The sequence below is a fragment of the Anarhichas minor genome, unplaced genomic scaffold, assembly GCF_050575085.1.
Source record: "Anarhichas minor isolate MPS153535 unplaced genomic scaffold, ASM5057508v1 ptg000161l, whole genome shotgun sequence".
In the NCBI taxonomy this organism is placed as follows: domain Eukaryota; kingdom Metazoa; phylum Chordata; class Actinopteri; order Perciformes; family Anarhichadidae; genus Anarhichas; species Anarhichas minor.
Window position 1 is genome coordinate 89,099 of NW_027466607.1, and position 65,470 is coordinate 154,568.

At 39.9% G+C, this 65,470-nt stretch overlaps 9 protein-coding genes and 2 long non-coding RNA genes across 11 annotated transcripts; 9 read left to right on the forward strand and 2 right to left on the reverse strand.

The window, feature by feature from the left end:
* The first annotated feature begins 9,328 nt into the window (after nt 1-9,328).
* LOC142943960 (vascular cell adhesion protein 1-like) lies at nt 9,329-12,275 on the forward strand. Its single transcript, XM_076085527.1, has 5 exons — nt 9,329-10,126; nt 10,208-10,480; nt 10,557-10,638; nt 11,413-11,449; nt 11,880-12,275. The coding sequence occupies exons 1-5, from the start codon at nt 9,961-9,963 to the stop codon at nt 11,931-11,933; spliced, it is 612 nt and encodes a 203-aa protein (XP_075941642.1). The 5' UTR covers nt 9,329-9,960; the 3' UTR covers nt 11,934-12,275.
* A 2,617-nt stretch (nt 12,276-14,892) lies between these two features.
* Nucleotides 14,893-18,950, forward strand: LOC142943955 (cell adhesion molecule 4-like). Its single transcript, XM_076085523.1, has 7 exons — nt 14,893-15,091; nt 15,449-15,829; nt 16,444-16,749; nt 16,863-17,120; nt 17,299-17,380; nt 18,232-18,271; nt 18,611-18,950. Exons 1-7 carry the CDS (start codon nt 15,019-15,021, stop codon nt 18,854-18,856), a joined length of 1,386 nt encoding a protein of 461 aa, XP_075941638.1. The 5' UTR covers nt 14,893-15,018; the 3' UTR covers nt 18,857-18,950.
* Nucleotides 18,951-20,368: 1,418 nt separating this feature from the next.
* LOC142943956 (armadillo repeat-containing protein 3-like) lies at nt 20,369-25,107 on the reverse strand. Its single transcript, XM_076085524.1, has 14 exons — nt 25,093-25,107; nt 24,892-25,009; nt 24,394-24,519; nt 24,092-24,160; nt 23,830-24,005; nt 23,433-23,627; nt 22,999-23,182; nt 22,709-22,861; nt 22,512-22,620; nt 21,669-21,918; nt 21,264-21,400; nt 20,812-20,980; nt 20,550-20,644; nt 20,369-20,393 (listed from the first exon to the last, which is right to left on the reverse strand). The coding sequence occupies exons 1-14, from the start codon at nt 25,105-25,107 to the stop codon at nt 20,369-20,371; spliced, it is 1,821 nt and encodes a 606-aa protein (XP_075941639.1).
* LOC142943952 (myelin-associated glycoprotein-like) lies at nt 25,106-27,652 on the forward strand. Its single transcript, XM_076085520.1, has 5 exons — nt 25,106-25,133; nt 25,485-25,865; nt 26,469-26,774; nt 26,888-27,148; nt 27,327-27,652. Exons 1-5 carry the CDS (start codon nt 25,106-25,108, stop codon nt 27,410-27,412), a joined length of 1,062 nt encoding a protein of 353 aa, XP_075941635.1. The 3' UTR covers nt 27,413-27,652.
* Nucleotides 27,653-32,325: 4,673 nt separating this feature from the next.
* LOC142943957 (sialic acid-binding Ig-like lectin 14) lies at nt 32,326-34,563 on the forward strand. The gene is made up of 5 exons (XM_076085525.1): nt 32,326-32,353; nt 32,713-33,093; nt 33,697-34,002; nt 34,116-34,376; nt 34,559-34,563. The coding sequence occupies exons 1-5, from the start codon at nt 32,326-32,328 to the stop codon at nt 34,561-34,563; spliced, it is 981 nt and encodes a 326-aa protein (XP_075941640.1).
* A 383-nt stretch (nt 34,564-34,946) lies between these two features.
* LOC142943946 (uncharacterized) lies at nt 34,947-36,526 on the forward strand. The gene is made up of 3 exons (XR_012952291.1): nt 34,947-35,034; nt 35,809-35,845; nt 36,344-36,526. It is a non-coding gene; the product is annotated as an uncharacterized LOC142943946 (long non-coding RNA).
* A 2,732-nt stretch (nt 36,527-39,258) lies between these two features.
* LOC142943958 (myelin-associated glycoprotein-like) lies at nt 39,259-41,780 on the forward strand. Its single transcript, XM_076085526.1, has 5 exons — nt 39,259-39,560; nt 39,917-40,288; nt 40,914-41,219; nt 41,333-41,593; nt 41,776-41,780. Exons 1-5 carry the CDS (start codon nt 39,488-39,490, stop codon nt 41,778-41,780), a joined length of 1,017 nt encoding a protein of 338 aa, XP_075941641.1. The 5' UTR covers nt 39,259-39,487.
* Nucleotides 41,781-42,168: 388 nt separating this feature from the next.
* LOC142943944 (uncharacterized) lies at nt 42,169-43,938 on the forward strand. Its single transcript, XR_012952290.1, has 3 exons — nt 42,169-42,252; nt 43,028-43,064; nt 43,519-43,938. It is a non-coding gene; the product is annotated as an uncharacterized LOC142943944 (long non-coding RNA).
* A 2,626-nt stretch (nt 43,939-46,564) lies between these two features.
* LOC142943949 (sialic acid-binding Ig-like lectin 13) lies at nt 46,565-49,297 on the forward strand. Its single transcript, XM_076085517.1, has 7 exons — nt 46,565-46,741; nt 47,098-47,469; nt 48,024-48,329; nt 48,443-48,700; nt 48,797-48,875; nt 48,942-48,981; nt 49,079-49,297. The coding sequence occupies exons 1-7, from the start codon at nt 46,669-46,671 to the stop codon at nt 49,295-49,297; spliced, it is 1,347 nt and encodes a 448-aa protein (XP_075941632.1). The 5' UTR covers nt 46,565-46,668.
* Nucleotides 49,298-49,736: 439 nt separating this feature from the next.
* LOC142943947 (phosphoenolpyruvate carboxykinase, cytosolic [GTP]-like) lies at nt 49,737-58,529 on the reverse strand. The gene is made up of 11 exons (XM_076085516.1): nt 58,031-58,529; nt 55,101-55,313; nt 54,816-55,000; nt 54,263-54,333; nt 53,889-54,024; nt 53,594-53,781; nt 52,919-53,081; nt 52,513-52,728; nt 51,864-52,001; nt 51,419-51,514; nt 49,737-51,209 (listed from the first exon to the last, which is right to left on the reverse strand). Exons 1-11 carry the CDS (start codon nt 58,060-58,062, stop codon nt 50,740-50,742), a joined length of 1,908 nt encoding a protein of 635 aa, XP_075941631.1. The 5' UTR covers nt 58,063-58,529; the 3' UTR covers nt 49,737-50,739.
* A 3,570-nt stretch (nt 58,530-62,099) lies between these two features.
* Nucleotides 62,100-64,839, forward strand: LOC142943951 (proteasome activator complex subunit 1-like). The gene is made up of 9 exons (XM_076085518.1): nt 62,100-62,184; nt 62,313-62,358; nt 62,675-62,707; nt 62,804-62,866; nt 63,018-63,119; nt 63,990-64,047; nt 64,275-64,372; nt 64,527-64,595; nt 64,683-64,839. Exons 2-9 carry the CDS (start codon nt 62,320-62,322, stop codon nt 64,752-64,754), a joined length of 534 nt encoding a protein of 177 aa, XP_075941633.1. The 5' UTR covers nt 62,100-62,184; nt 62,313-62,319; the 3' UTR covers nt 64,755-64,839.
* Nucleotides 64,840-65,470: the final 631 nt, after the last annotated feature.

A 65,470-nucleotide genomic window follows, 5' to 3' on the forward strand; every position in this document is an offset into this window, starting at 1 on the left:
GCAAAATTACCTCCAAAAATGGCGTCAGCTGTGGTTGTGAACAAAGCCTTTTGTACCAGCGGTGCCACCGGATGCACGTGAATAAGTTTCACACTGACACTGTGTCGTTGGAACAACATGGAGACTACGATGACACGTAAACGACACACATGTACCAACAAACATGGAGCGCAAACCACCAGGCTTTTCCTCTACAGTCTCCTTCGTTCTGCAACAACACTATGCAACGTTCAGGGCCGGCAAACGCAGCTCTGAGGGTTTGAAAAAGACACAAAATAATATAAAGAAGAAGAAGAAGGGGACTTTAATAAAGGAGAAGAGGATGAAGAGCTGTCGGACGTCTCCAGCCATTTTCTCTCATATCTCTGAAGCTTTTTAATATTTATGTCAAACAGGAAATCACAAGTGCCAAAGATGAAAGACTGTTAGTACAGTACGTACATTCATTACATTCCTCATACTGTTCTACGTTTAGCCTTAAGTGACCTGTTCTTGTGCTCTGATCTGGTCTTTGTAGTTCTTTTGGTAGCACTTTACTTTGCAGGTCTGTAATTTCCAATTAATACCATTTTCTGGAAAGAGCTGCTATAGTTTGGTGCTAATTACAGTAACGGGGAAATCTTTATTCATACCTAAATAAACATTCATTTGATTGGAAACTTTACACTCCATATAATAGTTTTCTGCCTGTAGACAAAGTTTAATTTAAATTTAAAAGAATCTAAGTAACATTGTTAGTTATTTGGTATTCATTATAGAAAACGTGGACACATAACCAGCCTTTCCAGGTAATTACAGACTTGAATAAAGCGTTGCCGTTCTGTTTTTTTACTGCATAACTCTCAGATTCATGCATGATAAGTTTATTACAATGCTGCGTTTCATTAATGTCAGCAAGCAGGAATTCTTTAGCAACAGCCAAGCTTATACAAACAGGCAACATTAGTTTGTTGGGCAACGATAGAGCGGATGCAAGTTCCTTCAGCACCTTTGTTTCTGCTGCCACCAAGTGGCCAAAATAATCTATTATTGCAGCTTTAAGATATTTATTAGTGCAGTTTTAAGGTTTTTGTAGTCTTAAAGATATACTTGAAGTTTAAGTTCATTAATAAAATTAGAAACGATGGTCTGCAGCCTTCACGCTGTTAAACTCAACGTCAGGTCGTCACAATTTTGAGAAAAAGTCTCAGATTTTCCAACGTTTCTGGAACGCAGCATCAATGTCCCTCCGTGTCTTCCTCGTTGGTCTGTGAGTGATCTGCATGACGCTGTTTTGTGCTATAAATTTGATCAAAAAAAAGACGATACCCGTAGCTGACAGCATGACAGCTGTGTTCATCAAGTCTTTTGCTAATAGCAGGTATAAAATACTGTGTTCTTACAGTTTAGCACAAGTACATTGGTTATGTCAGTGGTGGTAGAACTAAAAATCATAATAAATGTGATAAACCTCATGACAAACTGAAGAACCACATCACCGCTGTCTGTGATTCGATGGAAACAACTGCTCAATCTGTTGGCAGTATTTCTAGACTCAGTATAATTGAATAAAACTACTTTCAGGTCAAATAAATACATTATTCACTATTTCACCACCAGGTTATTCCCGCCAGCATTTACTTTGCAACGGCGTCTAGACTTTAATGTTGGAAAAACTACATTTTACTAGATCTGAGTTATTTTACTTAGAAACTCGTTTGTAAGCAGTTGTTGAAGAATGTTGATTAAAGGAACTGATCCATTAAAATTCAATTTACAGAAAATAATGAAAGGTATTAGATAAAAATATCAGAGTCTAACAGCCAACTGAATTCCTCTTTACAATGTTTTTAAGGTCAGTGTGTAGAATTTTGGTGGATTGTAATAAAATATTCAGAACTATGTTTTCATTAGTGTATAATCACCTGAAACTAAGAATCATTGTGTTTTTATTAACTTAGAATGAGCTGTTTATATCTACATAGCGAGCAGGTCTTCTTCCAGGAGTCCGCCATGTTACTACGGCAGCCCAGAACGGACAAACCAAACACTGGTTAGAGAGAGACTTTCATGTTTTTACGTTACCTGAAGGCCACCGTAGTTCTCCACACGCTTGTGAAACAGCGGTAACGAGAGCTACAGAGGGTGAAATTGTGGTATCACCAGCCGCCGTCTGGCTTTCTTTGCTCCTAAAGAAGTGATGCCACGGGTTTTCATTCTGCTCACGTTAAGGACTCTTGTAAAGGGAGGAGTGGAGCAGAGGGGTATTCAGTTGGTTGCAATCTACAACCTCACCACTAGATGACACCAAATACTACACAAAGTCCTTTGAACATTCGGCTTATTTTATTCATGACACAGATCGTAAAAAATAAAAATAAACATTTATCAAAACAATAAGGGTTGTAGAAAGGAATCTGAAAAAGAATCAACGGTATTGAAATATTTGTATTTTATTTATTTGGATATTTTCTCCTGATTGTCCTTATTGTGAGGCAGCAGCTCGAACCACTGAACCCAACAACATCCTGTATTATGGCTGCAGCTGTCGATTACTTTCGATTATTTTCCATCGATAAATCGAGCAGTCGGATTAGAAATAATTACTTTAATAAGGTATACATACATCCGTGCTATTTTTGTAGACTTGTTGACAATAAACACACTAATATATTAAAATATTTCATGAAATACTACACTGACTTTTATATTAAATACTATACTATGACTTTCATATTACATTTATATGAAACAGTATACTGTTATGACTCCCAGAACGCCTTGCTTTTACAGCATTATAAAGTATTAGCACAATACAGTAGGTAAATGTTAGAATTTCACTGTGAATTTACATCAAAGTGTTACAATGCAGAGTGTTGAGAAACGTTCTATAGATTATTAAATCAATGCTGTGATTGTTTGAGAGAAAGCCAACAGGAAAGATTCTATGGGTTCTATTGCGGAAAGGTATTTAGTCTTCAAAGGCCGTCATGGAACCTTGTGAGAGAAACAGATAGAAAACGAGACTTTGACTCATTCAGAGTGGACATGTTTTAGTTAATGATTCATATTAGCTCCACATTAAACCTGGGGCAGGGAAGAGGAAACAATATGTTGTGTGTATTATTCATGTATATTTTATTATACTGAGATGCAATGCAAACATCTTTAAAATGTATGCTACTCACCTTCTATTGTTCTTTGTTTTAGTGAAGTGGCAAAAATATATTAATTATATTAGTGTTTACACAGCATTAACCCCTGTGTGACTCTATATAACAAATTTTATAATGTCTGAGACATATGAGCCTTATGTCAGTGAGTATGTAGTTATGCATAAAGTAGAATTAGTGAACTGGTACATTATAAGTAAGATAAGTTTCAACTCAACACATTTGACAAACTGTCCAGACTGTGTCTAAAATCTCCCTATTCACTACAAAGTGAATGATATTTACAGTCCGAGTGTTGAGTGCAGCGTGTGTGAGCGCTGCTTGTGATCACCTTGTACCTGCATTATTAGCAAATATCTGACTTCTGTAATTCTATAATGTAATATAATGCATTATAAAACATAAAACTGTTCAATCAATAATTGTTTTCACATTCAATTCAATTAATTTTTGTTATAACCCAAAATCACAAATTACAAATTTGCCTCAGAGGGCTTTACAATCTGTACACATGTAACAGACAGACGGACGGACAGACAGACGGAGAGAGAGACAGACGGAGAGAGAGACAGACAGACAGACAGACAGACAGATGGAGAGAGAGACAGACAGACAGAGAGCAGACATTACATTACATTACAGTCATTTAGCAGACGCTTTTATCCAAAGCGACTTACAATAAGTGTATTCAACATCGGTTTTCAAGACACCAGAAGTCATAAGTACATCTCCTTTTTCAAACAAGCATCTAAGAGCATGAACCAGAGCAAATGTACAGTGCAGAAACAAACGAATGTAATAATAATAACAAACTAATACGAATACAATAAGTGCTAAGCGGAAGTCTCAGGGTAGTACTTCTTGAAGAGGTGAGTTTTCAGCCTGATGAAAGATGGGCAGCGACTCCGTTACCGGGGCCTGACAGAGGGAGGGACACGCAGAAGGAGCGACTGACCAACAGCCAATAAGGTCACGCGAGGGCGATCAGCTGACTGAAGCCAGGAGGAGTCAGCTGGATTTAAGCTAATTGTAACTGAGACAGACATGTTATGACTTTTACGGACTATGAAAGAAGATTCAACGGAAGTGCTCGTTCAGTTCGTCACATTGCATCCTGCAGGTATCAAGCTTCCTGGTTGGAGCGTGTGTGGACTCTTTTCCGCGGATCATATTTCCATCGATGGTGTAAATAGTGTAATTCACTTTGCAATTGTTTTAGCTTCTGTAAGATTAAATACTTTTGATCAGAATTTGAACCGGCTGAGTTTTTGGCACGGCTGGATGACGTGCGGCTCTCCCACAGTTTCAAGAGGTTCCTGTCCCTAACATGGGTAGGAGGAGAGGAAGAGTGGTAAAGGACAAAGGAGGAGAGGAAGGAAAGAAGAGGTTCTAATTTATCAGTCTGGATGTTAAAGTCGCCGAGCAGGATGAGTGCTGCGCCATCGTCATGGAAGTGTGAGACGAATGTGTCTAGCTCCTCCAGGAACTCACCAAGAGGGCCTGGTGGGCGATACACAACAGCAATGGTGAGTGACAATAACCGCATGAAATTCGAAAGAGGACGGGAAGAACTGTGGAACAGAGACAAGAGAGTATCTCCATTTTGGGGAGATTAGCAGGCCAGTACCACCACCTCGCCTCGCAGCTCTGGGAGTGTGAGAGAAAGAGTACACTTCTGACAGAGCTGCAGGTGTGGTGGTGTTTTCTGGTGTGATCCAGGTCTCAGTTGCGGCTCCCTGAGGTCCCCAACTGGCACACCGGATCCGGACCCAGGAACGAAAAACCGATAGATAATTCGGAATTATACATATTGGGCACCAAGTTGAAACTTTAACCGGCGCATCTTATTCAGCCGTTACGGCACTTGTTCGGGGGTGCAGGAAACACACCAACCAATGCATTGCAAATCACATCACGTGATGCAGCAATCAAATATGAGTATTCTGACAAGTTTCCTGACTCCAGCGAGGTTTACACACACGTGACACACCGGGCTGAGACGAGGAAATAGAAAGAAGAGCAGGAACATTGCGCTAATTGAAGAAGTCATCTCACATGACTCTCCAAAAAGAGAAACATGTTCAGAGAGAATATAATTCATAAGCAAGAATGAACAGACTATTCTATGTTAATTATAGAAAAGGTTGCCGACCCCTGACCTAGGACAATGGGGGTAGGATAGGATGTTGGTGTGACTTTAACTCCACACCACTGTAATTTGGGCATGGATGGGAGGGGGTGATCGTCAGATACACCTTAGACATACTCGCTGGCTTTCTGAGCGTGATGCCAGTGTTTCTTGACATGGACGCACTGTGCCTGATCTGAGGGGGGGGCTGGCATTTTTTAGACATTGGAGGCAAAGATGTCTTGCCTCCAATCTCCAACTTTACAGTCCTTAGGTCAGGAGTGAGATCCTTCTTCTGCTCTTTAACCTGAGGGGGGGGCTGGCTTTTTTTTAGAATCTCCAACTTTACCGTCCTTAGGACAGGAGTGAGATCATTCTTCTGCTCTTCAACCTGAGGGGGGGGGCTGGCATTTTTTAGACATTGGAGGCAAAGATGTCTTGCCTCCAATCTCCAACTTTACAGTCCTTAGGTCAGGAGTGAGATCCTTCTTCTGCTCTTTAACCTGAGGGGGGGGGCTGGCTTTTTTTTAGAATCTCCAACTTTACCGTCCTTAGGACAGGAGTGAGATCCTTCTTCTGCTCTTTAACCTGAGGGGGGGGCTGGCTTTTTTTTAGAATCTCCAACTTTACCGTCCTTAGGACAGGAGTGAGATCATTCTTCTGCTCTTCAACCTGAGGGGGGGGGCTGGCATTTTTTAGACATTGGAGGCAAAGATGTCTTGCCTCCAATCTCCAACTTTACAGTCCTTAGGTCAGGAGTGAGATCCTTCTTCTGCTCTTTAACCTGAGGGGGGGGCTGGCTTTTTTTTAGAATCTCCAACTTTACCGTCCTTAGGACAGGAGTGAGATCATTCTTCTGCTCTTCAACCTGAGGGGGGGGCTGGCATTTTTTAGACATTGGAGGCAAAGATGTCTTGCCTCCAATCTCCAACTTTACAGTCCTTAGGTCAGGAGTGAGATCCTTCTTCTGCTCTTTAACCTGAGGGGGGGGCTGGCTTTTTTTTAGAATCTCCAACTTTACCGTCCTTAGGACAGGAGTGAGATCATTCTTCTGCTCTTCAACCTGAGGGGGGGGGCTGGCATTTTTTAGACATTGGAGGCAAAGATGTCTTGCCTCCAATCTCCAACTTTACAGTCCTTAGGTCAGGAGTGAGATCCTTCTTCTGCTCTTTAACCTGAGGGGGGGGCTGGCTTTTTTTTAGAATCTCCAACTTTACCGTCCTTAGGACAGGAGTGAGATCCTTCTTCTGCTCTTTAACCTGAGGGGGGGGCTGGCTTTTTTTTAGAATCTCCAACTTTACCGTCCTTAGGACAGGAGTGAGATCATTCTTCTGCTCTTCAACCTGAGGGGGGGGCTGGCATTTTTTAGACATTGGAGGCAAAGATGTCTTGCCTCCAATCTCCAACTTTACAGTCCTTAGGTCAGGAGTGAGATCCTTCTTCTGCTCTTTAACCTGAGGGGGGGGCTGGCTTTTTTTTAGAATCTCCAACTTTACCGTCCTTAGGACAGGAGTGAGATCATTCTTCTGCTCTTCAACCTGAGGGGGGGGCTGGCATTTTTTAGACATTGGAGGCAAAGATGTCTTGCCTCCAATCTCCAACTTTACAGTCCTTAGGTCAGGAGTGAGATCCTTCTTCTGCTCTTTAACCTGAGGGGGGGGCTGGCTTTTTTTTAGAATCTCCAACTTTACCGTCCTTAGGACAGGAGTGAGATCCTTCTTCTGCTCTTTAACCTGAGGGGGGGGCTGGCTTTTTTTTAGAATCTCCAACTTTACCGTCCTTAGGACAGGAGTGAGATCCTTCTTCTGCTCTTTAACCTGAGGGGGGGGCTGGCTTTTTTTAGAAATTGGAGGCAAAGATTTCTTGCCTCCAATCTCCAACTTTCGCGTCGTTACGTTAGTAACCACTTTTTCCCTCTCCTTTTTAATCTCCGTGTACATTCTGGAGTTTCCCTTTTCAGCCATTAACTTATTCCTCAGGTCTGGCTTGTCCCACTCGGACGCTGCCAACTTCAGGATTTTCTCCACGATCGCGTCCAATTTTTTTGTCAAGTCGGCCTTGGACTCTTTCACGGTCTTATATGTGTTGTTTATTTCACACCGCTGCTGCTTCACTTTTTCCAGCTGCTCTTTCACAGAACAGTTGATCTGGTCAGCCTTGTCCAGCGCTTTGTTCTTTTCATCTGCCTCGACTTTCAAGAGTCTGACTTCCTCCTGCAGCTTCCTAGTAGAAACAAGTTGATCCTGAGCCTCCAACAAGTTTATTTGGATCTGATTCCTCTCAGCCTCTTGGCCCTCAGTCTTGCTGATTGCTTTTCGCAACCTGTTCTCCAATTCAGGAATGAGCTCTTGGAGCTCCATGATTTCCTGTTCTTTTAACTGAGCACGCTTGATGTGCTCCTCTATCTTCATTTGCTGATAATTGTTTGAGGTCGTGATTCTGTCAAAGCGACGCCTCATTCCCCCAATGAAGCCACTCTTTTTCTTGGACTCCTTTTTACAGGATTCCAATTCTGCAGTGTCGTTAGCTTCATTGAGGCTTTGTTCTTCAGCTTTCTTCTTAAATGAGGTAAATTCCTCATTTAAGAGTCTGTATTCTTTCTCCAGAGATTTTATCTTTGTATTTTTCTCCCGAATTCTAGAGTTGAACTCTTTCAAATTTGCTTTCTCCAATGCTTCATACTTCTCCTCTGTGGTTTTAAACCGCTGCACTTCTTCTTCTTGCCTTAGCGATCTTTCCTTCGCGAACATTCTCACATGTTCCTTCAACTCAGCCGCGTGTTTTCGCTGTAAACTTTCTCGATCTTCATTCAATTGTTTCACCTCCTTCTGGAGTGGAAGGAGGCTATTTAATTCTCTTTTGAGGGACTCGTGTTGTTCAAATAGTCTCTGATGATGGGTCAGTTGAGTTGCAGTTAATTCTGCACTCTGGCCTTTAAATTGGATGACTTTATCGGAAGACATGTTGACTGTTTGACTGTTACTTCAAAATGTGAGAGTTCATCTATCATTCAACATTATATAGCAATGTTTCATCAAAGGCACCTTTGAAACGTGACGTCACAAAGAATCAAACTTGAAAGGAACGTCGGAACGTCCCGCCCACCCTAAACAAACCGCCGCAGCTATGCAACCGTTGCCGTGGCAACGGTGGAACCTACTCACAACAGCTGATCCTCACGTGCAGCGGGAGAGACAGACGTCTGATGTCAAAATGATGTAAATTATTTACCACGAAACCTTTATGAAGGAAAACAACAACAGATACAGTTTCTGCAATAATCTGTGTGAAACTGGCTCCTTGATGGGACATTTTCATGTTTTTCTTTTTAAATATAAAACGGAATAATCCTGACCTTTTGTCTGCTGGTGTTTATCAAATGTACTTTTTAAAGATTTTAATAGATATTTGAGAGAAGAGGAAGCAGAATATTTAGCTATTGGGGTAAGTCATTTATTCAATGATGAAATTGTAATAACTCTGATAAAAAATAAAACTGCACTCACTCTGTGTTCTTAAATCATTAGTCTGTTTCACAGGTGCTTTGGCTGATTGTGTTCCGAATCTAAAGCTATTCATTACTGCACCTCAAGAGATGGAAGCACTGACTGGATCTTGTTTGCAAATCCCATGTAACTTCAGTGGTAAACCAGAGGAGGGATTCAACACAAGAACAACCTTCGGAGTGTGGATTAAAAATTATTTAAATTTTCCCCGAAATCCAAATAATGTGATTTTCAACAGTAGCAGGAAGGATAACATCTATCCAATGAATCTAACTGGAGACCTGAGTCAGAAAAACTGCACCACTTTATTTTCCAGTTTAAACACATCATACACAGACAGGTACTACTTCAGGATTGAGAACCGGCCATTTCTGGGAACAGCTTCTTGTGATCCTCTTCAAATAACAGTTCGAGGTAAGAGAGTTTTGGTTTTTATCACTCAGTCTATGATGTTATTGTTTAGAATAAAAAGTGATGTCAGTTGAAGCTAACCTTCAATGTGAATGTAAATATCTGCTACAGAGACCAACCAGAGAATGAAATGTTTACACTTCATGGATATTAATGGAATTTGTTTTGTGCTCTACTATTAATAGTCCCATGATGAAGCTGCCTGTTCATGCAGACCTTTGCATCTAACGCTTGAAAAAGGGGAAGTCTCATGACTTTTATTTTTGACAATTTACCATCATTGATGTACAAAATCTACATTAATTCGTGTAAGTTTACATTTCATGTTACCCCTACAGAGGGTCACAAGATAAATCTGAGGGGTCGTGAGGTGATTAATGGGAGAGGAAAGGAGAAAAAAAGTGATTTCTGTTAACAACTCAGAAACATCAGAAAAATGACAAGAAGCCCCGAACAAACACGTTCTTCTTTTTTTATTAAGGAACAATCCAAAAGCTGTTAGTGGAGTAAAAGTACAATATTTTGCTCTCAAATGTAGAAGAGTACTGCTAGCATGGCAGTAGACTCCTGGTCTTGTTGCTGTGTTCTTCAGTGTACAATCTGTATTTGATTTGAAACCACAGATTCTCCTCCAAGCCCCAGGATTGAGATCTCAGGTGATCTGAAGGAGAAGGAGTCTGTCTCTATAAGCTGCTCAGCTTTCACTCCCTGTCCACACTCTCCTCCTAAACTCACCTGGAACCTCCAACAAGACCCTCACATCATGACAGAGGAAAACACAGATCGAACCTTCACAACTAAAATCCAGAAGATCATCACTCTGTCAGACAAACATGATGGATTCATCATCACCTGTTCTGCCAGATATCCTGTGAATGAAGGAAAAGATATCAAGACATCAGAGGAGACAACGACTCTCAGTGTTTCATGTAAGTGTTTGTTTTATAAAGATTGAAAGCAGATGGCAAAACAACAGATTTTTTCTCATGATTATATGCTAAATTTTCCAGATTCTCCCAGAGACACCTCAGTGGTCATCAGTCCCACTGATCCAGTGTCAGTTGGCAGCTTGGTGAACCTGACCTGCTCCTGCAGAGGAAACCCTCCCATTAACACCTTTGTGTGGTTCATGATCGATGATGGCAGACTGACACTGATCAAAGTTGATGAACAGATTTATGGCTTTAAAGTGAGCAGCAGTGATGGAGGCAGATTGTATTATTGTGGATGCGTAAATGAGCTGGACATTCAGCTATCGACTGGACGTCAGTTGGTATTTGAAGGTAACTGCAGGAATTATGATTTGAGATGTTTTAGAGTCATAACATTTCAGAAGGTGACCATGCTGTTGTGTTGCAGGCGATCAACGGGTTGGTGCTCAAGTCATAGTGAAGATCCTGGGAATCGTAATGCTCGTCAGCACATTGGTCATCTTTGAGTGGTGAGATAAACTTTTCTACGATACGATCGTCTGCAGATACACACCAGCTGGTCTCATTTTAAATGTGGTTGGAATGTATGAGACAGATCACTGTCATTACAAAATAACCCCAAAAAACACTTTCTACTCTCTAAGCCCATGTCTATAATACATTATGAATACATTTGTAATGCATTAATGCATAATACACCATCAATATTCATAATGATGATGACAATAATCATACACATTATAAAGCATTTTACAACGACGTATAAGGTCAAGTAGAACACTTCATACCTGCTAGTCACTCACTGACATTTACAAGGATCATAGTGTATTATAACTCCCATTGTTGTAATACATCATAATCTTTTAATGATGCATTATAATGTGATTATAAGTTACTCTAAGTGGGCACTGTTTGCTTCAAGAAAAGTGAAGAAATATGTCATTAATTCTGCTAAATAACAACACACAATGTTCACTTAAATCAAAACAATAACCACAGAGTAACGTATAACCACATTATAATGTATTATAACAGTGAGTACAATGCTTTCTAAAACAATGATAATGTATTACAGCTATGGGAATTATAATGCACTACTATCCTTGCAAATGTCAGCGAGTGACCAGCAATTATAAATGATTATGATACTGGACCTTATATGTCATCATAAAATGCATAATGATGCCGTGATGAAAGAAAATGCATTACAAAGTATGTTTATGAAGCATTATAGACTTATAAAGTGTTACCAACGAATTCATTCATTCTTCTTTTTCATCCAGCTGGTTTAGATCAAGACGCTCCACCAAACCACAGGAGGTAAGATATGAGATGAGGAGAGCTATTTCATTATTATTTCTTTATAAAGTGGTTCCATTCACTCATACGTAAAAACAGAACATCAGAAATGAATACCGACAAAAATTAAATCTACATAAAGAACGTTTGAAACAACACAAAGTCAAAACAGCTTTAAACCTGCATTCATTTATTAAGGGGCAGTCCAACAAGCTGTAAACACAACATTGACATGTTATCACCTTATAAAGATGATATGGCGAACACTATCGTGTGTGTGTGTGTGTGTGTGTGAGGTTTAACATGTTCTTTGAGGGCCTAATTTAGTTGGTGGATTGTTCAGTCTGCTGTTCTCTAATGTGAGGCCCTGTGACACTGACACATCTGTAACACAAAAGACATGTTGCATCTGTGTTCATCTTGGCAGTAACTAAAACTCTTTCTGCTGCAGCAAGCAGTAGAAGCGGACTATGTTAACAGCGTGGTTGAGTTACATCCATCATGAGCCAGAAGAGGAAGAAGATGATATGGAACGACAACTGTGTTATATGTTCTGTATTCATTAGTCTTAGTGTGCCACTTACACAATGTGTGTAGATCTTCTCTTAATACTTAAGGGTCTTCCGTTCTTTAAAGAGGAATAGTTAATCATGTTTATATGTGCTTTCTCTGCACTGTTGTCTTTGTTAAAATTATCACAACACAAAAGTAAAAACATCCTCTTTCATATTTTATCTCATGTTAAACTGATTCCTGGCACCAGATTTTATTATTTGTTCTTAAGATACAAAACACATGCCTGGACCATGTACATCATTTGTATTGCTAAGCTGGTGTTTCCATTGGATGCATGTAAAGTGTGTTAAATAAAATAAAAAATGATGCGTTTCAATCAGCAGAAAGTGTTGTCACTTATGTTATCATTTAGCATGTACACACAGACTCATGATTGATATGTAACTGTCGGAGAAGTCAGCATTACGGTTTCTGTGCGTGTAAAATACATGAAGTTCATACTTTCACCTGTTCAAATATGTCATTATTATCATTATGTTATTTGAGTTACGTGAAGTATATACATGAATGCTTGTATCTTTATGATGTCGTAATATCTGACTTCATTTGGTTCAAATATTTCTGATGCTCAACACGACAACTGAGAATAAGTTGTATTTATAACTGACTAATTAACTCGTTGTCTCATACTGTGGAAAGCCCACGTTCCCCTACAGAGAATATGGTTTAATATGTGGGGTGTTCATACAGTGCAAACAGTCTATGTACTGAAATGACAAATCAAGACTTATTGTTATATATATATATATATAAATCCACGTGATTAGGAGTCCAGTTAATAGTGCATTATTAATGATCCTCAGGAGGACATCACATTCACTGCAGCACAACTAAAATTCAATGTACATGCTATTCATCGAGGCAGATACTTGTTTGTGAAGTTTCCCACACGTTTAGTTGGTGTTGACACTCTGAATGTGATGAGAAACCTTTGTTTCAGCTGTGTGGCTTATCAACCAGACTAATAAGGAGAAGTGGTGGAGGGTAAGGCATGTGCAAAGCCCTCAATAAATTCTGAGAACTTTCAAGTACACAGGGGAAGTTGGTTAGTCGGATTCTGCAGGATTCTCACTTGTGATAAATCATTTTCTACAATAAAATGTATTCATTGAGAAATGAGATTTTCATTTCAAAGTATATGTTGTGTGTACTAAGGATGGGAACATGTAGGATTTTATAGGATATTGCATTAAAAGAACAATAAGTACAGGAATTATCATGTACAAAAGAGCAGACTCACACAATGTTGCTATTTCTTTTGTATTCATCCTGAAAGGGGACCTTATGAGTTATTATTATTGTCAGACGAACATGATGGATTCATCATCACCTGAATATGTACATATGTATTAAGCTACACTGGAAACCAGCAAGACATGAACCCAAAACACACGACTCAGATGAAAAGTGCAGGTGCATGTAAATGTTTTAAGATGACAAAAACACAAAAGTTCACAGGAGACTGTCCAATGAAGTGAGACAATGGTACAAAAACACCATGTAGAGTCAAAGTCAGAATCCAGAGAATAAAAACCTTTTTCAATAACAGAAAGATCCTAATAATCTAATTTCAACTTGAACAATATTCAATAAATGCATCCACTATAAATAAAGTTACTTCTGCATGTAATAATCAAGGAGAGAGAGAGTGTTTCTCTACGCATGCAAGCTCTTAACAATTTAAATAATCAGTTCCATCTCATAATATGCATTGTCGTGACTCTAAATGTGTCATTTCTTCATTTAGAATACTTTCATTTAATCATTGGCTGGTAAATTAATGGACGTTGAGGTATTTTCAGATTACAGCAGTGGTTGTAGTACAAATGTGCACACAAGTGTGTGAATTATAGCTTTATTTGCCATTTGCAGGAACACCTGCAGTGATGTTTTGACCCACCTTCCATTAACTCCTCCTTCCTTTCACAGTCCATCTTGGTTCATAGACCTGTGACTTCTGCATTGACCTGGTCAGACAGCACGGCTGCACTGAGGAAAAACACTCACTCCAATGTAAGTTGATGTCTGCTACAATCAATCATTTTAGGATCAAATGGCAAATGGTAGAAAACAGTCTTTCTATATCTTTTAATATTTCTATTTATTCTAGTTATGATATATTTAATTCTGATTATTCATAAAGAAATTGTCTGATTACTTGTAGCATCAATGCAGAAGCATCCAGAGGACTGACTAGCGTTTTACTTGTTGAACTTCTGTTTTCATATTTAAAGGCACAGAGAACAAAACTGTGTGTCAGGACTCAAGTGTGGATAAAATATCAATGAGTTGTAAAGAGTAGCTGCTCATCTGAGCCTTTTCCGTATGATTCATGCCATTGAGTGCCTTATATTGTTCTGACTGCTTGGCGAGTCCTTTTCCTCTGCTTCTCAAGGATTCCAGTATTTTCCCCTCTATGTTCCTTTATGAAGGAAAACAACAACAGATACAGTTTCTGCAATAATCTGTGTGAAACTGGCTCCTTGATGGGACATTTTCATGTTTTTCTTTTTAAATATAAAACAGAATAATCCTGACCTTTTGTCTGCTGGTGTTTATCAAATGTACTTTTTAAAGATTTTAATAGATATTTGAGAGAAGAGGAAGCAGAATGTTTAGCTATTGGGGTAAATCATTTATTCAATGATGAAATTGTAATAACTCTGATAAAAAATAAAATTGCACTCACTCTGTGTTCTTAATTCAAAGTAAGTTGTCTCGGTTTTAAATTACGACAGCTAAAAAAGGGAAGTTGGATTGTTGGACTGTTGAAATTCATGAATATCATTATTTTCTCTTTAAAACCACCAACCAAAGGATCTATTTGTCACTCTCTTGTTGATGTGGGCTTCTTTGGTAAGACAACACTCATGGTTTTATTCTCATCTAACACTCTGCGTCGTACACATTTGCAGTCTTGTGAGCGGTGGTCTCTTAACACACAGGAACTTGTGGTTGTACAGAGCATGTTGAACGCTTTGTAAAATCCACTGTTGTGTTTGTGAATCCAGGTGATGAGTGTCATGGCAGTCCGGTCTGTGAGAACGGTGACAGCCAACATGTTACTGAGTGTCTTCTTTCTCTCAGGTGAGCTTTTGGTTCAGTCACTTGTATTCCTCTTGAATCATTTACTATTTGACACATATCATTTTACCCTAAATTCATGTGAATGTTACAATCTGTGTTCTCTGCGTCAGCTCTTTTGTTACTGAGACGAGACTGACTTAGTTATTTGGAGATATAGACGGGTTTGGTCACCACTGGGGTCGGCCTCGTGGGGGATAGTTGTTGTAAAACCAAAAACATTAATCAATACAAAAACTGTTCAGGGAAAAAAAGACCAAAATGCAAAATATTACAGCTGAAGTATATTTCTCTTCATGTTTTTGTTGTTGTTTTTTACACATGTTACTCACCACTGTTAATCATTAGTCTGTTTCACAGGTGCTTTGGCTGATTGTGATAAGAATCCAGCTCTATTCATTACTGCACCTCAAGAGATGGAAGCACTGACTGGATCATGTTTGCAAATCCCATGTAACTTCAGTGGTAAACCAGAGGAGGGATTCAGCACAAGAACAACCTTCGGAGTGTGGATTAAAAATGACCCTTACTTTGGCCAAAGGCCAAATAATGTGATTTTCAACAGTAGCAGGAAGGATAACATCTATCCAATGAATCTAACTGGAGACCTGAGTCAGAAAAACTGCACCACTTTATTTTCCAGTTTAATCACATCATACACAGACACGTACTACTTCAGGATTGAGAACCGACCATTTCTGGCAACAGCTTCTTGTGATCCTCTTCAAATAACAGTTCGAGGTAAGAGAGTTTTGGTTTTCATCAGTCAGTCTATGATGTTATTGTTTAGAATAAAAAGTGATGTCAGTTGAAGCTAACCTTCAATGTGAATGTAAATATCTGCTACAGAGACCAACCAGAGAATGAAATGTTTACACTTCATGGATATTAATGGAATTTGTTTTGTGCACTACTATTAATAGTCCCATGATGAAGCTGCCTGTTCATGCAGACCTTTGCATCTAACGCTTGAAAAAGCGTCATGACTTTTATTTTTGACAATTTACCATCATTGATGTACAAAATCTACATTAATTAGTGTAAGTTTACATTTCATGTTACCCCTACAGAGGGTCACAAGATAAATCTGAGGGGTCGTGAGGTGATTAATGGGAGAGGAAAGGAGAAAAAAAGTGATTTCTGTTAACAACTCAGAAACATCAGAAAAATGACAAGAAGCCCCGAACAAACACGTTCTTCTTTTTTTAATAAGGAACAATCCAAAAGCTGTTAGTGGAGTAAAAGTACAATATTTTGCTCTCAAATGTAGAAGAGTACTGCTAGCATGGCAGTAGACTCCTGGTCTTGTTGCTGTGTTCTTCAGTGTACAATCTGTATTTGATTTGAAACCACAGATTCTCCTCCAAGCCCCAGGACTGAGATCTCAGGTGATCTGAAGGAGAAGGAGTCTGTCTCTATAAGCTGCTCAGCTTTCACTCCCTGTCCACACTCTCCTCCTAAACTCACCTGGAACCTCCAACAAGACCCTCACATCATGATGGAGGAAAACACAGATCGAACCTTCACAACTAAAATCCAGAAGATCATCACTCTGTCAGACAAACATGATGGATTCATCATCACCTGTTCTGCCAGATATCCTGTGAATGAAGGAAAAGATGTCAAGACATCAGAGGAGACAACGACTCTCAGTGTTTCATGTAAGTGTTTGTTGTTGGATCCTGTCAGCACATGATGATTCTTCTCTCTTAAGGATCTCGTTCAGGCTCTGATGCTGCTCTCTTTCCTCACATCTCCGTCACATTCTCCTCAGACGCTCCCAAGGACACCTCGGCGTCCATCAGTCCACCAGGTTTGGTGTCAGCGGGTAGCTGGGTGAACCTGACCTGCTCCAGCAGAGCCAATCCTCCCGTCAGCAGCTTCACCTGGTTCAAGATCAGCAAAGATGGACCCGTCAATGTATCTGAAGGAGACTTTTACAGCTTTAATGTCACTGATGAAGGAGTTTATTACTGTGTGGCCACCAATGAGCTTGGTAATCAAACATCAGAGATCCTTCTGACTATTAAAGGTAAACACGGAACTGTATCACATCCTGTGAATTAGGAGCAGTTATTGTTGGCTAACATCACGTCTGTAAACATTAGTGACGCAGCATTTTAAATATACGTTTGCAAAATACTGTATGAAGTCAAGCTGAGCATTCTTCTTAACTTGACTTGGTCACTTATAATGTTTTGTTTCTGTAGAAGAACAGCTTGAAAGTTTGTCACCATGGATCGCAGTTGTTGGAGGAATCATTGTACTCATCTGTGCGGGTGTTGCCATTTGGTAAGTACCTCAAATCAAGTTCATATCCAGATGTATCCACTCAAAATGATTGTATTTTTGTACAGATATTCTTCTCATTGTAATCTGTGATTTGTTAGTATTAGCTCTTTTTTTTTACACCTCTGACATTTTGTACTGTATTATTCTATTTTGAATGAATGTCTTCAACTGATCAAAATCTCTGAGTCTGATTTATTTTCATATCTTTTTGTTTCAACTGATTATTTAAAGTCGAAGGTGTATTTGTGGCGTTCCTCAGGGTTCTATACCTGGGCCATACTGTTGTGTCTACACGCTGCCTCAAGGTCATAATATACACATACAGAACACAGAGATTCATTTTCATGCAGATGACACATTTATTTTTTTGAGAGTTTGTCAATATCACCCAACTTGATTCCCTAATTGGGAGTCTAAGTTAATTAAATGTTGGATGTCATTAAAGATCTTTGAACCTAATGTTGACAAATCAGTGTAAGAAACCTGAGATCACTGTCTTCAAATGTAAAACCAGTCTGAACTAAACCTTTAGACCTTTAGACCAGTTAGTACAAGAAGTGGCCGCTAGATGTCCAGAATGAGTGAACACTTCAAGCACATTTAGTTTCAATACTCAGACTCAAAACTCTTTTATTCACTTTTAAAGCATCAGAAGTGTCTTATACAAGCAGGAATAATGTGGTGGTCTCAAACAATGCTGTGAAATGACTTGCTTTTAGCTATTTCCTCTTTTCGTACTGTATTATTAATTGTTGACTGTTTCTGTTCTTAATGACGGTTTCTAAATTGCACTTAAAGCACTTTATTATTACACAGAAAAATGAAGCTGAGAGCTCTCGTGTGTCTTTCAGGTTGTTCAAGTCAAAACGTTCAACTTCACAACAGACACAGGTAGGAAACAACTTAAATACTTTAGATAATTATGTGTTATGAGCATGTTTCTAACTAGTCATACTGTCTGCACTCTTGAGATCTGGACTGAACAGGTTACTCATTAGGGACTAAATGTGGTGACAAACAGGAAGATGAAACATCCTGTTAGAAACCCACATTAACCATCAACTGCCATAGCAATAAGGGTTTCTATTGTTGTGTCCATTAAAAGCTGGTTATTTGGATGATTGTCACTGTTTTATAGCAGTGGGAGCTGAGTGAGAGACAAATGAGGTGAAGTGAAGGAAATAGATGAAGGTGCTTCACAACATTTCTTGTTTGGTCCATTTATCACAGAGCCTAACAGCGGAGGAGCCAGCTGTTCAAGAGCCAGCCAGAGCAACAGAAACAGAAACAGGAGACATCCATTACGGAGAGATTAACTTCTCCAACTGGAGACCTGAACCGTCCTCGGCCTCGGTGCAGGACAGTGGACAGCAGCAAGACACACTGTATGCACAGGTCAAAGTGTCCAAGACAGTAAAGAGCTTCACACAGACTGCTGACAGCCCAGAGGATCTCTACGCTCAAGTGTTGAAGTGAAAACGAGTGCATGGACATGACATTTTATTCAACAAATATTCTGTTGTTATTCTTACAAGGACATCTTTTCTTCAGTTCTTTGCAATATATTTAAAGTGGGACATTTTGAAAATTTTTTATCAATACGTGAGATGTTTATGGTCTCTAAATTCCTTTTCGCCACACATGGATGGCTGATTTGTTCACGTAACATGCGTCATATTTCTTCATCATAAATGGATCTGTGTTTAATTATTACAGCTAAACCAAAGGCTGTATTTTGGAAGAGGTGATGTCACCAATCAGGAGCAACATTTGAATCACAATTTGATGACAAGTGACGCGGTTGTTGAAGTGTTTGTGTTAAACTCATAATTAAAGCTAAATGATGATTGTTGCTTATTCTGTCATAAATATGTATCCTATTATATGGAGAAATTCTTAAGATTTGATAACAAGCTTTCAGGGGCTTTAAATTTGGTCATTGAGTTGCAACCCAGATATGTACTAAATATGACATTGTACTGTAAATACACTAATATCAAGTAAGACATAAAATGTAATGACCATCAACTGCAAATAGACAAAATCATAAATACAGCAAAAATGTTGTAACGGGGAACAACAGCCAATAGCCGGGCTGCATCTTATTACACCAGTTCAATTTAAATACAAAGTGACTTCTACTACAAAGCCAACAACGCCACCTACCAGGAGACTCTGAGCCACAGGGCTCTGAAGAGCTCACAGTCAGGGGAGCAGAGTTAAAAACCAGACAAGCGACACCAAAATGTCACAGGAGACTGTCCAATGAAGTAAGACAATGGTACAAAAACACCATAGAGTCAAAGTCAGAATCCAGAACCAAGGTCCAAAATACTAGAAAACTACCCAGAAATGATCCCTCAACCAGTAAAGACATGAACAGACAAAAGAGAGCACACACACTGAATACACAAGCGAGGAAGGTTTATTAGACACAGGTGAAACTGATCAGGGCCGGTTAGGTAATCACAGTGACGGGAAACACACGAGGACAGGAAGTGAAGTATCTATAAGTGAATACCAAAATAAAACAGGAAATAAGAGAAAAACTGAAAACAATAAAAAAAAACAAGACTTTGTAACAATATTTAGATTAATCAGTGTACTATTATTAAATCCACTACAAACAAAGTTATTTCTGCATGTAATAATCAAGGAGAGAGAGAGTATTTCTCTACGCATGCAAGCTCTTAAGAATTATAGCTTAATTTTCCATTTGCAGGAACACCTGCAGTGATGTTTTGACCCACCTTCTATTAACTCTTCCTTCCTTTCACAGTCCATCTTGGTTCATAGACCTGTGACTTCTGCATTGACCTGGTCAGACAGCACGGCTGCACTGAGGAAAAAACACTCACTCCAATGTAAGTTGATGTCTGCTACAATCAATCATTTTAGGATCAAATGGTAAATGGTAGAAAACTGTCTTTCTATATCTTTAATATTTCTATTTCTTCTAGTTATGATATATTTAATTCTAGTTATTCATCAACAAATTGTTTTATGGGAGTTCCTGGATATATTATGGGAGTTCCTGGATATATTTTCAAAAACCTCTGTCTAAACTTTTTTTTAACTGTGTTGGAATCTGATGCATATTAATAATAAACAATGTTTAGTTCTATTTTTTTCAAAACTTAATGAATCACAGAAAATCAAGAAAACATACTCTGTTGCAGCATTGACAACAATGATGGGCCGTTGCTTGTTGACAGGCTGCTCGGACAGTTCCTTTAAAGTCAGAATCCTCTGACCTGCAGGAACCTAACAGAGAGAGATGTGATGTACAAGACATGTCAAACTATCCTTTGCTACAGTATTTTCTTTTAGATTTGACAACAGTAATTTATTTGAATTGGACTCATATTCCTTAAGTGACCTCCGTTTCACATCCATTTCAATAGTATACATACATACATAGATATACACACCTTCCCGGCATCATAGAAGCCCTCACTAATAACTTCAGTGGAGGCCAAATGACCTGTCAGGCTGTATTTGACAGACAAATTGAAGTTAAGCAGGCTGATCATGGCCAACTTGCTGAAACTGCTTCTTCGAGTCACTGATTGGTTGATTTGCTGAAGCATTTCCAAGGCACTAAGACACACACAAACAGATATTCAGACATTGGTGATAAATATAAAAATGCACGCACTAACAAACACACACTCTCATATAAACAAAAGGACCAGTACTTTATGTCGGAGCCATACATAATACTGTCCTATACTGCCATCTACTGGCTATTTTAGAGACTACTCTAAATTGGCTTGAAGACGCTACACCTTTTGTGTCGCTGTAACTTTAAAACACTCATCAAAGTTCTACATGACATCAGTCATGTTTGATGTAATAGTTGGCTGTCATCTCAGTGTCTTACCCAAATTTGCACATCTCCACAGCAGTGGGCACATCACTGGCACAGACATTGATAGCCCAGCATGCATTGCGCAACACCTCCTTATCATAGGTTTGCAGCAAATTGACCAGTGGGTGAAGGCCTCTTGCGCTTAGTAGCTATGAACAAGGAGTGAATTTTAGGTGGTCAGGGAAAGCATATAAACTATTCTTGGAAAATTCATAAGAAACTATTGTTTATAATTAACATTGTTTTTAAGTTTTATACATTTTACTGTTAAGAATAAAAACAGGAACAGTCAAACCAGTATTGGTACCATTAACTGATATTTTCTTTATGCAAAACATCTCAAAATTTCATTGTAATTCACAAATATGACAGCAAGGCAGGAGTCTAAACTGTCATTAGACACACACAAACACCCACCTCTGCCCTAGCTTCCGTATCGCAGGCCAATACTGCCAGGCACAGCGTGGAGTTGACCAGGACCTGTCTATCTGTGGACTTCAAGGGCTCCACCAGAGCTTGTATGGCTCCATGTGACAAGACACTGCAGCGGATGACCTCCTGTTCCGCCATGTTGCCAAGGGTGGCAGCAGAATTGGCCACAGTCCTGGGACAGCTTCCATACAGCTGCTGGACAAGGATCTCATGGCCTTCTGCCTCGTACACTGCACTGCAGATACCACAGAAATGGATGGGAGATTTACTGCAAACCTACAGACTACATGCAGTCTCAAAGTATACAACGTAGAAGGTAAAGTGTGTGTCATTTGTGTGATTTGCACAAATAAGTGGAGTTTAAGGGAAATCAAACATTAAGAGTAAGGAAGTGAGGGAATTAAGGATGGGAGGTGGAGTTTAATGTCCCGAGAACTTAAGGAGACAGTAATGCTGAAATATGTCAGACAGTAAGAGACGAAGGGTAAAGGGATGATTTGTCGGGGGAATAAAAAGGTGGAAGATGAAATGGAGAAAGGGAAAGAAGATAGGTAGATATATTCAGTCAGTAAGAACCATGAGAAGAAAGATGAAGCATTAAATCATTTGTGAAATAGCAGACAGGAAGGCACACTGCTCAACTTTAAAATACCACCTTCAAATACCCGGTTTTAGACTGCAAACTCATCACTTAATGTTTTACACATTTGGCAGCAAGTTGCACATATCATTATTCAGACCCTGAAACTGTTAATTGTCTCGGTCCTTTTTGAGTAACTAACTGTAGGGGTCTCATTTGCATTATGTAACAGGTTGTCTGTCACTCACAATGCGTTGAGCTGGTTGCTATGTGTGAGGTTAGAGAGGGCCTGGGTTGCTGCCTCTCTAAGCACCAAACTGTCATTGCTCAGCAACCGTACAACTGCAGGGATCCCACCTGAAACACACATAAATCCAACTCATTCACACGGCATCGTTAAGAGTGTATGATGTTAAGGTGCTTGTGCGAATGTGCACGTATGTACCCAGGTCTCTGAAGCTGTCTTTGCTGGCTAGGTGGAAGCTCATGGCGGACACAGCCTGGCAGGCAGCTGTTTTCACGCTGATGTCCGCTACAGACAGAAGTCCTACAGGCACATTCTGCTCATTCTGCTCATTGAGCAGTTCGCGATTCTCAGCTACACGTGTGTATTCAAAATACGATGAAATAAACACAGAAAACACACGGATTAACTGTTACACCCGCTTGACTTCCAAACCTATAGCTGGAAAGCAATGAAAAAAAATATTATCTCTTGTCTCCTTCTGTGCTTACAGCTCTGAGCAACCCTGGCGATGCATTTCACAGCGTTGGACTGGATTTCAGGCATATTGGGGGCGAGAACACACTCCATCAGCCTTGTTAATCCTCCACCATTCTGGATCAGCTGTAAACTCTCACTGTCACTCATACAGTTAGCAACTACCCGTAAGGCCACAGCGTGAAGGTCTCTGAATTCCTGTAAGAAATAAAAAGATAGATAGGAGACAGAGGATGTAGTCGAGGATATAGAGGCATTAGGAGTTCAGACAGTGTTCATTCAAAGGGAACCATTTTCAGCTAATGGTGCAAACATACACTGCATACAGACAGCTATAACCCTATCCATATTTTGTCTTCTTGTTTTCATTACCTAGGACTAAAGGGCAGGATGAAGACATACATAAGCATTTGTTCTGTCTCTCAGACACATGCACACAAAGACCTACCATGTTGCTGAGGATATCCATGAGCTTCTCAAATCCTTGCTCTTCCCTTAAGGTGTTGCATGCATCTTTATCAGTGGTGACATTCTGCAGTGTCTTTATAGCCAACTGCTGAATGACAGGGAAGTCCGACTTCAACAGATCCAGAAGTGGAGGGATCCCTCCCAACTCACGCACTGCCAGACGGCTTTGGTGGTCCTTCATGCATACATTACAACACGGATACAAAAGTCAAAAGAGAATAATGAAACCGTTTGAATTTCATCCATCTCAAGAATATATTTTACAAAACACACCGTGATGCGTTTAGTGGCTTTTAAGATACTGATAAATGTAACTTCTATTTGACTAAAATGAAAAACCTTATAACCACATAGCCTTGTAACCTCCTCTGAGTCACCTGAACCAGGTTAAAGATGATCTCTAGTGAGTTCTTGCTGACATCAGGGTCTGGACTGGATAAGAGCTGGATTAGAGGTGGCAGGCCCTTGTTGTCAAAGATCCGGACCTTACAGACGAAATCCACTGACAGAGAGGCCAGGCACAGTGTTGCAAACTCATGGACAACTACATCTTCTTGAATAGGAAAGAAAATGACATTGTTTGTTTCTTTTATTATATCTATTTCTAAGTCTATTCATCTCGAGATCCAAATTACTCACCTTCAAGGGACAGTTTGTCAATGATTGATGGAATGACATCTATTTTTTTCAGAGCAATCCTTACATCACCTTTCAATGGAAATATGAAACAAAGTTAATAACTTATTTAGTCAGCAAACCCATCAGTCTCTCAGTCTGTAAGTCAACAAAACAGTGAATTCTAGCCAGTTGACAAATCTCTAAGCACTCAATTGCCTGACAAGCACATAGATGGTCAGGACGTCAAATCAATTGTACTGTAAGCCACCAACAGGCTCAAAAGGCTCTTCTGCATTGATTTTGTTATATGTTGTCTGACACACCGTTGTTGGCCATGATGCCCAGGGCCATGAAGGCGTTGCGTCTGATCAGCTTGTTGATGTGAGTGATGAGCTGACAGAGAGGCTCCAATGCCCCCAGTCCCAGCAGACAAACCTTGTTCTCATCTCCTAACAACAGGGGGAGACCATGAGCAGAGACATTAAGCACGGTGGCAAACAGACCTGTATAGCATTTACTATGTGTCAGTGAAGTAGTGAAGATAAACACATTAGAAGCTAAAACAGGGGGTGTCTATAATAGTAATATACATATAATATTATTACATGTTGATTGTTTTATTTCAGCTCTTGATATATAAAATATATACTATGCAAGTGGTTCATGAGCATATAATCGAATGAATTAGATGACGGATATCATGGGAAATAAGCAGGAAATAAGATAAGACATTTAGTACATTTTGTGGTTTTCAGCTGCATGTTTGCTCACAGAAAAAAAGCTAATATGTAGCGTTTTTTTCCGTGGGTAGTCTACTGCACCTTTTTCTGCAAATATGTGGATCGCTTCACAGGCTTTGACTAGGATGTCCTCCTCTGGGGAGCTCAGCAGCAGCACTATTGTTGCTGGAGTTTTTACCTCAAAGGTTAGTGGCTCAAACTGTGAGAGTGAGGAGAGAGGGAGAGATGTAAATGCGTTATCATTGATCTCGTGTCTGTCATGGCAGTCCGGTCTGTGAGAACGGTGACAGCCAACATGTTACTGAGTGTCTTCTTTCTCTCAGGTGAGCTTTTGGTTCAGTCACTTGTATTCCTCTTGAATCATTTACTATTTGACACATATCATTTTACCCTAAATTCATGTGAATGTTACAATCTGTGTTCTCTGCGTCAGCTCTTTTGTCACTGAGACGAGACTGACTGAATTATTTGGAGATATAGACGGGTTTGGTCACCACTGGGGTCGGCCTCGTGGGGGATAGTTGTTGTAAAACCAAGAAAATTAATCAATACAAAAACTGTTCAGGGAAAAAAAGACCAAAATGCAAAATATTACTGCTGAAGTATATTTCTCTTCATGTTTTTTGTTTTTTTGCACGTTACTCACCACTGTTAATCATTAGTCTGTTTCACAGGTGCTTTGGCTGATTGTATTCCGAATCTAAATCTATTCATTACTGCACCTCAAGAGATGGAAGCACTGACTGGATCTTGTTTGCAAATCCCATGTAACTTCACTGGTAAACCAGAGGAGGGATTCAACACAAGAACAACCTTCGAAGTGTGGATTAAAAATGACCCTTACTTTGGCCAAAGGCCAAATAATGTGATTTTCAACAGTAGCAGGAAGGATAACATCTATCCAATGAATCTAACTGGAGACCTGAGTCAGAGAAACTGCACCACTTTATTTTCCAGTTTAAACACATCATACACAGACACGTACTACTTCAGGATTGAGAACCGACCATTTCTGGCAACAGCTGAATGTGATCCTCCTCAAATAACAGTTCGAGGTAAGAGAGTTTTGGTTTTTATCACTCAGTCTATGATGTTATTGTTTAGAATAAAAAGTGATGTCAGTTGAAGCTAACCTTCAATGTGAATGTAAATATCTGCTACAGAGACCAACCAGAGAATGAAATGTTTACACTTCATGGATCAATAGAATATTTTTTGTGCTCTACTATTAATAGTCCCATGATGAAGCTGCCTGTTCATGCAGACCTTTGCATTTAACGCTTGAAAAAGGGGAAGTCTCATGAGTTCAGTATTTTTTTAGAAAATCTACATTAATTAGTGTAAGTTTACATTTCATGTTACCCCTACAGAGGGTCACAAGATAAATCTGAGGGGTCGTGAGGTGATTAATGGGAGAGGAAAGGAGAAAAAAAGTGATTTCTGTTAACAACTCAGAAACATCAGAAAAATGACAAGAAGCCCCGAACAAACACGTTCTTCTTTTTTTAACAAGGAATCATAATCCAAAAGCTGTTAGTGGAGTAAAAGTACAATATTTTGCTCTCAAATGTAGAAGAGTACTGCTAGCATGGCAGTAGACTCCTGGTCTTGTTGCTGTGTTCTTCAGTGTACAATCTGTATTTGATTTGAAACCACAGATTCTCCTCCAAGCCCCAGGATTGAGATCTCAGGTGATCTGAAGGAGAAGGAGTCTGTCTCTATAAGCTGCTCAGCTTTCACTCCCTGTCCACACTCTCCTCCTAAACTCACCTGGAACCTCCAACAAGACCCTCACATCATGACAGAGGAAAACACAGATCGAACCTTCACAACTAAAATCCAGAAGATCATCACTCTGTCAGACGAACATGATGGATTCATCATCACCTGTTCTGCCAGATATCCTGTGAATGAAGGAAAAGATGTCAAGACATCAGAGGAGACAACGACTCTCAGTGTTTCATGTAAGTGTTTGTTATTGGATCCTGTCAGCACATGATGATTCTTCTCTCTTAAGGATCTCATTCAGGCTCTGATGCTGCTCTCTTTCCTCACATCTCCGTCACATTCTCCTCAGACGCTGCCAAGGACACCTCGGCGTCCATCAGTCCACCAGGTTCGGTGTCAGCAGGTAGCTGGGTGAACCTGACCTGCTCCAGCAGAGCCAATCCTCCCGTCAGCCGCTTCACCTGGTTCAAGATCAGCAAAGATGGACCCGTCAATGTATCTGAAGGAGACCTTTACACCTTTAATGTCACTGATGGAGGAGTTTATTACTGTGTGGCCACCAATGAGCTTGGTAATCAAACATCATCAGAGATCCTTCTGACTATTAAAGGTAAACACAGAACTGTATCACATCCTGTGAATTAGGAGCAGTTATTGTTGGCTAACATCACGTCTGCAAACATTAGTGACGCAGCATTTTAAATATACGTTTGCAAAATACTGTATGAAGTCAAGCTGAGCATTCTTCTTAACTTGACTTGGTCACTTATAATGTTTTGTTTCTGTAGGAGAACAGCTTGAAAGTTTGTCACCATGGGTCGCAGTTGTTGGAGGAATCATTGTACTCATCTGTGCGGGTGTTGCCATTTGGTAAGTACCTCAAATCAAGTTCATATCCAGATGTATCCACTCAAAATGATTGTATTTTTGTACAGATATTCTTCTCATTGTAATCTGTGATTTGTTAGTATTAGCTCTTTTTTTTTACACCTCTGACATTTTGTACTGTATTATTCTATTTTGAATGAATGTCTTCAACTGATCAAAATCTCTGAGTCTGATTTATTTTCATATCTTTTTGTTTCAACTGATTATTTAAAGTCAAAAGTGTATTTGTGGCGTTCCTCAGGGTTCTATACCTGGGCCATACTGTTGTGTCTACACGCTGCCTCAAGGTCATAATATACACATGCAGAACACAGAGATTCATTTTTATGCCGATGACACATTTATTTTTTTGAGAGTTTGTCAATATCACCCAACTTGATTCCCTAATTGGGAGTCTAAGTTATGTAAATGTTGAATGTCATTAAAGATCTTTGAACCTAATGTTGACAAATCAGTGTAAGAAACCTGAGATCACTGTCTTCAAATGTAAAACCAGTCTGAACTAAACCTTTAGACCTTTAGACCAGTTAGTACAAGAAGTGGCCGCCAGATGTCCAGAATGAGTGAACACTTCAAGCACATTTAGTTTCAATACTCAGACTCAAAACTCTTTTATTCACTTTTAAAGCATCAGAAGTGTCTTATACAAGCAGGAATAATGTGGTGGTCTCAAACAATGCTGTGAAATGACTTGCTTTTAGCTATTTCCTCTTTTTGTACTGTATTATTAATTGTTGACTGTTTCTGTTTCTAATGACGGTTTCTAAATTGCACTTAAAGCACTTTATTATTACACAGAAAAATGAAGCTGACAGCTCTCATGTGTCTTTCAGGTTGTTCAAGTCAAAACGTTCAACTTCACAACAGACACAGGTAGGAAACAACTTAAATACTTTAGATAATTATGTGTTATGAGCATGTTTCTAACTAGTCATACTGTCTGCACTCTTGAGATCTGGACTGAACAGGTTACTCATTAGGGACTAAATGTGGAGACACACAGGAAGATGAAACATCCTGTTAGAAACTCACATTAATAATCCACTGCCATAGCAATAAGGGTTTCTATTGTTGTGTCCATTAAAAGCTGGTTATTTGGATGATTGTCGCTGTCTTATAGCAGTGGGAGCTGAGTGAGAGACAAATGAGGTGAAGTGAAGGAAATAGATGAAGGTGCTTCACAACATTTCTTGTTTGGTCCATTTATCACAGAGCCTAACAGCGGAGGAGCCAGCTGTTCAACAGCCAGCCAGAGTAACAGAAACAGAAACAGGAGAGATCCATTACGGAGAGATTAACTTCTCCAACTGGAGACCTGAACCGTCCTCGGCCTCGGTGCAGGACAGTGGACAGCAGCAAGACACACTGTATGCACAGGTCAAAGTGTCCAAGACAGTAAAGAGCTTCACACAGACTGCTGACAGCCCAGAGGATCTCTACGCTCAAGTGTTGAAGTGAAAACGAGTGCATGGACATGAACTTTTATTCAACAAATATTCTGTTGTTATTCTTACAAGGACATATTTTCTTCAGTTCTTTGCAATATATTTAAAGTGGGACATTTTGAACATTTTTTATCAATACGTGAGGTGTTGATGGGTCTCTAAATTCCTTTTCGCCACACATGGATGGCTGATTTGTTCACGTAACATGCGTCATATTTCTTCATCATAAATGGATCTGTGTTTAATTATTACAGCTAAACCAAAGATGACTTACAGTCATTGTTTCTGCATGTGAAGGTTTTTCATTTTTGCACTTTAATACATGAGTAGCTGTTTCAATGCCACAATTAACAGTTTTTGAGTCTTGGCAGTTACAATAAACAGCAAAAATGATCTTGCACGCTACAAACTATCACTCTGTAGTACAAGCAAGCCAAACAAATCTCAATATTATGTGTTTGTAGTGTCATAATGCAAGCCAAAACAATTATTTTGTTGCATTTCCTTTTTCTTCACATGGCTCTTTTGTGGTCAGCAAGAAGAAATTCATGAATAAAAGACAAACTTGTCACTCAATTATGGATGAATAAGAGATAAACATTTTCACTTTAGTTTCCCACTGTACTGTGATCAGTCCACTTGTTTGAAGAGTTGAATTTAATAAATTAAACGTTGCAGTTGTAACATTTTTCAGCTTCCTTTTAGAGATTTAAAAAAATGTTGCAGTACATTCATGTGTGCTGTTGATCAAATTCATACAGTGTGATCAGTGACTTATGAATACGCTTTTACAAAAATGTAAGTTTTTTTCATTTCACACGAAAAAGAATCATCCAAGTTGGTTCTTGCTGCATTTTAGAAGAGGTGATGTCACCAATCAGGAGCAACATTTGAATCACAATTTGATGACAATGGACAGGGTTGTTGAAGTGTTTTAGTGATAAACTCATAATTAAAGCTAAATGATGATTGTTGCTTATTCTGTCATAAATATGTATCCTATTATATGGAGAAATTCTTAAGATTTGATGCCAAGCTTTCAGGGGCTTTAAATTTGGTCATTGAGGTGCAACCCAGATATGTACTAAATATGACATTTTACTGTAAATACACTAATATCAAGTAAGACATAAAATGTAATGACCACCAACTGCAAATAGACAAAAACATAAATACAGCAAAAATGTTGTAACGGGGAACAACAGCCAATAGCCGGGCTGCATCTTATTACACCAGTTCAATTTAAATACAAAGTGACTTCTACTACAAAGCCAACAACGCCACCTACCAGGAGACTCTGAGCCACAGGGCTCTGAAGAGCTCACAGTCAGGGGAGCAGAGTTAAAAACCAGACAAGCGACACCAAAATGTCACAGGAGACTGTCCAATGAAGTAAGACAATGGTACAAAAACACCATAGAGTCAAAGTCAGAATCCAGAACCAAGGTCCAAAATACTAGAAAACTACCCAGAAATGATCCCTCAACCAGTAAAGACATGAACAGACAAAAGAGAGCACACACACTGAATACACAAGCGAGGAAGGTTTATTAGACACAGGTGAAACTGATCAGGGCGTTAGGTAATCACAGTGGTGGGAAACACACGAGGAAAGGAAGTGAAGTATCTATAAGTGAATACCAAAATAAAACAGGAAATAAGAGAAAAACTGAAAACAATTAAAAAAAAACAAGACTTTGTAACAATATTTAGATTAATCAGTGTGCTGTTACGAAAAACAATTTTTCAAGAACAGAAAGATTCTAATACTCTCATTTCAACATGAATAATATTCAATAAATGCATCCACTTTAAATAAAGTTATTTCTGCATGTAATAATCAAGGAGAGAGAGAGTATTTCTCTACGTATGCAACAAGCTCTTAACAATTTAAATAATCAGTTCCATCTCATAATATGCATTGTTGTGACTCTAAATGTGTCATTTCTTCATTTAGAATACTTTCATTTAATCATTGGCTGGTAAATTAATGGACGTTGTGGTATTTTCAGATTACAACAGTGGTTGTAGTATAAATGTGCACACAAGTGTGTGAATTATAGCTTTATTTTCCATTTGCAGGAACACCAGCAGTGATGTTTTGACCCACCTTCTATTAACTCCTCCTTCCTTTCACAGTCCATCTTGGTTCATAGACCTGTGACTTCTGCATTGACCTGGTCAGACAGCACGGCTGCACTGAGGAAAAACACCCACTCCAATGTAAGTTGATGTCTGCTACAATCAATCATTTTAGGATCAAATGGTAGAAAACAGTCTTTCTATATCTTTAATATTTCTATTTCTTCTAGTTATGATATATTTAATTCTAGTTATTCATCAACAAATTGTCTGATTACTTGTAGCATCAATGCAGAAGCATCCAGAGGACTGACTAGCGTTTTACTTGTTGAACTTCTGTTTTCATATTTAAAGGCACAGAGAACAAAACTGTGTGTCAGGACTCACGGGTGGATAAAATATCAATGAGTTGTAAAGAGTAGCTGCTCATCTGAGCCTTTTCCGTATTATTCATGCCATTGAGTGCCTTATATTGTTCTGACTGCTTGGCGAGTCCTTTTCCTCTGCTTCTCATGGATTCCAGTATTTTCCCCTCTATGTTCCTTTATGAAGGAAAACAACAACAGATACAGTTTCTGCAATAATCTGTGTGAAACTGGCTCCTTGATGGGACATTTTCATGTTTTTCTTTTTAAATATAAAACAGAATAATCCTGACCTTTTGTCTGCTGGTGTTTATCAAATGTACTTTTTGAAGATTTTAATAGATATTTGAGAGAAGAGGAAGCAGAATGTTTAGCTATTGGGGTAAGTCATTTATTCAATGATGAAATTGTAACAACACAAATAATAGTTTGTGAGTTTCATCAGTCCTGTGATGCAGAGCAACAGAGATAAAGCTCAGTGTGATCCACAGTGACTGTACTCAAGTCACTGGCTGTTACATGTTCTTATTATTGTTATTATAATTATTGGGATATATGTAATATATAAAGATTTCAGAATAAATAGACTCACAGGATATGAGCAGTTAAGGGAAGAACTCTGATAAAAAAAACAACAGCACTCGCTCTGTGTTCTTAATTCAAAGGAAGTTGTCTCGGTTTTAAATTACGACAGCTAAAAAAGGGAAGTTGGACTGTTGAAATTCATGAATATCATTATTTTCTCTTTAAAACCACCAACCAAAGGATCTATTTGTCACTCTCTTGTTGATGTGGGCTTCTTTGGTAAGACAACACTCATGGTTTTATTCTCATCTAACACTCTGAGTCGTACGCATTTGCAGCCTTGTGAGCGGTGGTCTCTTAACACACAGGAACTTGTGGTTGTACAGAGCATGTTGAACGCTTTGTAAAATCCACTGTTGTGTTTGTGAATCCAGGTGATGAGTGTCATGGCAGTCCGGTCTGTGAGAACGGTGACAGCCAACATGTTACTGAGTGTCTTCTTTCTCTCAGGTGAGCTTTTGGTTCAGTCACTTGTATTCCTCTTGAATCATTTACTATTTGACACATATCATTTTACCCTAAATTCATGTGAATGTTACAATCTGTATTCTCTGCGTCAGCTCTTTTGTCACTGAGACGAGACTGACTTAGTTATTTGGAGATATAGACGGGTTTGGTCACCACTGGGGTCGGCCTCGTGGGGGATAGTTGTTGTAAAACCAAGAAAATGAATCAATACAAAAACTGTTCAAGGAAAAAAAAGATCACAATGCAAAATATTACTGCTGGAGTATATTTCTCTTCATGTTTTTGTTGTTGTTTATTTACACATGTTACTCACCACTGTTGATCATTAGTCTGTTTCACAGGTGCTTTGGCTGATTGTGATAGGGATCCAGCTCTATTCATTACTGCACCTCAAGAGATGGAAGCACTGACTGGATCTTGTTTGCAAATCCCATGTAACTTCAGTGATAAACTAGAGGAATTCAACAGCACAAGAACAACCTTCGGAGTGTGGATTAAAAATGACAATCACTTTGGCCAAAAGCCAAATAATGTGATTTTCAACAGTAGCAGGAAGGATAACATCTATCCAATGAATCTAACTGGAGACCTGAGTCAGAAAAACTGCACCACTTTATTTTCCAGTTTAATCACATCATACACAGACACGTACTACTTCAGGATTGAGAACCGACCATTTCGGTCAACAGCTTCTTGTGATCCTCTTCAAATAACAGTTCGAGGTAAGAGAGTTTTGGTTTTTATCAGTCAGTCTATGATGTTATTGTTTAGAATAAAAAGTGATATCAGTTGAAGCTAACCTTCAATGTGAAGGTAAATATCTGCTACAGAGACCAACCAGAGAATGAAATGTTTACACTTCATGGATATTAATGGGATTTTTTTTTTGTGCTCTACTATTAATAGTCCCATGATGAAGCTGCCTGTTCATGCAGACCTTTGCATTTAACGCTTGAAAAAGTGGAAGTCTCATGAGTTCAGTTTTTTTTAGAAAATCTACATTACTTAGTGTAAGTTTACATTTCATGTTACCCCTACAGAGGGTCACAAGATAAATCTGAGGGGTCGTGAGGTGATTAATGAGAGAGGAAAGGAGAAAAAAAGTGATTTCTGTTAACAACTCAGAAACATCAGAAAAATGACAAGAAGCCCCGAACAAACACGTTCTTTTATTTTTATTAAGGAACAATCCAAAAGCTGTTAGTGGAGTAAAAGTACAATATTCTGCTCTCAAATGTAGAAGAGTACTGCTAGCATGGCAGTAGACTCCTGGTCTTGTTGCTGTGTTCTTCAGTGTACAATCTGTATTTGATTTGAAACCACAGATTCTCCTCCAAGCCCCAGGATTGAGATCTCAGGTGATCTGAAGGAGAAGGAGTCTGTCTCTATAAGCTGCTCAGCTTTCACTCCCTGTCCACACTCTCCTCCTAAACTCACCTGGAACCTCCAACAAGACCCTCACATCATGACAGAGGAAAACACAGATCGAACCTTCACAACTAAAATCCAGAAGATCATCACTCTGTCAGACGAACATGATGGATTCATCATCACCTGTTCTGCCAGATATCCTGTGAATGAAGGAAAAGATGTCAAGACATCAGAGGAGACAACGACTCTCAGTGTTTCATGTAAGTGTTTGTTATTGGATCCTGTCAGCACATGATGATTCTTCTCTCTTAAGGATCTCATTCAGGCTCTGATGCTGCTCTCTTTCCTCACATCTCTGTCACATTCTCCTCAGACGCTCCCAAGGACACCTCGGCGTCCATCAGTCCACCAGGTTCGGTGTCAGCAGGTAGCTGGGTGAACCTGACCTGCTCCAGCAGAGCCAATCCTCCCGTCAGCCGCTTCACCTGGTTCAAGATCAGCAAAGATGGACCCGTCAATGTATCTGAAGGAGACTTTTACAGCTTTAATGTCACTGATGGAGGAGTTTATTACTGTGTGGCCACCAATGAGCTTGGTAATCAAACATCATCAGAGATCCTTCTGACTATTAAAGGTAAACACGGAACTGTATCACATCCTGTGAATTAGGAGCAGTTATTGTTGGCTAACATCACGTCTGCAAACATTATTGACGCAGCATTGTTTTACATATACGTTTGCAAAATACAGTATGAAGTCAAGCTGAGCAGGAGAGAAACACTCTCAGTGTTTCATGTGAGTCTTTGTTTTATAAAGATTGAAGCAGATGGCAAGACAGCTGACTTTTCTCATCAGTATGTGCCAAGTCTTCCTGACCCTCAGTGGTCATCAGTCCCACTGATCTAGTGTCAGTTGGCAGCTTGGTGAACCTGACCTGCTCCTGCAGGGGAAACCCTCCCATTGACACCTTTGTGTGGTTCATGATCGATGATGGCAGACTGACACTGATCAAAGTTGATGAACAGATTTATGGCTTTAAAGTGAGCAGCAGTGATGGAGGCAGATTGTATTATTGTGGATGCAGAAATGAGCTGGACTTTCAGCTATCGACTGGACGTCAGTTGGTATTTGAAGGTAGCTGCAGGAATTATGATTTGAGATGTTTTGGAGTCATAACATTCCAGAAGGTGACCATGCTGTTGTGTTGCAGGCGATCAACGGGTTGGTGCTCAAGTCATAGTGAAGATCCTGGGAATCGTAATGCTCGTCAGCACATTGGTCATCTTTGAGTGGTGAGATAAACTTTTCTACGATACGATCGTCTGCAGATACACACCAGCTGGTCTCATTTTAAATGTGGTTGGAATGTATGAGACAGATCACTGTCATTACAAAATAACCCCAAAAAACACTTTCTACTCTCTAAGCCCATGTCTATAATACATTATGAATACATTTGTAATGCATTAATGCATAATACACCATCAATATTCATGATGATGATAACAATAATCATACACATTATAAAGCATTTTACAATGATGTATAAGGTCAAGTACAAGACTTCATACCTGCTAGTCACTCACTGACATTTACAAGGATCATAGTGTATTATAACTCCCATTGTTGTAATACATCATAATCTTTTAATGATGCATTATAATGTGATTATAAGTTACTCTAAGTGGGCACTGTTTGCTTAAAGAAAGGTGAAGAAATATGTCATTAATTCTACTAAATAACAACACACAATGTTCACTGAAATCAAAACAATAACCACAGAGTAACGTATAACCACATTATAATGTATTATAACAGTGAGTACAATGCTTTCTAAAACAATGATAATGTATTACAGCTATGGGAATTATAATGCACTACTATCCTTGCAAATGTCAGCGAGTGACCAGCAATTATAAATGATTATGATACTGGACCTTATATGTCATCATCAAATGCATAATGATGCCGTGATGAAAGAAAATGCATTACAAAGTATGTTTATGAAGCATTATAGACTTATAAAGTGTGACCAACAAATTCATTCATTCTTCTTTTTCATCCAGCTGGTTTAGATCAAGACGCTCCACCAAACCACAGGAGGTAAGATATGAGATGAGGAGAGCTATTTCATTATTATTTCTTTATAAAGTGGTTCCATTCACTCATACGTAAAAACAGAACATCAGAAATGAATACCGACAAAAATTAAATCTACATAAAGAACGTTTGAAACAACACAAAGTCAAAACAGCTTTAAACCTGCATTCATTTATTAAGGGGCAGTCCAACAAGCTGTAAACACAACATTGACATGTTATCACCTTATAAAGATGATATGGCGAACATTATCGCGTGTGTGTGTGCGTGTGTGTGTGTGTGTGTGTGTGTGCGTGTGTGTGTGTGTGTGTGTGTGTGTGTGTGTGTGTGTGTGTGTGTGTGTGAGGTTTAACATGTTCTTTGAGGGCCTGATTTAGTTGGTGGATTGTTCAGTCTGCTGTTCTCTAATGTGAGGCCCTGTGACACTGACACATCTGTAACACAAAAGACATGTTGCATCTGTGTTCATCTTGGCAGTAACTAAAACTCTTTCTGCTGCAGCAAGCAGTAGAAGCGGACTATGTTAACAGCGTGGTTGAGTTACATCCATCATGAGCCAGAAGAGGAAGAAGATGATATGGAACGACAACTGTGTTATATGTTCTGTATTCATTAGTCTTAGTGTGCCACTTACACAATGTGTGTAGATCTTCTCTTAATACTTAAGGGTCTTCCGTTCTTTAAAGAGGAATAGTTAATCATGTTTATATGTGCTTTCTCTGCACTGTGTGTCTTTGTTAAAATCATCTCAACATAAAAGTAAAAACATCCTCTTTAATATTTAATCTCATGTTAAACTGATTCCTGGCACCAGATTTTATTATTTGTTCTTAAGATACAAAACACATGCCTGGACCATGTACATCATTTGTATTGCTTAGCTGGTGTTTCCATTGGATGCATGTAAAGTGTGTTAAATAAAATAAAAAATGATGCGTTTCATTCAGCAGAAAGTGTTGTCACTTATGTTATCATTTAGCATGTACACACAGACTCATGATTGCTATGTAACTGTGGAGGTAACGGCTGATATAATGTGCAGAAGTCAGCATTACGGTTTCTGTGCGTGTAAAATACATGAAGTTCATACTTTCACCTGTTCAAATATGTCATTATTATCATTATGTTATATGAGTTACGTGAAATATATACATGAATGCTTGTATCTTTATGATGTCGTAATATCTGACTTCATATGGTTCAAATATTTCTGATGCTCAACACGACAACTGAGAATAAGTTGTATTTATAACTGACTAATTAACTCGTTGTCTCATACTGTGGAAAGCCCACGTTCCCCTACAGAGAATATGGTTTAATATGTGGGGTGTTCATACAGTGCAAACAGTCTATGTACTGAAATGACAAATCAAGACTTATTGTTATATATATATATAAATCCACGTGATTAGGAGTCCAGTTAATAGTGCATTATTAATGATCCTCAGGAGGACATCACATTCACTGCAGCACAACTAAAATTCAATGTACATGATATTCATCGAGGCAGATACTTGTTTGTGAAGTTTCCCACACGTTTAGTTGGTGTTGACACTCTGAATGTGATGAGAAACCTTTGTTTTAGCTGTGTGGCTTATCAACCAGACTAATAAGGAGAAGTGGTGGAGGGTAAGGCATGTGCAAAGCCCTCAATAAATTCTGAGAACTTTCAAGTACACAGGGGAAGTTGGTTCGTCAGATTCTGCAGGATTCTCACTTGTGATAAATCATTTTGTACAATAAAATGTATTCATTGAGAAATGGGATTTTCATTTCAAAGTATATGTTGTGTGTACTAAGGATGGGAACATGTAGGATTTTATAGGATATTGCATTAAAAGAACAATAAGTACAGGAATTATCATGTACAAAAGAGCAGACTCACACAATGTTGCTATTTCTTTTGTATTCATCCTTAAAGGGGACCTTATGATTTATTATTATTGTCAGACGAACATGATGGATTCATCATCACCTGAATATGTACATATGTATTAAGCTACACTGGAAACCAGCAAGACATGAACCCAAAACACACGACTCAGATGAAAAGTGCAGGTGCATGTAAATGTTTTAAGATGACAAAAACACAAAAGTTCACAGGAGACTGTCCAATGAAGTGAGACAATGGTGCAAAAACACCATGTAGAGTCAAAGTCAGAATCCAGAGAATAAAAACCTTTTTCAATAACAGAAAGATCCTAATAATCTAATTTCAACTTGAACAATATTCAATAAATGCATCCACTATAAATAAAGTTATTTCTGCATGTAATAATCAAGGAGGGAGAGAGTATTTCTCTACGCATGCAAGCTCTTAACAATTTAAATAATCAGTTCCATCTCATAATATGCATTGTCGTGACTCTAAATGTGTCATTTCTTCATTTAGAATACTTTCATTTAATCATTGGCTGGTAAATTAATGGACGTTGTGGTATTTTCAGATTACAGCAGTGGTTGTAGTACAAATGTGCACACAAGTGTGTGAATTATAGCTTTATTTGCCATTTGCAGGAACACCAGCAGTGATGTTTTGACCCACCTTCCATTAACTCCTCCTTCCTTTCACAGTCCATCTTGGTTCATAGACCTGTGACTTCTGCATTGACCTGGTCAGACAGCAAGGCTGCACTGAGGAAAAACACTCACTCCAATGTAAGTTGATGTCTGCTACAATCAATCATTTTAGGATCAAATGGCAAATGGTAGAAAACAGTCTTTCTATATCTTTTAATATTTCTATTTCTTCTAGTTATGATATATTTAATTCTGATTATTCATAAAGAAATTGTCTGATTACTTGTAGCATCAATGCAGAAGCATCCAGAGGACTGACTAGCGTTTTACTTGTTGAACTTCTGTTTTCATATTTAAAGGCACAGAGAACAAAACTGTGTGTCAGGACTCACGGGTGGATAAAATATCAATGAGTTGTAAAGAGTAGCTGCTCATCTGAGCCTTTTCCGTATTATTCATGCCATTGAGTGCCTTATATTGTTCTGACTGCTTGGCGAGTCCTTTTCCTCTGCTTCTCATGGATTCCAGTATTTTCCCCTCTATGTTCCTTTATGAAGGAAAACAACAACAGATACAGTTTCTGCAATAATCTGTGTGAAACTGGCTCCTTGATGGGACATTTTCATGTTTTTCTTTTTAAATATGAAACAGAATAATCCTGACCTTTTGTCTGCTGGTGTTTATCAAATGTACTTTTTAAAGATTTTAATAGATATTTGAGAGAAGAGGAAGCAGAATGTTTAGCTATTGGGGTAAGTCATTACCCCAGTGCTGTTGATAAAAAAAACAACAGCACTCGCTCTGTGGTCTTAATTCAAAGGAAGTTGTCTCGGTTTTAAATTACGACAGCTAAAAAAGGGAAGTTGGATTGTTGGACTGTTGAAATTCATGAATATCATTATTTTCTCTTTAAAACCACCAACCAAAGGATCTATTTGTCACTCTCTTGTTGATGTGGGCTTCTTTGGTAAGACAACACTCATGGTTTTATTCTCATCTAACACTCTGAGTCGTACACATTTGCAGCCTTGTGAGCGGTGGTCTCTTAACACACAGGAACTTGTGGTTGTACAGAGCATGTTGAACGCTTTGTAAAATCCACTGTTGTGTTTGTGAATCCAGGTGATGAGTGTCATGGCAGTCCGGTCTGTGAGAACGGTGACAGCCAACATGTTACTGAGTGTCTTCTTTCTCTCAGGTGAGCTTTTGGTTCAGTCACTTGTATTCCTCTTGAATCATTTACTATTTGACACATATCATTTTACCCTAAATTCATGTGAATGTTACAATCTGTATTCTCTGCGTCAGCTCTTTTGTCACTGAGACGAGACTGACTTAGTTATTTGGAGATATAGACGGGTTTGGTCACCACTGGGGTCGGCCTCGTGGGGGATAGTTGTTGTAAAACCAAGAAAATGAATCAATACAAAAACTGTTCAAGGAACAAAAGATCACAATGCAAAATATTACTGCTGAAGTATATTTCTCTTCATGTTTTTGTTGTTGTTTATTTACACGTTACTCACCACTGTTAATCATTAGTCTGTTTCACAGGTGCTTTGGCTGATTGTGTTCCGAATCTAAATCTAGTCATTACTACACCTCAAGAGATGGAAGCACTGACTGGATCTTGTTTGCAAATCCCATGTAACTTCAGTCGTAAACCAGAGAAGGACTTCAACAGCGCAAGAACAACCTACGGAATGTGGATTAAAAATGGCCCAAAACCAAATAATGTGATTTTCAACAGTAGCAGGAAGGATAACATCTATCCAATGAATCTAACTGGAGACCTGAGTCAGAAAAACTGCACCACTTTATTTTCCAGTTTAATCACATCATACACAGACACGTACTACTTCAGGATTGAGAACCGACCATTTCTGGCAACAGCTTTTTGTGATCCTCTTCAAATAACAGTTCGAGGTAAGAGAGTTTTGGTTTTTATCAGTCAGTCTATGATGTTATTGTTTAGAATAAAAAGTGATGTCAGTTGAAGCTAACCTTCAATGTGAATGTAAATATCTGCTACAGAGACCAACCAGAGAATGAAATGTTTACACTTCATGGATATTAATGGGATTTTTATTTTGTGCTCTACTATTAATAGTCCCATGATGAAGCTGCCTGTTCATGTAGACCTTTGCATTTAACGCTTGAAAAAGGGGAAGTCTCATAAGTTCAGCTTTTTTTGACAATTTACCATCATTACTGGACAAAATCTACATTAATTAGTGTAAGTTTACATTTCATGTTACCCCTACAGAGGGTCACAAGATAAATCTGAGGGGTCGTGAGGTGATTAATGAGAGAGGAAAGGAGAAAAAAAGTGATTTCTATTAACAACTCAGAAACATCAGAATAATGACAAGAAGCCCCGAACAAACACGTTCTTCTTTTTATAATAAGGAACAATCCAAAAGCTGTTAGTGGAGTAAAAGTACAATATTTTGCTCTCAAATGTAGAAGAGTACTGCTAGCATGGCAGTAGACTCCTGGTCTTGTTGCTGTGTTCTTCAGTGTACAATCTGTATTTGATTTGAAACCACAGATTCTCCTCCAAGCCCCAGGATTGAGATCTCAGGTGATCTGAAGGAGAAGGAGTCTGTCTCTATAAGCTGCTCAGCTTTCACTCCCTGTCCACACTCTCCTCCTAAACTCACCTGGAACCTCCAACAAGACCCTCACATCATGACAGAGGAAAACACAGATCGAACCTTCACAACTAAAATCCAGAAGATCATCACTCTGTCAGACAAACATGATGGATTCATCATCACCTGTTCTGCCAGATATCCTGTGAATGAAGGAAAAGATGTCAAGACATCAGAGGAGACAACGACTCTCAGTGTTTCATGTAAGTGTTTGTTATTGGATCCTGTCAGCACATGATGATTCTTCTCTCTTAAGGATCTCGTTCAGGCTCTGATGCTGCTCTCTGACCTCACATCTCCGTCACATTCTCCTCAGACGCTCCCAAGGACACCTCGGCGTCCATCAGTCCACCAGGTTTGGTGTCAGCAGGTAGCTGGGTGAACCTGACCTGCTCCAGCAGAGCCAATCCTCCCGTCAGCAGCTTCACCTGGTTCAAGATCAGCAAAGATGGACCCGTCACTGTATCTGATCCAGACTTTTACAGCTTTAATGTCACTGATGGAGGAGTTTATTACTGTGTGGCCACCAATGAGATTGGTAATCAAACATCATCAGAGATCCTTCTGACTATTAAAGGTAAACACGGAACTGTATCACATCCTGTGAATTAGGAGCAGTTATTGTTGGCTAACATCACGTCTGCAAACATTATTGACGCAGCATTGTTTTACATATACGTTTGCAAAATACAGTATGAAGTCAAGCTGAGCAGGAGAGAAACACTCTCAGTGTTTCATGTGAGTCTTTGTTTTATAAAGATTGAAAGCAGATGGCAAGACAGCTGACTTTTCTCATCAGTATGTGCCAAGTCTTCCTGACCCTCAGTGGTCATCAGTCCCACTGATCCAGTGTCAGTTGGCAGCTTGGTGAACCTGACCTGCTCCTGCAGAGGAAACCCTCCCATTAACACCTTTGTGTGGTTCATGATCGATGATGGCAGACTGACACTGATCAAAGTTGATGAACAGATTTATGGCTTTAAAGTGAGCAGCAGTGATGGAGGCAGATTGTATTATTGTGGATGCAGAAATGAGCTGGACTTTCAGCTATCGACTGGACGTCAGTTGGTATTTGAAGGTAGCTGCAGGAATTATGATTTGAGATGTTTTGGAGTCATAACATTTCAGAAGGTGACCATGCTGTTGTGTTGCAGGCGATCAACGGGTTGGTGCTCAAGTCATAGTGAAGGTCCTGGGAATCGTAATGCTCGTCAGCACATTGGTCATCTTTGAGTGGTGAGATAAACTTTTCTACGATACGATCGTCTGCAGATACACACCAGCTGGTCTCATTTTAAATGTGGTTGGAATGTATGAGACAGATCACTGTCATTACAAAATAACCCCAAAAAAACACTTTCTACTCTCTAAGCCCATGTCTATAATACATTATGAATACATTTGTAATGCATTAATGCATAATACACCATCAATATTCATAATGATGATGACAATAATTATACACATTATAAAGCATTTTACAATGACGTATAAGGTCAAGTACAACACTTCATACCTGCTAGTCACTCACTGACATTTACAAGGATCATAGTGTATTATAACTCCCATTGTAATAATATATCAGAATCTTTTAATGATGCATTATAATGTGATTATAAGTTACTCTAAGTGGGCACTGTTTGCTTCAAGAAAAGTGAAGAAACATTTAATTAATTCTACTAAATAACAACACAACATGTTCACTGAAATCAAAACAATAACCACAGAGTAACGTATAACCACATTATAATGTATTATAACAGTGAGTGCAATGCTTTCTAAAACAATGATAATGTATTACAGCTATGGGAATTATAATGCACTACTATCCTTGCAAATGTCAGCGAGTGACCAGCAATTATAAATGATTATGATACTGGACCTTATATGTCATCATAAAATGCATAATGATGCCGTGATGAAAGAAAATGCATTACAAAGTATGTTTATGAAGCATTATAGACTTATAAAGTGTTACCAACGAATTCATTCATTCTTCTTTTTCATCCAGCTGGTTTAGATCAAGACGCTCCACCAAACCACAGGAGGTAAGATATGAGATGAGGAGAGCTATTTCATTATTATTTCTTTATAAAGTGGTTCCATTCACTCATACGTAAAAACAGAACATCAGAAATGAATACCGACAAAAATTAAATCTACATAAAGAACGTTTGAAACAACACAAAGTCAAAACAGCTTTAAACCTGCATTCATTTATTAAGGGGCAGTCCAACAAGCTGTAAACACAACATTGACATGTTATCACCTTATAAAGATGATATGGCGAACACTATCGTGTGTGTGTGTGTGTGTGTGTGTGTGTGTGTGTGTGTGTGTGTGTGAGGTTTAACATGTTCTTTGAGGGCCTAATTTAGTTGGTGGATTGTTCAGTCTGCTGTTCTCTAATGTGAGGCCCTGTGACACTGACACATCTGTAACACAAAAGACATGTTGCATCTGTGTTCATCTTGGCAGTAACTAAAACTCTTTCTGCTGCAGCAAGCAGTAGAAGCGGACTATGTTAACAGCGTGGTTGAGTTACATCCATCATGAGCCAGAAGAGGAAGAAGATGATATGGAACGACAACTGTGTTATATGTTCTGTATTCATTAGTCTTAGTGTGCCACTTACACAATGTGTGTAGATCTTCTCTTAATACTTAAGGGTCTTCCGTTCTTTAAAGAGGAATAGTTAATCATGTTTATATGTGCTTTCTCTGCACTGTTGTCTTTGTTAAAATTATCACAACACAAAAGTAAAAACATCCTCTTTCATATTTTATCTCATGTTAAACTGATTCCTGGCACCAGATTTTATTATTTGTTCTTAAGATACAAAACACATGCCTGGACCATGTACATCATTTGTATTGCTTAGCTGGTGTTTCCATTGGATGCATGTAAAGTGTGTTAAATAAAATAAAAAATGATGTGTTTCAATCAGCAGAAAGTGTTGTCACTTATGTTATCATTTAGCATGTACACACAGACTCATGATTGCTATGTAACTGTGGAGGTAACGGCTGATATAATGTGCAGAAGTCAGCATTACGGTTTCTGTGCGTGTAAAATACATGAAGTTCATACTTTCACCTGTTCAAATATGTCATTATTATCATTATGTTATGTGAGTTACGTGAAGTATATACATGAATGCTTGTATCTTTATGATGTCGTAATATCTGACTTCATTTGGTTCAAATATTTCTGATGCTCAACACGACAACTGAGAATAAGTTGTATTTATAACTGACTAATTAACTCGTTGTCTCATACTGTGGAAAGCCCACGTTCCCCTACAGATAATATGGTTTAATATGTGGGGTGTTCATACAGTGCAAACAGTCTATGTACTGAAATGACAAATCAAGACTTATTGTTATATATATATATATATAAATCCACGTGATTAGGAGTCCAGTTAATAGTGCATTATTAATGATCCTCAGGAGGACATCACATTCACTGCAGCACAACTAAAATTCAATGTACATGATATTCATCGAGGCAGATACTTGTTTGTGAAGTTTCTCACACGTTTAGTTGGTGTTGACACTCTGAATGTGATGAGAAACCTTTGTTTCAGCTGTGTGGCTTATCAACCAGACTAATAAGGAGAAGTGGTGGAGGGTAAGGCATGTGCAAAGCCCTCAACAAATTCTGAGAACTTTCAAGTACACAGGGGAAGTTGGTTAGTCGGATTCTGCAGGATTCTCACTTGTGATAAATCATTTTCTACAATAAAATGTATTCATTGAGAAATGAGATTTTCATTTCAAAGTATATGTTGTGTGTACTAAGGATGGGAACATGTAGGATTTTATAGGATATTGCATTAAAAGAACAATAAGTACAGGAATTATCATGTACAAAAGAGCAGACTCACACAATGTTGCTATTTCTTTTGTATTCATCCTTAAAGGGGACCTTATGAGTTATTATTATTGTCAGACGAACATGATGGATTCATCATCACCTGAATATGTACATATGTATTAAGCTACACTGGAAACCAGCAAGACATGGACCCAAAACACACGACTCAGATGAAAAGTGCAGGTGCATGTAAATGTTTTAAGATGACAAAAACACAAAAGTTCACAGGAGACTGTCCAATGAAGTGAGACAATGGTACAAAAACACCATGTAGAGTCAAAGTCAGAATCCAGAGAATAAAAACCTTTTTCAATAACAGAAAGATCCTAATAATCTAATTTCAACATGAACAATATTCAATAAATGCATCCACTATAAATAAAGTTATTTCTGCATGTAATAATCAAGGAGAGAGAGAGTGTTTCTCTACGCATGCAAGCTCTTAACAATTTAAATAATCAGTTCCATCTCATAATATGCATTGTTGTGACTCTAAATGTGTCATTTCTTCATTTAGAATACTTTCATTTAATCATTGGCTGGTAAATTAATGGACGTTGTGGTATTTTCAGATTACAACAGTGGTTGTAGTACAAATGTGCACACAAGTGTGTGAATTATAGCTTTATTTACCATTTGCAAGAACACCAGCAGTGATGTTTTGACCCACCTTCCATTAACTCCTCCTTCCTTTCACAGTCCATCTTGGTTCATAGACCTGTGACTTCTGCATTTACCTGGTCAGACAGCACGGCTGCACTGAGGAAAAACACTCACTCCAATGTAAGTTGATGTCTGCTACAATCAATCATTTTAGGATCAAATGGCAAATGGTAGAAAACAGTCTTTCATATTTCTATTTATTCTAGTTATGATATATTTAATTCTAGTTATTCATAAAGAAATTGTCTGATTACTTGTAGCATCAATGCAGAAGCATCCAGAGGACTGACTAGCGTTTTACTTGTTGAACTTCTGTTTTCATATTTAAAGGCACAGAGAACAAAACTGTGTGTCAGGACTCACGGGTGGATAAAATATCAATGAGTTGTAAAGAGTAGCTGCTCATCTGAGCCTTTTCCGTATTATTCATGCCATTGAGTGCCTTATATTGTTCTGACTGCTTGGCGAGTCCTTTTCCTCTGCTTCTCAAGGATTCCAGTATTTTCCCCTCTATGTTCCTTTATGAAGGAAAACAACAACAGATACAGTTTCTGCAATAATCTGTGTGAAACTGGCTCCTTGATGGGACATTTTCATGTTTTTCTTTTTAAATATAAAACAGAATAATCCTGACCTTTTGTCTGCTGGTGTTTATCAAATGTACTTTTTAAAGATTTTAATAGATATTTGAGAGAAGAGGAAGCAGAATGTTTAGCTATTGGGGTAAATCATTTATTCAATGATGAAATTGTAATAACTCTGATAAAAAATAAAATTGCACTCACTCTGTGTTCTTAATTCAAAGTAAGTTGTCTCGGTTTTAAATTACGACAGCTAAAAAAGGGAAGTTGGATTGTTGGACTGTTGAAATTCATGAATTGCATTATTTTCTCTTTAAAACCACCAACCAAAGGATCTATTTGTCACTCTCTTGTTGATGTGGGCTTCTTTGGTAAGACAACACTCATGGTTTTATTCTCATCTAACACTCTGAGTCGTACACATTTGCAGTCTTGTGAGCGGTGGTCTCTTAACACACAGGAACTTGTGGTTGTACAGAGCATGTTGAACGCTTTGTAAAATCCACTGTTGTGTTTGTGAATCCAGGTGATGAGTGTCATGGCAGTCCGGTCTGTGAGAACGGTGACAGCCAACATGTTACTGAGTGTCTTCTTTCTCTCAGGTGAGCTTTTGGTTCAGTCACTTGTATTCCTCTTGAATCATTTACTATTTGACACATATCATTTTACCCTAAATTCATGTGAATGTTACAATCTGTATTCTCTGCGTCAGCTCTTTTGTCACTGAGACGAGACTGACTTAGTTATTTGGAGATATAGACGGGTTTGGTCACCACTGGGGTCGGCCTCGTGGGGGATAGTTGTTGTAAAACCAAAAACATGAATCAATACAAAAACTGTTCAAGGAAAAAAAGATCACAATGCAAAATATTACTGCTGAAGTATATTTCTCTTCATGTTTTTGTTGTTGTTTATTTACACGTTACTCACCACTGTTGATCATTAGTCTGTTTCACAGGTGCTTTGGCTGCTTGTGTTCCGAATCTAAATCTAGTCATTACTGCACCTCAAGAGATGGAAGCACTGACTGGATCTTGTTTGCAAATCCCATGTAACTTCAGTAGTAAACCAGAGGAGGGATTCAACAGCGCAAGAACAACCTTCGGAATGTGGATTAAAAATGGCCCAAAACCAAATAATGTGATTTTCAACAGTAGCAGGAAGGATAACATCTATCCAATGAATCTAACTGGAGACCTGAGTCAGAAAAACTGCACCACTTTATTTTCCAGTTTAATCACATCATACACAGACACGTACTACTTCAGGATTGAGAACCGACCATTTCTGGCAACAGCTTCTTGTGATCCTCTTCAAATAACAGTTCGAGGTAAGAGAGTTTTGGTTTTTATCAGTCAGTCTATGATGTTATTGTTTAGAATAAAATGTGATATCAGTTGAAGCTAACCTTCAATGTGAATGTAAATATCTGCTACAGAGACCAACCAGAGAATGAAATGTTTACACTTCATGGATCAATATAATATTTTTTGTGCTCTACTATAAATAGTCCCATGATGAAGCTGCCTGTTCATGCAGACCTTTGCATTTAACACTTGAAAAAGGGGAAGTCTCATGAGTTCCCTACAGACCCTACAGAGGGTCACAAGATAAATCTGAGGGGTCGTGAGGTGATTAATGAGAGAGGAAAGGAGAAAAAAAGTGATTTCTGTTAACAACTCAGAAACATCAGAAAAATGACAAGAAGCCCCGAACAAACACGTTCTTCTTTTTATATTAAGGAACAATCCAAAAGCTGTTAGTGGAGTAAAAGTACAATATTTTGCTCTCAAATGTAGAAGAGTACTGCTAGCATGGCAGTAGACTCCTGGTCTTGTTGCTGTGTTCTTCAGTGTACAATCTGTATTTGATTTGAAACCACAGATTCTCCTCCAAGCCCCAGGATTGAGATCTCAGGTGATCTGAAGGAGAAGGAGTCTGTCTCTATAAGCTGCTCAGCTTTCACTCCCTGTCCACACTCTCCTCCTAAACTCACCTGGAACCTCCAACAAGACCCTCACATCATGACAGAGGAAAACACAGATCGAACCTTCACAACTAAAATCCAGAAGATCATCACTCTGTCAGACGAACATGATGGATTCATCATCACCTGTTCTGCCAGATATCCTGTGAATGAAGGAAAAGATGTCAAGACATCAGAGGAGACAACGCCTCTCAGTGTTTCATGTAAGTGTTTGTTATTGGATCCTGTCAGCACACGATGATTCTTCTCTCTTAAGGATCTCGTTCAGGCTCTGATGCTGCTCTCTTTCCTCACATCTCCTTCACATTCTCCTCAGACGCTCCCAAGAACACCTCGGCGTCCATCAGTCCACCAGGTTCGGTGTCAGCAGGTAGCTGGCTGAACCTGACCTGCTCCAGCAGAGCCAATCCTCCCGTCAGCCGCTTCACCTGGTTCAAGATCAGCAAAGATGGACCCGTCAATGTATCTGAAGGAGACTTTTACAGCTTTCATGTCACTGATGGAGGAGTTTATTACTGTGTGGCCACCAATGAGCTTGGTAATCAAACATCAGAGAACCTTCTGACTATTAAAGGTAACTATTAAAAGGACTTCGATAATGTCACATGTTCACATTGTCTTCATTTAGTCACTTCTATTTGTTTTTTTTCCATCTTGTCTTGTGGCGAAGTTAACCTTCTACAATTGGGCTCAGTTCTTGGAGGAATCATTGGGATCATCGTACTCATCTGTCTGGTTGTCTGTGTTTGGTAAGTATCACAAATTAAATCTTCTTCTGGCACTCTGTATATTGAACCCAACCTTTTGTCTTCCAGGCGTTTGAAGTCAACACATCCAACTGCACAACAGAGTCAGGTGAGAACATAAACTCTTTGTAGTTCTGTAATCATTTGGAAGGATCCGGCTGAAGGCTCACAAACACTTCCTTTTTGCTTTATTTATTTATTTGCAGAGTCTGACTGTTGAAGAGACAGCGAGAACAGAAGAAGACGTCCATTATAGCGAGATCAACTTCTCGAGGCGCGGACCTGAACCGTCCTCTGTCTCGGTGCGGGACAGTGGACAGCAGCAGGACACGCTGTATGCACAGGTCAAAGTGTCCGACTCGGCAAACGTTGCACAGACTGCTGACGTCCCAGAGGATCTCTACGCTCAAGTGAAGAGAAAATGAGTGTTGTCTTGTGGTCACATTTGGGTTGGATTCTTAGTATGCTTTTTACTTATACAAGAAGTTTCATCTCTGTTTATGTTGAAAAAGAAACAGGAGAAAGTGCAATCTTCATTGCTCACAGTTAATTAAAGGGGAACTCCTGCAGCTCAGATAGTTTTAGCCAGTCATCGAGATACCATCATCTATATTTTTGAACGGACTTCATATGGGTGGCTGTGTGATCGGAAATGTGTTATCAGATCACTTCAAATAGAGGTCCCCAAGCTCTCAATAGGGAAGTATTCTGAAAGACAGCTCTGTTCACATGTTAACATTGTACTACAAGATTATATTTACCTTTTAAATGTTTGTGTCATTTACTGAGCTCGCTTCTTACTTTTTTTTTTTGCATTCTCCATTTTTTATTTGTATTTTAATAACTTCAAAAATGAACATGAGACACATTTGAAGACATTTATTCATTGCACCGTAATAAAAACCATACAACTTCTAAAATTACCTATTAATCTCAGTTGCATTTATTGGTCCAACATTTCACATATTGCGTGTAAACACCACCTGAAAATCACACAACTTAATCACAAACATTACATAAGCGGCAAAATGAATTATGCATAGTAACGCCCAGTGGAAAACGGTGTTTCGAGTACTTAATGGTGTTCTGATATAAATTGATTTGAATATAAAGCTTAATTGAAAATAGAAAGGGCAGTTCCTGAGACTCAAGTCAATAGTGTATTAAAAGATCTGGTGCTATAACTCACTTAAAAAAAATATGCGTAACTTTTTTTGTCCGAAATTTGCAAAAAACAGATGTTTGGGCTTCAGCCTGAAAACCTTATCAACCTGGACGTTGTATTGTTAAACGTCTCAAAAGGCACCACAAGGCCGTGTTGATTGTGTTTTAGTACAATGCCAGGTCTTGTGAGTGAATGGAGGTAGTGATTAGCTTCTCTATATGAGGAGTTTGACAACGTCAAAGAAATCTAACCTTCATGTCGAGACAAACCTCCCTCCTACCACCAGTCTCTCTCACCAGTGTTATTAGTGGGAAGTCTTTTCACAAAGTTGTTGCATTATAGATTATTAGCTTTTTATCTCTGGCATTTTTATTCCAAAGAGAAACACGAGAGTCACTGGTTGTGTTTTCACACACACAGAGAAAGTTAACTGCTGGCCTGGCAATTGGTCTTTTTGAGGCATAGTTTTTTATTCATTATTGAAAAAAACAACTGAATAAATCATCTTTACTGAGCAGCGAGTACTAGAACTCTCTTATACCTGTATTTCATGGATGAAACCCAATCTGTGGTGATAGAACTAAGTTCTCTGTGTGTGTAAACCCAGCCAGTGACTCTTAATAAGTGCACCCTAATGATCTGAATCCTGAGTCATCAGTGACTACAGCCCTGTTTCTGGTTGAACTTCCTGTCCGTAGCGTTTTAATTGTGCACTCGGTCCTCCAGTGCCTTCAGCTCAGCCTCCACCTGAGCTGGCAGATCAGCGCCAACCTGCTGGGTGAAGTAGGCTCTCAACTCCTTCGTCTCCCTCTGCCAGAAAGCCTTGGGCACGTCGAACAGGGCGCCCATATCCACGTTGCCGCTCAGACCTTTAGTGTCGATGGCGCCATCTTCTGGCAGCCAGCCGATGATGCTCCTCTTGGCCGCCTCGTCCTCCCTCTCCCGGCTGCAGCGCTTGAAGATCCACTCCAGCGCGCGGGCGTTCTCGCCGAAGCCGGGCCAGAGGAAGGCGCCGGTCGCCGGGTCCTTTCTGAACCAGTTGACGTGGAAGATCTTGGGCAGGTGTGTGGGGGCCTTACGGCTCTGCATGCTCAGCCAGTGAGCGAGGTAGTCGCCAAAGTTGTAACCGAAGAACGGCCGCATGGCGAAGGGGTCGTGCATGATCTCCTTGCCTGGAGGATAAAGAATTGGCTTTAGTAACAGCACTAGTAACGTCCTATTATCATAAAACACCTCATCAACAGGAAAGCCCTGCAATGGCTGAAACATCATAGGTGATGTCACAATATCAACAAATAGTCAACCAGATCAGAACTGTAAATCAGTACGAATGTATTTTACAGGGACTCAGACCACATGGAGATCAGGTGCGCGTTAGTACCTTTATGCTCAGCAGCTGCCGTGGCTTCAGACCTCATGGAGGCTCCAACAAAGACTCCGTGTTGCCAATTGAAGGACTCGTACACCAGAGGGACTCCTACAACGTCAACATTTGATCACGTTTAATGCACTGCCGCTCGTGTGCTGCGCGACTTCTCACGTTGACGTGCAACACAAACTGTAACGACTCAAACATGTAATGTGTTAAAAGAAGAAGACAACACGAGCACCGCGTCATTGTGCATGATGTTTGTGGGCTTCCTTTTCTGGTTGCAATGCAAGTTAGACTAATTTAGCTCACTTCCCTCTGTGACAGTCACACCACAGAAGACTAACGACTAAATGCTTCGAGAGGTAAAACATGCATGAAAATGCTGATAATATTCAAATAAAGTCTGAGACTTTTGAGAGAAAAACTCTGGATGCTCAACGAGAGCAGCACCAACCTTCCGGCCTCCTGCCACCGAAGATGATGGCGTCGATGGGAACGCCCTCCTCACTCTCCCACCGGGGGTCAATGATGGGACACTGAGCCGCCGGGGCACAGAAGCGGGAATTGGGGTGGGCACACGGGGTCGAGCTTCCTTTTTTTTTTTTTTTTTTTTTTTACAAACAGGAAACAACAGTTTAGTCTACCTTCAACGTCACAGTAATCTTCTAAAAAAAAAAAAAAATAAGGACTTTGTAATAATCTACATCTGAATGTCATGGTTCATACTTGTGTCTGATCCACAGGTCTCTCCATTTCTATAGGTGGCATTGCTTTAACATACCACTAGATGGCACTGTTTACACTCTGGCTGTTCAGTTGACTCTTTACATATTAGTTTGATTTATCCAAAGAGTAATATATATATATATATATATATATATATATATATATACACGTTTTATACGAGCTTTGCCTGCTCTGTTTGAGGCCTAACAACAATTATAACTGATGTCTTTGTTGGCAAAGAAACAAACACGTGAGTCAAGCTAAAATGAAATCAGTAAAACTGCTGAGTATTCAATGAGGTTCTCTAGAACTGCTGAACTACAAGCAGGACACTTTGGATTGATGCCTTCATAACAGCCTGGGCACGCCGGTGTTACCTTTCTGCCAGGCTTTTCCGTGCCAGTCTGTGAGCGTGACCCCGCCTGCGGGGGGGTCGAGGCCCTCCCACCACACTCCTCCGTCGCTGGTCTCGCCAACGTTGGTGAACACGGTGTTTTTGGCGATGGTGGCCATGGCGTAGGGGTTGGTCTTGTCTGAGGTGCCGGGAGCCACACCGAAGAAACCGTTCTCCGGGTTGATGGCTCTCAGTTTCCCTGCACACACACACACACACACACACACACACACACACACACACACACACACACACACACACACACACACACACACACACACACACACACACACACACACACACACACACACGTGTAACGTGAGCATTCAGAGATTCGTCACCTATGCGAGTGACTCTATGCGCGCGGGACATCCTCCTCCCCCTCTCACCTTGGCCGTCGAACTTCATCCACGCAATGTCGTCGCCCACACACTCAACCTTCCAGCCTGGCAGAGATGGTTTCATCATGGCCAAGTTGGTTTTACCACAGGCGCTGGGGAAGGCCGCCGCGACGTAACGCTTCACTCCCTGAGGGTTGGTGATACCCAGAATCTGAGAGGGGAGAGAAAGAAAGAATATTCAATACTGGCCAAAGTTATATTAATGACCAAAAGTAAATCCCATCACAGGAAGAGATGTTGATACTGGCCTGCAGATACTTTTTGTTGGGACCAACAATTTAATTTTCCCAAATTCTCCTGTAAATAACTTCAAAAAGGCCTAATCTGTTATTTATTATTACATTTTTCCCTGTATGTTTGCATATAATTTGATTGATCAATCAAAAACATGTTTGCATTTCTCAAATGATCATATTTAAAAAAAATAAATAAATAAATAAATAAATAAATAAATAAAAAAATAAAAAAATTTAAAAAAAACTGCGTTCACAAAGCTGACTGACACATGTAACAGCATGAATCTCGATTCCTTACATAATTTAGATCATCACACTTTTATTACAGAAACAAACGAGCATCTTTTTAATTCCTCTCTCTTTAATGTCTCTCTTTAATGTGTGAGGCATGAGGCGCAGGCTTTAGGCAGCAATGTATCACACGCACCAGCATGTGTTCGGCCAGCCAGCCTTCGTCCTTGGCGATGCGCGAGGCGATGCGGAGGGCGAAGCACTTCTTCCCCAGGAGAGAGTTCCCTCCGTAGCCACTGCCGAAGGACATGATCTGCCTGGAGTCTGGCAGGTGAGATATCAGCACCTTCTCCGGGTTACAGGGCCACGAGTTGACCAGAGGGGCTGGAAAGAGGGGGAAATACCAGAGTGGGGGAAATTTGTAAGATCTTGTAAGTTTCAAGCAATAAGACGCACTTAAACGACTTGTTTCATGCTCTTAGAATGCGTACCTTTGAGTGGTAAAGGCCGTCCCAGAGAGTGCTGACAGCGGACAAACTCCGCCCCTTCAGACAGTTTGTTCAGCACAGGTGTGCCCATACGAGTCATGATCCCCATACTGGCCACGACGTATGGCGAGTCGGTCACCTTCAAGCAGAACAAAATGTTTCATCACCCTGATCCACAACCTGCAACAGTCAGTAAATAATACAACTATAAAGTGCTACAGTAATATATTAGAATATACAGCGGAACAAATTACTGTAACAAATCACGGCAATTTATAGCAACAGAGCAAGTCATTTTTAGAGCTACAACACGGCAGGCTTATTGTTTATTACATGGCCCCCCCCCAGTATAAAGTGTGGAGGAGTCGGGTCAGTACCTGGACTCCATATTTAGACAGAGTCGAGCCTACAGGACCCATACAGAAGGGAATCACATACATGGTCCGGCCTGCAGAGAGGACACAAAGGAGCGTGAACAACACTTTAGTGCAGTTTATTTTTCCACTACAGGCAGCAGTGTATCGATAGACACATGTTGATACGGTGGTTATATTAGGCAAGAGATATCAGAACCTTTTCTTCAGCAGCACCCTGTGGAGTTTATGACCACTAGCAGCATTATGGAACAATGTTTTCAACGAGCGGGTCCCCGTTTTGTTTGTAACATGCACCAAGACACGGTGAACATGGGGGTAACATGCAAAAAAATGCAGCAATATACCAACAATGGCAGGGAGGAAGAAGAAGACTGGATGTAAACAACACCAAGGATTCACACTCTTTCTCATCTCTGTCGAGAGGTGCACAGGCAGGATGTACGGATCGGACAATTATTACCACTCAAAACTTTACAAGTTTTAAAGGGAAGTTGAAAACGCACACCTTATGACAACAAGGGACATAACATGTTGTTTCCATGCACCACTGTACCTGCCATGCAGCCCGGGAAGCGCTCCTTTCTGGCTGTCTGCCAGTCAGACTCGCTCATCCAGCTGCCCAGCTGGCTCTTCGCCCCCCCGGCAGGGATGGGGATGGTGTCCCTCTGGCTCTTGGTCACAATCACAGTCTTGCTTTCCACCCGAGCCACGTCCTTTGGGTCTGTGCGTGCCAACCAACTGCAAAAACAGAGGCGGAATCAAAGCGCGATGCAAAAGAACGTAAATGCACGCCACTGAACGCATGTAATTTGGGACACAGAATTTTAAAAGCCCTTACCAGTTCTCGTATTTGGACAGCCTCTTGACCATCCCCTCGTTCTCCAGACCGGCCAGGATGTTGGCCGCTTCCTCCGGCGTCCCCGTCACCACATGCACACCGGTGGGCTTACACTCATCCACCGCTCTCTTCACAAACTCGGCCACCGCCGGGGGCAGCGAGGCGATGGAGGCCAGAGACCGAACCCCGACTCTCGCCCCGACGCCGCCACGTCTGAAAGAGATCGGGCATTTAGGTAATTCGTTACTTCTTTTTTGGGACCTTTACTTGTGACTTAGGGACATTCCAACCACGCCGATGGAGCGTACAGTTTAATCCTATACATAAAATATATATCGTGCCATGTTTTGAGATGATGAGAACATGAACAGCAGCACTTAGTGGACTTCCCATGTGTAGGACATTGGTGTCAACAGCTCTCTGACTCAGGTGAAGACACTCCGTTTAGCAGGTTAAGACAAGTTCCGTCTCTTACGAGGTTAACTTTGCTCCAGATATAATTTTGTCTGCCTTTTTCTTTTTACTTACAGACCTCGTGTTGGAAGAGGTAGCACAAACACTTTAAACACAAGTTTAAACAACGCCCAAACTGGAGTTGTGTTCTTTTCATGCGTCAGCAGAAATAGCAAGATGCCCTTTGGTGCAGTTACTAGTGCAACCTGAGAGCCTCGAACAGACTTCTCCACATATAGAGGGGGGCATGCGGGGGGGCCGGGGCCCATGATATTCACTAACACCGGCCACTGAGAGGGCAGTGGATATGCAAGCTGTTAAAAAAAACACAAGCCTGCGTGTGTGCGCGTTTCCTGTGTGTCCATATTAGAAAACAAAGCACACACACACACACCCATTGTCTGTCTGTGGACAATGTGGAGGACCCCGGGTGACCTCTTTAAAAATGTGAAAAAAAAACAACAATTCGTAAACCTGTATCCTCAAATGAGAAGCCCTGCAAATAAGCATTTGAGCCAAAACTATTTTCACCCATAAACAGTCCCACATCAATGGCTTGCTCTACTGGGAATACAAATCACACTCTTCTACTTTGTTGTTTCACAGACAATGGGGTGGTCCCGTCAAGTGCAGCCACGCGGCTCCCAATTGGCTGCACCGAGCGCTCCATTATGCGCGCATCACGCGCGCACAGACATGCGTCGACTTGTGCATGCAGACACACAAGCAAATCTGGTTGGAGCGCACAAAAGGGGGCACGGGCAGCAGGAACACAGAGAGACAATAACACGCAGCTCTGACAGGGCAAAGAGCGGAGAGCCGTCTAATGCGACCGCAGGGTTCAAACTCCTTAACCAGTGACCTGTGCCGCGTTTAATTAGTGATGCGGGAGCGATCAATCATGAACAGACTCCAGTTTGTGTTGAACACACTTTTAGCATGCAGTTTAAGGTCAGTTTTCATACTGAAGAGGGTATTGTCTTCCTGTTCGCCCACCAAAGTTCAGGTGACAGACAATCAGAATCAAACAAACGATGAAGTTCAAAAAAAATCTGCATTTTTATTTTAATTTCACAGTTATTATCCTCCTTAAAAGACGCTAGAATTGAGCATCAGTCAAATATAAGAAAGTAAAGTACTGTGCCCTTTGTTGTAAAGAGGGAATTAGAAACATGGCTGATGTGTGGCAGACAACTGACAGTTTTCAGAGGATCTTTCGGGTTTTTGACCACGATCTGAACAGAAGAATGATTCGCTGAAGGGGGATCTAAAAAGAACATTAGCGTTACTGTTCATTCATCTCAGCAGCCTTGATCGCCAAAAAAATAAAAGGCACGTTGTCAGTAAAAACGGATGAATCAGTCTCCTTTAAAACAGCTCCACAGGACGTCTCTTCCCCCCAAATCAATTACCTAGGCCTCCAATTTTTTTTAGACTCATGACTTGTGCTCCTGGTTCATCCCCAACACATTCATCCTCCTGTCAAGCTTGTGTCTCCCCGTTCCTCAACCCATCCCCCATACCTGATGAACAAGCAGGCCTGCGTTTTATAGATGTAACATAGATCCATCCTTCATACTTAGATCTGGTATCCATTTTTTATTTTTTTTTGTCTGCCTCTAGCTTCCAGCTGGGCAACTCTTCCGCCATACACACCTCCAAATCCACAGGCCAATCCTCAGTCAACACAACCCGACACGCCCACACTCCCTTCCGGTCAACAGCCGCCTTTTCTTTAGGGCAGAGTCTGCAGAAGATCCAGCAGCAAACCCGGAGTACCACTTAAAGCATGCACGCGTGCGCAATACTTCACACATGGTACAGCGAGTACCCGGAGAAAAAAATAAACCACACACGGAACATACTCCAGGACATTCAGGCAAATAAGAGGAGTGACGACTATAAATATTGACATGCACTAACACGGGGTCAGTGTCTCGCTCACATGCATCTTTAGTGACACAATAACAGCAACCACACGATGCCATGGGGGGCTCACATTGACTCCAGAGTCCCTGTGTGATGGGGTCTCATCACAAAGCCTGGGGGGGGGGGGATGAAGAATGCAGAAAGACAGACTTTTTTTTTCAGAAACAAGTGTGGAGTAACGTTGTGTGTAGTTAAGCTAAAAGTCCTTGCTCAGTGTCATCCGGCCTGAGGTTTGTGTCTGAGATCAAGTTGGACAAGTTTCAGACAGCGAATGAGGATTTAAGGATCCAGGTCTCATCTTACTGGAAAAGTAGCTATAAACTTGTATTGTTATTCATTGTGTTACCAAATGGAGGTACTTTTTAGTTGTAAGCCTGAAATTAAAGTGCATTTAAATCGCAGATGTAGCCGATTTGTGCATTCTGAACGACTCTGAAGCATATAGCCTAACGATACTCTCTAAACATGAGATTAAGTACAAAGAAACATATTGTTCACGAAGCTAAAACAATTTAAATCCATTTTTTTTTTAAGTCACAATTACTCACCTTCGTATTACTCCCAGCAACAGGCACGACATTTTCGGTGTGAAAATACTAACTTGTAAAAAATGAAAGTGCAAAAAGGCACATTTAAGTTAGCAGCAGAGGGAACAGCAGCAGTGGTGGTTAGAGCTGGTCTCTGCTCATATCTGAGCTCGGAGGGGACCTTGCACTTTGTTCAACGTGGACATTCACACGGACAGACCTTGATGTAACCAGCGGACTGACTAGATCTCGTCCTCCCGGAGTGTCCGCGAACGCCTCACTGCTTTCAAACGTGGAGAGCCGAAATATGTGCTCTGCTCAACTTTGAGGAGGTGGAGGCGCGCCTGCTTTCAAATTAAAAAAATGTTGTTTACTTCTTCGGAGGTTGTGTCCATGTCGTGGTAATTATACCTCCTGCAAACCACGAACTTATCGACCGGTTGCCCCTCCCGACTGACACGAGTCTCAAAAGAAGCACCGCGGAGCAGCACACGCACATACACACACCACCGCTAAAAAAAAAACAGCGTAGCGGGACATCCCGGAAGCACGAGACACGGTACGGAAATAGATCTCACTCGTACACTGACGCAACCCAATGGACATGTTACTGTAGCATGATAAGTTAACAACCCGTTCTGTTGTTTTGGGCAATCTACATTTACACTTATAAGTTAATGTTGTTCTGGTTTTGTCATGTTGCCTTATATTTGTGCATGGTCTAGACCTGCAGTCCATTCATGGCCGGGCCTGGGATTTTGGGGACCCTAAACAAGATTTAGTTTGTAACCCCCACACCCCTCCTTGTTGTGTTTGAGCACACACGCTTAGTATGTTTATTTGTGGATTGACATAGCATCTTAACCTGCATATGATATACCATATTGATTAGGATCATGTTACGTAACATACAAATTTCTCCCCGGGGATCAATAAAGTATTCTAATTCAAATTTTCAGTGTATTTTTAAGTTGTTTCAAGCCATTTATATGGTGGGTCTACTTATATCTCCATTATATCTCCATTATATCTATTCTTCTGCTGATTAGGTTTTTTGATTAACAGATTAATGATTCATTGATTAATGGAAAATCTCCCATACATTGTCCCAGAGCTCAATTTGCTTGTTTGCTTGACTGTTTGTAAAACAGTAAGAATCCTGAACATGTACACTTTATTATATCAACGAAGACAAAGGAAAGCAGCAAAACCTCACATTTGAGAAGCTTGAAGAAGTGATTATAAAATACTGTAGTTTCCAGTTGATTTTCTGTCAAACGATTAATCAACTATTGGTTTCAGCTCTAATAGCAAAATACATTTTTAAAGAATCAACCTGAGCTGAACATCTTATCTTCCTTCACACCAAAAGAAACATGCACTTTTTGACATCATGTTACACAACGTTTCAGTTCTCGAGCTCAAATTTCAAGCAGTTCTCTTTTGCTCTCTTTGGAGAAGGCTGTAAAGAAGCCCACTGAGGTTTCAGTTAATCCTAATTATTAATTTTACAACTTTGATAAGCCTGGGTGAAAGCGTTCTGACCTCCAGACGAGGAATACTCTTTAAATGACCAGTACATGGCGTCTGGTTTTTCAATTGGTAAGTTTCCTGTCCATGTTTCTCTCTCTGGGCACTGGGGGAGGGGCTGTGAGCAAGAGGGGAGTGAAGGGGTGGGGGCTGGACAGAGGAATACACCATAGATACGAGATAAAGAGAGAAACCTTAGCCCTTGTGTCTCATGTTCTCTGATAGGGCCTGCAGAGTCAGCAGCCAACCACAGATACTCCCAAAGCACATGGAGAACACACACACACTCACGCACACACATTCACAATGAATGAATGCCTACTTGCTATACAGCCACAACGGCAGTCCACGGTTATGAAAGGGAGCATTCAAAAATGCAACAACTGGCAAAAACTACAAGAAGCCATTAAAAGCTGTGACATGCTTTAGTCATTTAGCCATGTGGCGTTAATGAGACCTTTATTTGATTTGAGTGTGCACAGGTGGGACTTCGGCCTTTAGAAATCGTATTTGTCCTTTAAAAGTCAGCTGATCTCACTTCTGTAGATATTTGAGGTTAAGTCTCATCTTATTAAAATGTTTCACCCTGGTTTTAAAGGCCAACAATCAAAATAACACGCACACAGAAAGAAAGAACTTCATGCAAATGTGACAGAATAAATAAATATTATGATATAAATTGGGTAAAGTTTTGATGATATTTTCATCAGCCTCAAAGTTCAATCTGGTGTTAAGCTTACAAAAAGAAATGAACTTCTGAAAAAACTGTGTATGACTGAACTCATTATCAATATTTCCCAGTCAATGATCTACTGATTAATCAAGCAACGTGATAATAACTCATGTTCAAGCCTCAGTGAACAGACAATGATTTGGATTTCTCTTTTTGACTGGTTTGCAATTAGAAACTGACCCTACCAGGGAATAAAGTAGTCTTAACTACTATATAGGATCAAATGCTGACTGTGACCATGTGTCCTTGAATCTAGGTTTCTATCAGAATATTTTTTTGACATTTTCCCATCAGCTATATCCAAAGGTCATATTGGCTTTATTTGCAATTCTTAATCAGAGAGATGTGCAATGCAAGCTATTTTGTACAAGCTGGACTGTGGCTTGCTGCAACTTTAGATCTTAATGAGGAATATTAATGAAGTTTTCTTCAGAAAGATGAAATTGCAGCAGAGAAACATTTACATTATATAGGACATTCATTTAGCAGCCTGTTTTGATTGCACAAAATACAAAGTACATTATTCCCTTGAGAGGTATTTGCGTATTGAGATAATTTACATTTCAGTACAAGTCACAACGTTAATATGGCGATATTGTAACTGTGGAGGGGAGCTGTTGAAGTCTTTACAAGACGAGTGTATTTACTGACATGGTCACAAATCCTAAAGTTCTCCCCTTCTACCTCCTCCCATCTCTCCCGGCCCACTTTAGTTCAGATATACGACCTTTGTCCCCGGTATTTCTCAACAGCCTCCCTGAACGGAACAACACACTGCGCTGAGTTTAAATCACTCACTCAATCAAATCACAGGATCAATAACAAATGGTGCTGGCACCATAAACAAGTGTGCCCTTTGGATCCAAGTTCTACGTGCCTGATGGGTGATGTATTAATTGTGTCTCACTGTGTGGTACTGCACACTACAGATGTTCAGCCGGATATTAAAAAGATTTATGCAGAGGTCTATAAAAAGGAAACTACCATCAAGTCATCACCTATTTATCGGCCAAGTGATTCAATCTGTGTGGCGTCTATTCATCTCCTGACGTGATGGGTTTACCTGTTACAGTCTGAATCTGGTATAACACAGAGTATGTTGGCATAATGATGGCATGTAACAGTGCAGATGACTTTGGTAGTGTTTGTGTTTACGATAGGAGGCTCTGACGTCCTTTCTGCCCACTCAGGGATCCTGTATTTGTTTTAGGCTTTTAACCTGACTGGGTCATCACACTGCTCCTGATGAAAGAGCACATGAACAACAGCAGATCTCTGGAATACTGGTCGCAATAGCAGACACACTTTGGCCTCAGGTTTATATTGATCAGTACCGAGATAAAGTGGTGCTCTCCAGCTATTGGGATTGTTTGATTGCAAAGACCATGGATATTTGTCTTTATATTTATATGTTGTATCTTTTTGAATTACATCCATTTTTAATATATTTTACAGAGGAATCTTCGTGTCATTAAGGCTAATGGTTCATATACCCTTTTATATTAGCATATGATTTAGATTTTTGACATGACCTCACAGGTTTACCCCAATGCTGTTAATCATTATCTTTTTGTCTGTAGTTTGCCACAGAGCACTCACATTTACTCCACTTAGAACAGTAGCATCATCTAGTGGACACAGTCAGAACAGAAAAAAAAGCTTTTCTTTAAGGCATTTATTTTACAGCTTTATATATATATTCATTTTAATGTGTTATTATTTATTATTTTAAAAAAGAGAATATTTTAATTTCACTTCTTCATTGCCACTCCCATTCCTTATGGGAAATGCGGAAGCTTCCTTAAAAAACTAAAATTCCCACAATGCAACAGGATCACCCGATATTGAAGAGGGGGGAAAGTACGGAACTGTCCAAGCGTACTTTCATTTTCGCTTTTTATGCTGAGTAACTGTGAGTATTGTCCCGTGTCGTGCACGGCATCGAATTACACAAATTTAAGAGCTTTGTTATTCTTTATCACGGAGTAGATAGAGTTTAAACGCATCAACGAACTATATCAAGTAACGTTTCATCAACAGAGACGACATGGCTTCTCTGGAACTTCGTCCCGACTCGAAGAAACAGGTGAGCAAAGACACGTCTGCTAGCACGATTTAAAAGTGCTGTTTGTAACGTTAACGACATTTTAAACCCACTTTCCCTTCAAACGTGGCGGGTCAGTGATGCTGACAGGTGAGACGAGTCAGGTAAGTGGTTGCTCTGATAGCTAGACAGACAGCAGGGGGTCACGCGACGTGAGCAGGTGGGGTTAGTTATCAGGTAATTAACGGGCTGTTAACACGTGTGAACAGCTGTTTCTGTGAATATCCTTCATGTAGCGACGGTGTCAGAGCATAGAGGAACGTAATCAGGACTAAATCACGTGATCTCTTCATTACAGGTGGATGACTTCTGCCAAAAATTCACCAAGGAGGTAATTTATCTAATATTCACAAATCTCTCCCAACCGTCCCATGTATTTATCTTCCTCATATTATTATTAAATAATGTCGTTTTCTTTGCACAACAGGCGGAAGACTTGATATCCAAATTTTTCCCTCAGAAGATTGAGGAGCTGCAGGTTCTGTTGAAGGTATGTGACTATTAGCCGTACTGGAGACTTCCTGTTTTCCTCAGCAACAAAAGTTTTTTACAATGATGTTTTGAGACCAAATTCCCTCCCAATATTGATTGTTTTGAAAAACAGTTGTCAGAAACAGCAGGACATTTGTGTTTTCTGTCAGACATCTTTCAGCTGTGACGACCTGGCGTCCCTGAAGGCTCCGCTGGACATCCCGATACCTGACCCAGTGAAAGAGGAGGCCAAGCGCAAGAAGAAAGAGGAGGTAGGTCCCACGTGTCTGAAGTCCAAATACATCCAAGCATTTGCGTGTTCAGAAATCTCTGTTTGAGTACAGCAATTGTCACTACGTTGTTAAGAGGTAAACACTCAATTTCGAATACACTTCAGAGGTCAAACGGAAATTAAACACCGGTGCCATATTATATAAATGTCATTGGCTTCACAAAAAGGAGTATTTAAGTATTTTATTTTCTTAACCATTGAATTTCTTCAGGAGCGCTGCATAAAGCCTCTCCACTGGGATCCTCAGTCAAGGGTTTATATAAAGCGCTACATTGGCTTTTATACCATAATCAGATAATATATTTTGTATTAGTCTAGTACTGAAGAGAATACCCATTTAAGGGATAGAAGTATCCTGCAGGTGCTGCAGATGGTTCTGCAGCTCAGAACCATCATTGACTTAAAGATAAAAGCAGAAAAGTCACTCAAGCGTCAGACATTTTTTCACCCTTACCAGTATCCCACATTTATACTGATCCCCCCCCCCCCTTTATTATTGCTGTCATTTTTGCACACATTGATTTAGAGCAGGAAAAAGAGCAACGCTGCCAATGTCAATAGTTTAATGTGGAGGGAAAAAAGGGGTTGAAAGAATATTTGCGATCATACGGCAGCTCAGGGGATCAAACTTGAGGCTGTTAGTGTGTTCAGAAGGAGCAGGCACCGCTGCAACTAGGTTACATTTCTTCTACAAAGAAAAAAAAAAAAAAAAAATCCAGCGTTTGACATCTTCATTTAGCCACACAGAGAGAGAGAGAGAGGGAAAAAAAAAGCACGTGGGAGAGCTGTCTAAGAGATTAATAGGCAGCGAAAACTCTCTGACCTGCTGCCTTCTGTTCCTCTGTTGCAGAAGGAGGGGAAGAAAGACAAGGACGACGATAAAGAGGATAAAGAGGATGAAGATTCAGGTAGAGACGATGAAGACGACGAGTGATTAATGAACATACTGCAGTGGTTGTCAAGCTCTCTACTACACAGTCACTAATAAACAAGAATATTTCTGATTTTTATTCCTCTTTAAATGCAGTTCTCTCTATTTGTTATGAGGTGAAGGTGTGCAGCTGACCAGAATATTCTGATATTGTGACTGAAAGTGAAACAATGTCTCCGGGTGTTTTTTTTTTTGGTCCACCAGGGCCTCCCTGTGGTCCCATCTGCACCAACGAGCGGGTGGAGATTCTACTGCAGCAGGTGAAGCCTCAGATCCAGACGCTGAAGGAGAAGCTCAACATGGTCAGTCGGTCTCTCAGCTTCATTTTATCTAAATGTGGTCGCTACCTTTTTACTCCTCTAGTGCACAACATGTGTGAGGAATGTGCCTCTGAGTGCTTCTGTGTAACATAGTTGTGATAATCACAGGAATAACCTTGAACACTATCCTCGGCAGGTGACAATGTGGGTGCAACTCCAAATCCCTAAAATTGAAGACGGTAACAACTTTGGAGTGGCTGTCCAGGTTGGTAGCCGGTGAATGATTCTCTTTAACAATGTTGTTGTTGTGTGAAGTGTATTGTTCGGTTTAATATCTTTGTTCGTCCGACAGGAGAAAGTGTTCGAGCTGCTGACCACCACGCGCACCAAGCTCGAGGGGTTCCAAACTCAGATTTCAAAGTAAGAGCCCACACCAACGCTGCAACCTTGTGATAGATTCGTTTTGTTTGAGAGGTAAACACAATACGCAGTCACAGCAACGCGTCCACACGCACACAGCTGTTGTCAGTTGGCTGGTTGTAGCTCTGTTCAGTTGGCAGTCATGGTAGTAATTCGCAGAGATCATCAAACACTAGAAGCATCATATGTGTGTGTTAGTTGTTGAGCCCAAATAGCTGCAACAAAACACAAGTGTCAGACAGCTGTTTGCCAGTCACGGACTCCACACACATACAGTTCTGAAAAGAGATACAAGTAGGCATAATAACTGAAGACACCTTTGATAAGGACTACAGGACCTTTGCAACATTTTTAAAGATTCCCTTCAGGAAAATGTGAGACCTGAGTTTTTGCATCAGTGTGATATGTAAGAACATTTTCATTTTAAAGCAAAACTATTTCACTTTTGAGACAATAAATAATACAATCTTCCACTCACAAATCAATAAGCACACTGTTGCTCAATTCAGTACACCCGCTAGCTTATGGTGGCTAATGTTAGTTCATGTTGGCAAACTTAAGGTAAATATTATATTACAAAAACTTTGCATTTTAGCAAAATGCCAAACTTAAAGCATTTAGCTCAACAGTAGTTTAGCATTTAGCACGTTGTCCGCTGACCAGCAATAGTCACAATCTGGCTTTAACCAAAATTGGACACTCACTGATATTAAAGATGAT

Coding starts and splice junctions, on each gene's coding strand:
- LOC142943960 (XM_076085527.1), top strand. CDS start 9,961: ATGACAGAGGAAAACACAGATCGAACCTTCACAACTAAAATCCAGAAG. Junction 10,639..11,412: donor ACATTGGTCATCTTTGAGTG/GTGAGATAAACT, acceptor TTTTTCATCCAG/CTGGTTTAGATCAAGACGCT. Junction 11,450..11,879: donor GCTCCACCAAACCACAGGAG/GTAAGATATGAG, acceptor TTTCTGCTGCAG/CAAGCAGTAGAAGCGGACTA.
- LOC142943955 (XM_076085523.1), top strand. CDS start 15,019: ATGAGTGTCATGGCAGTCCGGTCTGTGAGAACGGTGACAGCCAACATG. Junction 16,750..16,862: donor AACGACTCTCAGTGTTTCAT/GTAAGTGTTTGT, acceptor CATTCTCCTCAG/ACGCTCCCAAGGACACCTCG. Junction 18,272..18,610: donor CAACTTCACAACAGACACAG/GTAGGAAACAAC, acceptor CATTTATCACAG/AGCCTAACAGCGGAGGAGCC.
- LOC142943952 (XM_076085520.1), top strand. CDS start 25,106: ATGTTACTGAGTGTCTTCTTTCTCTCAG. Junction 25,866..26,468: donor TCCTCAAATAACAGTTCGAG/GTAAGAGAGTTT, acceptor TTGAAACCACAG/ATTCTCCTCCAAGCCCCAGG. Junction 27,149..27,326: donor GATCCTTCTGACTATTAAAG/GTAAACACAGAA, acceptor TTGTTTCTGTAG/GAGAACAGCTTGAAAGTTTG.
- LOC142943956 (XM_076085524.1), bottom strand. Junction 20,981..21,263: donor GTGGAGATGTGCAAATTTGG/GTAAGACACTGA, acceptor TGTGTGTCTTAG/TGCCTTGGAAATGCTTCAGC. Junction 20,645..20,811: donor GCTTCTATGATGCCGGGAAG/GTGTGTATATCT, acceptor TCTCTCTGTTAG/GTTCCTGCAGGTCAGAGGAT.
- LOC142943957 (XM_076085525.1), top strand. CDS start 32,326: ATGTTACTGAGTGTCTTCTTTCTCTCAG. Junction 32,354..32,712: donor GAGTGTCTTCTTTCTCTCAG/GTGAGCTTTTGG, acceptor TCTGTTTCACAG/GTGCTTTGGCTGATTGTGAT. Junction 34,003..34,115: donor AACGACTCTCAGTGTTTCAT/GTAAGTGTTTGT, acceptor CATTCTCCTCAG/ACGCTCCCAAGGACACCTCG.
- LOC142943958 (XM_076085526.1), top strand. CDS start 39,488: ATGAGTGTCATGGCAGTCCGGTCTGTGAGAACGGTGACAGCCAACATG. Junction 40,289..40,913: donor TCTTCAAATAACAGTTCGAG/GTAAGAGAGTTT, acceptor TTGAAACCACAG/ATTCTCCTCCAAGCCCCAGG. Junction 41,220..41,332: donor AACGACTCTCAGTGTTTCAT/GTAAGTGTTTGT, acceptor CATTCTCCTCAG/ACGCTCCCAAGGACACCTCG.
- LOC142943949 (XM_076085517.1), top strand. CDS start 46,669: ATGAGTGTCATGGCAGTCCGGTCTGTGAGAACGGTGACAGCCAACATG. Junction 48,330..48,442: donor AACGCCTCTCAGTGTTTCAT/GTAAGTGTTTGT, acceptor CATTCTCCTCAG/ACGCTCCCAAGAACACCTCG. Junction 48,982..49,078: donor CAACTGCACAACAGAGTCAG/GTGAGAACATAA, acceptor ATTTATTTGCAG/AGTCTGACTGTTGAAGAGAC.
- LOC142943947 (XM_076085516.1), bottom strand. CDS start 58,062: ATGTCGTGCCTGTTGCTGGGAGTAATACGAAG. Junction 53,082..53,593: donor GGCTGGCCGAACACATGCTG/GTGCGTGTGATA, acceptor CTCCCCTCTCAG/ATTCTGGGTATCACCAACCC. Junction 52,002..52,512: donor CGGAAAAGCCTGGCAGAAAG/GTAACACCGGCG, acceptor AAAAAAAAAAAG/GAAGCTCGACCCCGTGTGCC.
- LOC142943951 (XM_076085518.1), top strand. CDS start 62,320: ATGGCTTCTCTGGAACTTCGTCCCGACTCGAAGAAACAG. Junction 62,708..62,803: donor GCCAAAAATTCACCAAGGAG/GTAATTTATCTA, acceptor TTTGCACAACAG/GCGGAAGACTTGATATCCAA. Junction 64,373..64,526: donor TGAAGGAGAAGCTCAACATG/GTCAGTCGGTCT, acceptor TATCCTCGGCAG/GTGACAATGTGGGTGCAACT.